This window comes from Melanaphis sacchari, unplaced genomic scaffold, assembly GCF_002803265.2.
Source record: "Melanaphis sacchari strain LSU unplaced genomic scaffold, SCAv2.0 Contig122_pilon_pilon, whole genome shotgun sequence".
NCBI classification, from domain to species: Eukaryota; Metazoa; Arthropoda; class Insecta; order Hemiptera; family Aphididae; genus Melanaphis; species Melanaphis sacchari.
In genome coordinates this window covers 876,648-942,771 of record NW_020270484.1, presented here as the reverse complement: position 1 = coordinate 942,771, position 66,124 = coordinate 876,648, and the positions used below count along the sequence as shown (strand labels likewise).

Sequence of the window (66,124 nt, the reverse complement as noted above, 5' to 3'; positions counted from 1 at the left end):
GTAAGCGGACTACTACATTAATACTACTAAAGAATTTAATTAATTTATAACTATATTATGATTTTTACATTAATTATTTAATATTTTTTAACAAACGGCACGATGTAATATTTATAAATTATACACGCATAATATTAATTTAGTGATCGATATTTGTCACGACAGATTTTATCTATAATACAAATAATTTGTCTATAAATAAATATTTAATACTCAAATGTAATTAGTGTGCAATCTAAAACTTTATTAATAATAAAATTAACATTTTAATATATAATAAATAAATTAGGAAATCGCATTCTAAGAGTGTAATAAATAGTGTAAGACTTCGAAACACACATTTTATTATTTATTTTTGATATTAATTTTTAACATATATTTTACCACGTGCTTAATATTTGATTATTTAAATACTTAAAGCACATATTCAAATTTACGTAAAATCCTAAACAAAACTTATAGCGCCGCATTTATTCTACGTCTTCCTTGCACAATTCCCTACATCCTTGTTTAGTGGTTACGTGGACTACCCATGATGATTTTAGATTATAATTTCAACCAGTAACACTAAGATGCAGTTTATCAAATCTAAAATGAAAATTATACAAAATAGATTATGAATATAATATATTTTATTCATATACAGAGATTTGATTTAACCCTACAATGCATGGTGTTGCCTATGGGCAACAATGTGTATAATAGCCTCTAATATCTAAAATACTTCTTGTAAAATGTTTATAAATACTTTTAAAAGTACTTAAGATGGTATATATTCATTTTTTAATTAAATATTTTTATTTCATGTACTCAAAGTTTAATAAATTTATAGTACCTAAGCACTTAATTGTTTACCTGTTATATATGCAGAAATAATTTACATATATTTTGATATTGACTAATGATTATATATTGATTTCAGAATATTTAGATCAGATTATTTATGAAATACTGTTCGTCAACAACGATTTCATGATCTACATTCTGTATACTAGTTCGCTACCAACAATAAATTCCAATGACCCTGATAAATGAATCAGATTCAGCGTACGAAGTGAATGTAAAAATAAAGTGCAAATTTTTCGAGATCGATGATAGAGCTAATTTGAATTAAATTAAAAATGTTTCATCAGAAATCATTGAATTAAGTGAAAAATAATATTAAAATCATATACATAGGTATTATTTCAAATCAGTGTAACCTCAGGTAGAAGCTGATTAAGGTCCAGTTCTATTAGATCATACTAATCAACTTAATTAGTTTTCATCGAATTTTAATTCAATTATTGTACTATCTTTTATACATCTATATTAACTAACTTGTCCAATAAGTTATTCACCTAAAATCTATATCAAAAAATTAAATTACCAATAATAATTTATTTTTTTTTTATTAATAAGTAATAACTTGTATACATTTTACACAGATTGTATCATATTTTGTGTTTTGATTACACAATGTTTGTTTAATTTATCTGAAAGTCATACTCCACTGTTCCAAAAACAAAAAAACATTCAATCAATAAAAATAATGTCCAACTTAACCTTAGTGGTCTTCTTTGAAGTGTAGCATAAAAATTCTCAATGCATATAAGTACCTACCAAAGTCAACAACTAAAATATTTCGGTTTACAGAGACATTACAGATAATTACTTCACGCTCGTTCAATAGCATAGCCAGGGGATGCCGAGTGGTCATTCACCCCCTTCCTATATTAGCTATATTTTTTATTTATTGACCTAACAATACATTAGTATTTAATATTTATAATGGTAATATAATATAATATATGCTGTGTTAAACACGAGAAGTTATAAATATATATTTATGTCCAGACTATGTATAGATGCAGGGGCGGACTGGACAAGGAGACAAAAGAACAATCACTTCCCGAGCCCTTGATAGTGTCAATAAAAATTATTCATATTTAAGTATAAAATGTAATATTAAAATATAATAGTAAACACCATTTATTTTCAAATGAATGAAAATTAATTGTGCACTATTAATTAAAAATATTTATTAATTAAAGTTTGATAATAATAGGTCCGGTTGATTAACCCTCCGGACCCCTCGATTCCCAGTCCGCCCCTATATGGATGGACTATGGCGGCGTATGTAATTTGCGCCAAAAACAACCCCCAAAAAAAAATAAAATATATGCCATTTGCGCCACATCTAAAAATTAATTTTGGTAATATGCGCCACTTTTTAAGTTTGTAATTTGCGCCAAATAAAACTAAATAAAAAGGCATTATGTAATCTGTACCATTATGTGCCTACTAAAATTGTAATTTGCGCCATTATTTACCTCATTAAAACTGTAACTATCGCCACTAATATTAAAATTATAAATAAATATATGTAAATAAAACAAACTCCATGTATATTAAATAGGTACATTTTCGTTTAGTAATAAAATATATAAAAATAAAATAAAAATCAATATAAAAATTATATTGGACACGCGTCGATACGTATTATTGTATATCCCAGGGACGGTCAAACTTTTTTCGGTCGCAATCTACTAAAAATATACTTCACCTTTGAGGATCGACTTCGATAAAAAAGTTTTTATTATTATTAAGTTACTATACCACCATAATTAATTTTCGTGAGCGTAGCCTAAAAATAAATTCTAGCACGATCGACTTTAAAATCTTTTGCGATCGACCAGTCGATCACGATCGACTGTTTGGCCGCCCCTGATATATCCTATGCGATATCAATAAATTTATCTGCTGTTAAATTCCAGCTGCAATTGAAGTTGGAAGTGTAGCACAAATTACATATTCTATTTCATTTACTGTTGTGGTGCAAAATACCATCTCCCAAACTATGGAAATAGGTAATTTGTGGAAAATTTTGGTAGAAATTGTTTAAATTTAATAATTTTTTAATCCCCTTTACCTTTAAGAATCCCTGCTATACTACTACACTCGTTCGTGAAGATTATAACATATATCAGCTATATATATTATTTTTGAATTTATTATTGCCATAAATAAATTATTATAATTATATATATATCGTCGTACATTACATAATATCACTAAAATATGTCCTTTATAAAAATAAAATATTTTTCCACTGTTGCAGAACTTGAGTATACACTACCTCTGGTCGAGTATAGTATATTCCCCGAGGAAATAAGAATAAACTAATGATACATTTACACCCCCAAGGTTAGATTTTGTATCATGTTTTATGATTATAAAACAACCGTTAAATTGTTTTTTTCGTGTCGGTTTGAAATTTTTGAACGCTGAATATTAATAATGTAGTAGAGAAAAAATAATCTTAATAAATAGTTGTGACATAATTTTTCAAACAAATTTTAATACGTAGGCTTGGTATTTTAAAGTATTAATTTGCTAAAAATAAACAAATACAAAATACACTGTTCAAAATTTAGAAATATTAGAATAAATCGAAAAAATTATGTTATTTTATTACATAAAAACAAAATAAATATTCAACACAATTTCCCCCCCCCCCTGTGCGGTCTTATAGTTCACAATGCCTTAAATCCGCCCCTGTTCGTCTATCAACATTTTATATATTCTTATTTATTTCTTTTATTTTATATATATATATTCTTAGTATAAACATTTTAATAAATTAGAAACTATTTGTTAAGATTTCAATTTAGATAAATCAACATTTCCAAAAACATTATCTGCTTAATAATTTACAGTAAAAAATATTGGTATACGTTTAAAAAAAAAAAATCTGTATCGTCACAAAATATTCCTTAAATGGAATCAAAAATCGAAATGATTGGTAAAATATATTACTTAAATGTAGCAATTTAAAAACTTCAAACAGTATTTAAATAAATAAACTATTAAAGAAGAAAAATGGGGAGGAGTATTCTTAGTAAATAATTTTGTGTATTATAGCCTACAGATATTATAAATTATAACACGTCTATAGCCTATGATTTATAACTGCCGCAATGAACACGTCGTAGACCGTAGTTGACAGTTATTGAATAATTTTAAAATACCAAACATTATAGTATAGATTAGAACAAGTTTTAAAAATGATGTCATGACAACCTACTAAGACTAATTTTTGTAACTCTACTACAATACTGATATTCAGTGTTAATCCAATTTATATACGTAAACGATATACACATTAACTATCATACAAATTACTTATTACGTAACAATAATATATAATAATGACTAATGTTAATGTGTGTATTGTATGTACATTGTACATTTGTACATGTTACACAATACATATTTAATAACATGTATATAACAGTGTACCTAATATTAAGAAAAAATTAACGCATTTGACGCACACAAATTTGACTAGTTGTGTAGTGATGGCCGGGGGAAGAGGGGGCAATTAAACATCTTTCTTTGTAAATTTAATAATATAGACTTATCATACAGGCTACAGAGTGATTCACAGAGAACGCCTACCCACCTTTTATCTTCAACAATCGATTTATTCAAAATCTGATTCTTGAAATGTAAAAAATGTTAAATACCTACAATTGAAGACCGTATTTTCAAATACTTGAGAATTTGAAATTTTTTGTATCACCTAAGGATGGTTCTATGGCGATTACAAAATACAAACTTCAGTTTTCTAGCTCATTATCGTACGATTTATATTTTATCAATGTATTAAGTTAATCAAAAATTATTGCGATGGTGTTTGTCATTGCACGTAAGTACCGAGTAAAAATCATTGTTACAATTGTAATTATAAAACACTAGATAGGAATGTATGATTTTATTCACACTTCCCTATCACCCATCAATAATCGTTAATAATTAAATACTGTCATGTACAGGTATGTATTTGTTTTTAATGTGCCCACCTATTAAAGTATCAGTACCTACATGCCATAATAAATTATAATTAATTAGATAGTTGTATTTATATAATATGCGAACACAGTGTACAAATGATATAATTTACAGAATCTATATTCATGATTTATGTTGCCTTTTCTACATCAAATGACTAAAGATTAAATAATTGAACTTTTTATAGACACGTACTACAGTACTACACAAATTATGAGTTTATAAAATAATAAATAAATATATATATGTGAGTGATTATTCAGATTATTTTTTTTTGAGATATCGATTTTCTACTTTGACCTTTTGTTTCTATGACGCGTCTTCTTCATTTCGTGTTATAACATTAAGTGCATGTCATATTTTATGATATGCGCGTAGCGTTGTAGATATATAAGGCCACTTTAGATTTATATCTTGTACGCACCTGTAATCTCCAGTGTTAATAAACTCGTATAGTAGTGCCTACTTATTTTTCTAAAAATATTACGTTTCATTCGTAGATTTGCATAATACAATTAATACTTCAAAAATAAATACCAACTCCTAATCCATGTATATATTTCAATTTATAATTTATATTATCTGTATATGCACACAATTCTTAAATTATTTTCGTAGTATTTATTCGTTAACGCGTATTATTAAATAGTAGACACGATAACAATTCGCACTCATAATATTTACTATTATGTCTTTATGATTGTCTACGCATTTTTATTTTTACTGTGTTAAAATATGTTGTAATACAATAAGGCAATAATATTATTATTCGATTTTTTTAAATTTAGCATTGTTATCTGTATACCAACTAAGTATAGTATTGGCACTGCGGTGAATCTGGGTCACAATTGATCGGTTATCAGATTTATCCTATACAATTCGTCCGACAACCGATATTGATAATTTCTGTTAGGATACTTTGTCATTAGTCTGTATATTATATTATACCTCATCCCCTAGCCATACATGTTCTGTATAAATACGTGACTACTCTAATAGTTATCTTACAGAAACTTCTCATTACCTATCAATAAAAATAAAAAATGTAATATACGTATGCATATAAAATTATATACATGCAAAATAATTTCGTCTTTCTCTACTCCTTTAGGACTTTTCAAGAACTACCTCAGACAAGACTTTATGTATTAACGAATAACGATAAACACTTATATTTTTGAATAGTTATGCATAGTTTGACATTTGTGATTTATGCGCTAAATTTAAATAAAAGGAACTTAATATGTATATTATTATAAAGACACATGCGCATAAATAAGGGATGCATTTTGAGATGCATGTTTTAGCAATAACACTACATTAATATTGGAAAGAGAGTTTTTGTATTGGTATCAACAAAATCAACATTACAAAAACAACAATATAATAAGGTGCATCTTTCACAACTCTTGCACATTTACAATGTATATAATTTCATCAACGATAGGTACTAACGAGGTTTCTTCAAATTATAACTATTTAAAAGTTAAAATTTACAATTGTGCTGTGGTTTTACTCATAAATAAAAAATTACTATTTTTATATCTAAATTTTTACATTTGTTTTGAACTGTAAGCAAATTGTCAAAACTTCAATCGATAATATTCGAGGGTGTGTATATTGCCACTCTAGACGGTTTTCATTTTATAATAAAAACATATATCGAACATTTTTTTAGATATTACATTACTAAATTTAAATTATATATCATTATATTTTAAGTATTAATTCTTTCAAATGTTTTTTTATTATCTAAGAAATAATAAAAATAAAACTTGGTTAAATCTAATTAAATTATATTGTATGATACATCAAATTGATTACTCATACTTATCGTACTTATTTTGAGACCACCTTTACTGTAAATACTAAAAATATATCTTTACAATGTACCTATACAGCAGTAGTTAAATTATTTTCAATCTTTTTAACAATGTAGCACACCACTTCATCTCCTACAAAATTTGAAAGACATATTATTTTTTAAAGTATATAAAATACATATTTATACCATAAAATAATCATCAATAAATTAATTAAAAAAACTTCAAGGACGTTTGTGGCACACTGGTTGAAAACAACTGATATATAGAGTAAAAAATTATTTATTTATTCTAGGTATGTTTCGATAAGTGATCAAAAAAAAAAATAAATAAAAACAATTTAAATGTCATAATAATTTACTATTCCGTTCTATATCTCACGATTCATTAGATAATATTTTTGGAATTACTAATATAATAAATTTGTTTAGTGTGAGATAAATATATGTTTGCGTTATACTGATTCAATCAGGTATACAACATTTAAAATCTTCGATATTAATTTACATGATAGAAGCATTTATATATGTTGAAAATGTATGATAAAATTCTAATCATAATGTCAGTGGAACTAAACGAAATTAAACTTATACTATTAGAACCAAGTTTGCATATTTTTTGGATTATATTTGCATAAACAGTTTGCTAATAAATATTTTTTGTAAAGACATAATACTTCTGGAGAATTAAATTTTAAAAAGAGAATTTAAAATTGTATTCCACATAATCTAACGTATCTTATTGTTTTGTTTCTCTTGATTTTTATTTTTGCTTTATTTACATGATAAAAGATATGTATTATTTATAAAGCAATGCAACTGTATGGTTTTATATCTCTGAAATTAAACCGAACAATGAAGAGTTCTAAAAAATATGTAATTATATTTTACACATTTACATATTTAAAAATGGATATTGACTACTTTTTATTTAAAACACTATAGACCTTAAAATTAATAATAATTTTCAAGTTTTGAAAGTAAATGTACACAAAAATACATATTTGAATAAATGTAAGCGTGATTTTTGTAAATATTTCAAATTTGGTAATAATATTTTTACGCTCAAATAATGTTCTAACTCAGTGATTCCTAACCGGTGGAAATTTTCCTCTGAAAGAATTGATAGGTACTGCGCATGGAAATATAGTGATGATGAAATATCGAGAAATTTAGTATTCCATTTTACAATCAATAAAATTAAGAACAATTAATTAATTTTCAGACGGTCGCCCATCGATAACAATTGTACAAGTATTACATGAGTCAGGCTTTTCCACACTTGTAAATTAAAAGCAAATAAAGAAATCGGTTGGATGTAGAAAATGATATGCGTTGCACTTTATCAAAAATATCCTTATGGATAATGGATTTTGTGAGAAAAAAAACAATCTCAAATTTATTATTAAACAAATTTTACTTACAATATTAAATATAAAAATACATAAAAAAAATAATATTATAAAGTGAATAAAAAGTTTTATAAACTTTTCAAAATTTTACATATATTTAAAAAAGTATATATATTTATAAAAATAAAAATAAAAAATATTCAGCCCAATTTCTGTAAGTATCGTTAACGATAAGAAAATTGTGTTTTACTACTTTCTTGATGATAACATTATTTCGTCACCTCTCAGATTAGTTTTATAGATTATTTTGGACTGTTTTTATAAACACATATATATAAATAAAAAATATGAATATATGTACCTAATTTAAATAAAGTTAAGAAAAAATTCGACGAGTTGAGTATGATAAATCACCAGCAAACTTTATTTTTATGATGTAAAACTTTCGATTAAAATCATTTCTCGTTTTGCGACTGTCTGTGAACGGGGTCACGATTTGCAACTAACAAAAATACTTACATGTCTCATTATATTAGTGAGTTGGTTGAATTATTTTATTATTAATTATGAGGTTTTAGTTTTGTTGTTTTTGTTAAAAGTTATTTAAAAAATCAACTACAAGGACTTCTGGATTTATACCTACCTATTAATTTGGAATATTTTAATGAGTACCGGGATTTTAAAATTGTATTGATTTATGTTGACTTCAAAACACCTATTTACAAGTCCATTAAAACCATTTAACCAGAAATATTATTAAGAGGATGTCCATTTTAATCTTGATGGCCAAAATTCAAAATACTTGGGCTTATTGCTATTTGCTAGTGAATATGGGATGAATTTAAGAAAGTGGCAAATATTTATCACTCGTATATTTTGGTTTATTTTTAAAATTTATGTTATTTTTCCATTTAAACTATTATTAGAATCACAATCAGTTAATTCTAATGTTTTAGCTATTGAATTTTGAATAAATTCAACAAGAAATTTTTTTACTGATCTATAAGTTATCATAACCTTAAGTTTTTGAAATACAAATAAATTACAATTTATTATTTATTTATTTATTTATTGAGATTATTTATTTTATTATTAGTTGTTTAAGAACCCCTGATTTATATACACAGACATTATCCATTTATCCAAAATATCGGGACGGAGTATTAAATTGCTCAGCCATTAATGGCCTAAAATAACCTATTATGTAATATAACGGAGGTAATAAGCTTATAGCACACTGACACTTTTCAAATAACATGTGTATGTACGATATGGTAAACTGAGTCTGATGAAATTATTTTTGATTAGCTATGATGATTTATGATTTAATTTATATTTTATTCGACAGCAAAAAGTATCTTTTTTTAGTTATTTTTAACGGTGCTAGTGGAAGTAGGCAAAATTTGTTGTTTATTTTAATTATGTACATTATAACTTCAACATGCCAGCCGAACAGAATCAATCGTAATTCTTTTTTTTCTTTTTTTTAATACAATTTCGTTTGTCATCCTTGCTATATATATTATATATATATATATATATATATACTTATATACAAAAAATTCAAGTATTATAAATGTATGATTCATACACCTATAAATACGAATGGGGGCCGATACACGTCCACCTTGGCTGGGATCACTGGGCACCGTCGCTGTTAATCGTCATAATAATTGCACTTGAACGCGTGCGACCATGATAACCACACGGAATCAGTTTCGCGTCTTTCCGTAATACCATACCATCGATTATCAGCTAGTCAATGGTTAAACCGTAGAATTTTTTTCTCCGTCAACGAAGTATGGTAAAGTGGGTGGTGCTTATTCCGAGTTTTTATATTTTTAGGTGTTTTTTTTTTTTTTTATCGCATCACGAAAATATAATAAATTTAATACATTTTATGTTCAAATTCCCGCCGCTGCAACAGCAATCGTTTTGCAGATAATATACTCGTAGGTATGCAAACACAATATAATTTGTGTATAATATGATGATATGTGTGTGCAAATGGAAATTATCATTGACATTGATCGCAGTATATTATGGTCGCAGATTAAGAGAAATAAACGAGGAGAGCGGCGGAGAACAATAACTATTATTTATCATTTACGTAATACGTTTAAGAAAATTATTAATGACATTAAAATAATACATTATTTTACTATGAAGTTCGGCGTTATCAGTGCATACTGTAGGTAGGTATACAATTTAATTGATGAACATTGTAGCTGTATGAGTGGGTGTGATTCGATTACGCGCGCAGCTCGCAAACCGTATGCCATTAAGCATGTTATGATTATACCGCGGACGAATAGTTTACGACGCGTCGCGCGAATGCAAGTAGGTAGTCGCACACGCCACTTATCGCGGTGAAGACGGACGCCGCGAAACGAACGTATACGTAATACATAATTTGATCACACCCCGAGAATGGTCTCAAAACACACACACACACATGACGATTAGAATATTTTACAGTTTATTATTATTTATTTTATTACAACACATCGCGCGCGTATACGTTACAATATAGACCACCTGTTAATATTTACATTGAGTCTCTCAAACGGAATAAAAAACAAAAATTTCGTCGATAAGAAATAGATACCTACCTTAAATATTAACGGCGTCATAGTAATAATACTCACGTGCTTATTGCTTACGTATATACATGTATAATAATATACTATATAATTCGATTGCCATAATAAATAATTATAATAATATAATATTATACAGTATGTGGTAATACAATACAATGTATAAGATCGAATGACGTTTTCTCACACCATTGAATTCTACACAGGTACATATGATTACATAATATTCATAAATAAATCGTAATATTCGTAATCGGTATCAGCTTCCGAACTGGTGATTGTTTATCGCAGATGCATCGACCAGTATGCGTACACACTACACACGCACCACCGGACCGGCCGTATCAGTCGCGTTCGATAGGTCGTACAGGTAACAATAACCTAACGGGTGCATCATGCCACCACCGCCGCTACCATCGTCTCATGAGGAGTAATATAATAATAAAAATAATAAATAGTATAACATTCAATATAGTATCATGTAATCTATTTCAGTGCGCCATTTGAAAATTCACACCGACATGTGTACGTTGTGTAAAATTTCGTACTGTACAATAGTCAGATATTAGTATAATATATCCGTCGTAATCTAGTATTATTTACCTACACACCGGAATTAGACACGGAAATGGCCAGCGAAACGATGGTGAACTGTAGAGAACCGGAAGTCGGAGATTTAAAATCCGAGCCCGATGAATCATCCTACATGCTCCGAAACAAAAGTACGTATTTAAACTATACCTGTTATGTATATCTACTATTATACACAGTTCCAGATCTTGAACTCTTAAGACCCGGGTGAAAAAGACAATTTTTGAGAATTCTTAAAAAAAATACCATTAAGTTATCTACTTATATTTTTATTAAAAAACAAATAAATTATCAACGATTTATACAATTTCAGTTGCACTAATAGTTTAAATATAAATATAATTATAAGTATAATACATTATCTAGATTATCTAGTATTCTAGTTATCTACACGTGGAATTCGTATTAATCTTATGTAATTTATGCTACTTCAATATCCATAATAACAGCCATCAAAAGCTCTAATCGGAAGTCCCTCCCTCTATTTCAAAGCGACAGGGCACGAATGCTATATTTCGTTTTCACCGATGGTTTATTCTATATAAACTATTATTCTACCATTATCTATAGCTTAACAGATATTAATTACAATAGTGTCGATTTTCATTTCCTTGTCAATCGAAATTCGCATATTTTTTCTACATCTCAGGTGTCTGTGACTCGTATTGATTTTATTATATGATATTATATCGCCATTTTTCACATCGCGCCGCAGGATCGCCGCCGTCGACCAACCACGGTCTACATCAACATCAGCAGCAGGGACGTCAACGTCGAACGTTCGACGATAGCTGGGCTTGGTATGTGGTGGGTGGTTGCGCATTTGCCAATTTCCTGTTGCCCGGCATGCTGAGATCCTTCGGGCCGGATGTTCTAGACGGGTTCGTCGAGGTCCACAAGCTTGAATTTGAGAACCGGTCCGTCGTCGGTTGTCGGTGGATACCAGCCACGTTCCACCTGACATTTTTCATAGCGGGTACGTGTAAAAACGATGACAATATTAATATAATATGAGTATATGACATTATAATATATGCAACTGCGTGGATGTCAACTCCGCCATGATTTTCATTTTAGAGTGAGATTTATGACGTATGTTTTTTGACCTGCAAAAGCAAAATATGTTAACTTCACCAATATGTATCATAAAAAAATCAAATTCGTATTGTTGTGCAAAATTATACTTAAAAATATACATAATATCATATTTTATACAATAAAATTTAACTAATTAAAACTTAATTTAATGACTTTAGTTAGGTATATAGTTGGGATTGTTGGAAATATTTGAAGATTTAATATTACGTTTTTTAACAACAAAAATGCAGGCCCGGATTGGGCCGGTTAGCTACCATGAAAATCTTAGTGGGTCGCTTAAAATATAGGCTGATTATAAGTGTTTTATTGTAATTTTCTAACAATAATAATCATAAAACCAAATATTTAATATCAGCGAGACTTAGGTTTATTTTAGAAATTAAAAGTTTATAAGTACTGTAATGGAATTTACATATTTTTCACGGGTAAAAAAATTCGTACCATTAAAATATTTGCATATAAAAAAAAATACTATCGGTGGAATTTACAATTGTCCGCTGACTTTCAGCTTCAACAAAACGGATATACGTATCTACACTTTTATTAGCATTCAAACGAACTAGAATAATTCACATATAGAATATTATAATATTATATTTATTTGTTCCTCTTTACCAATATATATAAAACAAATATTGTGTATAATATGTGTGTAGCACGTGTGTCATTGCATTCTCGTCGATTTATGGGCAATGTGTATATAGTTCGGATAATCACGAAGTGTATCAGTATATACAGAGTGATTCAATGTGCATGCTCATCCCCATTTTTGCCTTAAATAATACATTTTTTTTTAATTCTGATATATTTAATTTTTAGTTATACTCAGACTATATTTTCGAATTTCCGAGATTTTTTTATTCTGTTTAAAAAATGTCTTACGGAGATAGACAACCCTTCTTTTATACAATAAATTATTTTTTCAATAATTTTTCTAAAAATTTTAACATATCAAAATTAAATTTAGCTAAAAAAAACAGAAGTTTTTATTATCACAGAACACTCCTTAAGTAGTAAAGATAAAAAATCTCACATATTTGAACATATTAGAACATTTAAAAATGAGTAAAATGAGAATTTTAATTCTGTATTAAATAAAAATTTAAGGGTGAACATTTTTACTTAGTGAATCAGCCTATGTATAAATAAGCACTGAGAATACCGAGTTCGCTGCACTTTAGATGTTCAACTCGATTCCGAATACGATACGTGGTATCTACACTTATAAATACTAAATCATACTATTCAATATTCATACTTATATCTGTTGTGAGTCACGTGTTGCGTACATTTTCATCGATTGTCGGAATTTTTTTCCTATTTCACGTCACATAATAATTTATCCACTATCCACACTATCTAATGTTTTGGTACCGTAGAGTACAAACACTTACATACACATATGCTCGGAGTATGTTTGTATACCAGCACTTGTAATTTATGACGCGTGCCAGAAAATCTAAGCGTCACCTCTTCCTCACTTTCCAAACTACTGCACGAACCGTCACGACTATATTAATTGTACGATGAAACAATCGACCCGGAAACCAAATTCTGTCGATATCGTATTCCCATTGAAAGTTTCATCAGGAAAATATTATATAGAAGAGACCTTAAATTATATTATACACGTTGTATCAACTAAATGTACGTGTATATACCAAGCTACTGTGTACACTGTACACGAATCGTACACGTCAACACGTGTTTAGTTTTTTTATGACTATATAATAGCAGTGCCATTGAACGTGATTTCGAACCCACAGCTTATAAGACTATCCGATTATATTCTTTTTCTTGAATTTGGTCACGCAAATCCATCGCATATACTTTTTATCAAAACAACACTCACGAAAAATCTCCGTATGCGTGGCTTCTGTGTACAATATTATTGTAGTAAGTATGCGAAATCATACATCGAACAAACGTACATTTTAAACGTTTTATAACGTAAAATTCTGATAATGCGATGGTCATAAATCATAATTTATTTTACAGACTAAATAACTGATAATCATAGTATTAAATACCACAGTGTGTCCTAAAATATTTAATCAATGTATTACAAACATTTATTTGTCTAATATTTAAAAAAAATACACTATATACCTAATATAAAAATTATTTATTTGTTTAGGGTTATCAGTTCTTTTTTTTTAACGACGCGGTTTTATTTTTAATTAATATTTATTTATTTTTTACATAGTTTAGCTTTGTATGCATATTTTAAAATTTAAACGTATATAAAAATATATAAATTCGGTTAATACGAATAATTATAATACTTAAAACGATAAACTGTTATTTTCGTAATTTTGTATATATTGATTACACAGGGTAATATTTTTTAAATAATAAACATTCTCCTCATCTTGAATGTTAATATGATTTTGTAAATATTTTTTTTTTTACATAATTTTAAGTCATTAAAACACCAGATTTGAATTCAAATAAATTGAATTTTAAACGAATATAAATAATAATTTGTAACTTATAATAGTATATTTGAAGATTATTTGAACAAAGTAAAGTATAGCGCAAGGTTATCCCACAAAATAGTTGATGCACACTACTTCACTCATTTAAACTTTAAATTTATACTTATTAATAAATTAACCACTCTTTAGAAATTCAATTATTATACGTTACAATTCTAAATAACAATTAAATGTAGGTATAGCTATTTAACCATTGTTAAAATGATGTAAGCGCGATTTGTTATCTATTTCTCCTTACTCTCACTCTCTCTCTCTCTCTGATCCTACACTTACAATATAACAAATTATTTTTTTCGTATATTAACCAGTCTAATGTTGTTAGGTTAAAAATGTTAGTCTTAATACTATTGAGTGAACTAATCCATTAAAATTTAATATTTAAAACATTATCTATATTTGTATATTGGTTTTTACGATATTTTTGGTTTTCTGCGATACCTAAACATTTTTGAATCGTAATTTATTTACTTACTCATAACTAAAGCGCGGATTTTTATGCACTTAAAAGTATCGAAATATGGCATATAATATGCAGTAAAAATAATGAAAATATGCAGTCAAAATTATGAAAATATGCAAAAATATACAAGAATTTTTTATTTATTTAAAATTTACAATAAAACTTATAATAATTAATTACTTAAATACTTAATAATAAATAATTTCTAAACTTAATTTATTTTTAAAATTGTATTTATTATTAAAATTAATAATCATATGCATTTCAAGTTTTTCTTCTGTGAAGTTGTATCATTTATCGATTAACATATTTTTAAAGACTGAGAACGAACGTTTGACGTCAACCGAAGTTATTGGGGCATATTTGAAGCAACTTAGTATTGTCGGATCTTGATAAAGATCTTCAAGATGAACGTTTTCACTTAATAACACTGAATTAATTTTTCGTAGAATTTTCAGACCTTCATTTTTATTGGAAAGCTCGTTTAATTTTGTTGTAAGTGTTACACCTTTCAATCCAGGAATAGAATGCATTTTTTCTTTCGTTTCGTCAATTATTGAAAAGCTTAGATATAAAGTCATATTTCGAGTTTCCAGTTTTTTTTATGACTATTTTTATCACTAAAAATGCCAAATGAATAGATATAAATTTTAAATCATTCTACTTGACAAAATATTATCCTATACATTTTTTTAAATTTTCGCTTCAATATGCAATAAATTTTGAATTTTGTCAAAATATGCAAAAATATGCAATAACCTTCAAATATGCAGAAATATGCAAAAAAAAATTTCACCATTAGCTTCAAATTATGATAATTCGTGGAGATAACTGACAAAAATCCAAAAATATTAAAAGGAAAAAAATATGCAATGGCATAGAAATCCGCGCTCTACTCATAACATACATAATTAAATTAAATACTGTTAAAAGGCCAACAGGCTAACGTACAAACACGAATAATTTTCTAAACTTTGGGTTTGATAATAGCCGTCAATTCACTTTAATGTGTTTATAATGTGTTCAAACACTTCAAACTAACAACACAGATCTTCTCCGCAATTATACTACATATATGTCGCTTGTAGATTGGATAGATAAAACAAGTATTGGCTAATATCTTCTTAATACATTTAGAAATAATGAATGATTATTATTAAAATAATTCTCCTGTATACGTATTGTATCAAATAAACAAAATTCAATTTTGTTAAAATGTTTAATTGTAGAAATCGCGTCTCCGTTACATTACCTAGTCGTAAATTCTCCGTCCGAACGGAAAAATATAATTTAAATTTTAATTATATATAACGTAATTGTAGCCTCTATCCCTACCCCTAGCTCCTATCTCCAACACTGCTGTTCAACTAAATAAACGATCCCAATTGTATCCTGAAATCCCTTTACTTACGAACCATTGCTGTAGGTAAACAATTTCAGTAGATACAAACATTGTGTTCTTTCACTTTAAGATTGCATTCTTCTGTGATAGACCGCAATTATACTCTTTTTATGTGATGTTATTGAGCATATCATGATATATCTATATATAATACTTATATTTTGTTTTCAGCACAATTTATCAAAAAAATATTAATACGATCAAATTTTGCTTGGTAATTTTAGGTTCGCTGTCTGGCCTGCTATGCAAACTAATTTCGCACCGAGCCGTAACGTTCTGGGGTGGATTATTGGCTTCTGTCGGTATGATGTCCAGTTCATTTGCTAACTCCATATCGCACCTGTACATTAGGTATGTATAGACGTATAATAGTATATGTAGTACGCATTTTTTTTAATTTTAGCTAACCAAATAAGACACGTATTTGTTATGAGCAAAGTGCAAGAATATTGAACAATATGTACATTGCCCATACATTATGGGTAGGTACTAAACTAACTGTCCGATTTTGACAGGCAATGTAAGTAAAATTATACATATTAGAATATTGCCAAATCTGTCTCGGTCAATGTACACTATAATGGTTTTTTGATTTATTTAAAACGTATTTTTATTGCTTAGTCTTAATCAAATATGTATCATTTAATTTATAATTAACTATTATAAAATTAAAGTATGTACTAATTACATTTATATTTTGAATATTGCTCTTCTGTTTTAATATGATTTCAACTATTACAAATTACTTAATTGTACATAACTGCACTGCACAAATAATAGATACTTAATATACCTACTAACAGTTTACATGATAGTTCTTACGCATGATTTGAATTGTAACTGTAAATACAAAATCTTAGATTTTTCAAAAATAAATATAATTTTAATACCTTAAAAGTTAAAATCAATTTATCGAACATTAAATTTGTAATTACTATGATTATTTTGATAATCTGATAAGTTATATTTATTTTGTAGATGATTTTGACACGACGTTTATTGACGAGACAATATCGAGAATTTGATAATATAGCATTACGAGTATTTTAAAGACAAATAAAAAAATGAAGAATAGCGTCACATTACTCACATTATATTACACTTATCATAGTTATGTTCTATTACTTTATGATAATACATTAGCAATGGCAGGTTTGTAATAAAATCAATGGTAGTTCGTGACATTGCGTAGCATTGATTATAAAATAGTCTATTGTCGATATTTATTTTAAGTGTGTAATCTAATCAAAAGTCGATATATATTTCATTAATTTTAGATTTCTCAACATAAAATTTAACTATAAATAAAGTACACTTTGATCGGGCAAAGTATTAACCTACCAGTTCAAATAGTATATTAATGATTTGAACTAAAACAACGGGTTACAGGACCATACATACTCGTATACCGATAACCGTGTCCATATGTATATATGATAATATTTATATTTACTGACGTCATAAGCGATCTACCAATTTTTTGACTAGCAAAAAAGCTAAAAAAAAAAAACTATTTACAAATAATTTATATGAATTTGCTATCATGTAATTTAGAAAATCTTGGAATATTAAATCATTTAATAGATACATAGTCGCATATATAATATCTACTATTATTTTATTTATTCTTAAAACAACCCTTCAATTCGACATATTCGACTCATAACTACACTATGTTTTTTAAATCACCAAAAAGCAAAAAGCATAAATATTCAATATGTAGGATATGGGCTCCAATAAAATTGGTGGGCTTAGACAACTTTCACTTTTATAAATAAATTTAAGTTAATTCAAAATTGTGTATTCTTTCCATTTTTATTTCTCAAGTGGATAATAGTAGTTCAAAGTTCTATACTGATCTTATAGTTATAGAAGAAATGAATTACCAATTAGTATTTACCTAATCGCATGATTAATGATTATAGTAGTTAGTAGTTGTTTATAAATGTATAGATCTTTAAACATTTATAGGAGATTACAAATGTAGTAGTTAGCAGATACTTTACAACGCAGGTATCCCATAAATATCAAGCAGTGCATCACATTGCAAATAATATAATATATACATTTTACTCGTTAAAAAATAATATTTTATTAAATATTAGGACTAGGATTTCAATACACTTTGCGTTGTTTTTCAAAAATAGCTTTATTGATCAAGATGTTCGTTTTACAACATATACCTACGTATCGTGTATTTTTGAATTAGGATAAAAAAATGTTGTGCATTTTTTGAAAATGTTATTTTTTTAACGTATTTTAGAATTTTTAGAAAATTTAACTTCTAAAATTAAATAACAAATTTCTTTTTTAATATTTCTTTAAAATTTTTAGCTAAATAAGTAACTGTAATTTATTAACAAACTTTTATCTAATCAAATATTATTATTTTTTTTAATCTTAATTTTACTAACGGATTTATACGACATAAAAATTGAGATTAGAAGTGGCGATGGCCATTAAATGAGGATAACTATTTTTTTTTTAATTAAACCGCAGAAGTCTTGAAATTGTGCAGTCCTGCAGATTTTTTTTTTTAATTTAAAACTTGTTTAAATTAAAAAATTGAAAAGCAAATATATTTTTTTTAAACTGCCTATGGCATCTTTATTTAAACGACCAAAAGTCTTTATAAATATACAATACATTGTGGTTGAGTACAATATAATACATCATAAGTAATTGGTAAATTGATTAATTATAAAAAAATTAAAAAGCAAATATGGATGCAATATTTTAAATGTTTAGGACATAAAGGCATTTTTTGATTTTTTTTTTTTTTTTTGATGCATTAAATTTCATGCATAATTTTTAACTACTTATTTTTTAACTGTGTATATTAGACTATATATAAATTATAAATACATATTACGCAGAATACATGATCAATGACAGTTTTCCCGATTTTCCGCAGCTACGGCATAATGGTGGGCTTTGGCGCGGGTTTGTGCTATTCGGCTGGAATACTGATTATCAATGAGTATTTTGTCAAGCACCGAGGACTCGCCAACGGGTTGTCGTTGGCAGGCACCGCGATTGGCGCTCTGGCCCTGCCACCGTACCTTGAGTTTTTGACATTTTCATACGGCTACAGGTATATAATATTCTACTATAAAATGTTCATTAATATTTAATTCACGGAAACTACAGAAAAATAAATTAGCACGTAGTGTTCATACTATTGTTACCAGCACTAGGTCCCAAATCCCCAACCTGATCAAATGTCGGTGAAACACGATTGCGCCAATCCTACCTTTTTAAAAGCGAAAAACGCAACACGATTGCGCTCGAGCCTTTAATATAGGTAATGTCTTTTTAGCAATTTTTCAATATACTATTTCAAATACAGTCGTAATAATCAATCGAAGTTCAATGTTTGAGTTAACCAAGTTCGACTGTATTAATACATGAAATTATAAACATTTATCTTTTTTTAATAATAATATTTGTCGAAATGTATAACAACATTTATTAAAAAAAACTTTAATTTATTAAAAAAATTTTTGAAATTACAAAAACTACGATTTACAATTTTATGGCATAAAATGTTTGATCCCATTACTCTTAAATATTTTAGAGTAATTATTTCACTTTGTTATAATTTTGTCTAAGTTTGCATTATAAATTACAATCTGTTAACTAAGTTCGACTATATTTTTAAATAACGTATTAGAAAATCGATAGAAGGGAAATATTACTATATTATACTATTATAGGATCGAGCGCAATCGTGTCACACCCATCAAATATTAACAGCACATAATATCATACAGAATAATTTACAAAACAATAAGAAGTTATTCAAAATCTGATATTTAGAATTTTAAAGTATACTTACAAGTTACAAGTATAAACCATATTAATAGAACATTTTGTTCAAAATATGAATTTAATTATATTTATGATACTGAGGAAACTAAAAATTAAATTATGTCGTTTAAGTGAAAACCCCTGCTCTTTAATCTATAGTAAATTATTTAGCATATTTCAACAGCAATTAAAATTAAATTTATATTTTTTTGAATAAAACACACAGCATAACGTTTTACTTTTTAATATAATTTAAATTAACGCACATTATAAGTATTTGAAAGAGCAATATTTGTTATTATTTCGTAATGCTTAATTTCATGCCGATCAGCATCAATTTTTTCTATACTTTTTATGTTTATTTTGTTCTGATAATTTTTTTATATTACGTGCCTACAGTTCTTATAACATTGTAATCAGTATTTATCATATTGTGCGTTTCAATTAAATTCATAAAATAAAATAAAATGATAGAAGGTAAAGACTTAGAATGGTTAATAACTATTATGATCACATTTCAACTCGATTAGGCATTAGGCGTACGATGACACAAGCCACGAGGTAAAATACGAACTTACAAATAACACGACTACAATAACGGTATCCGCGGCACGGACTTATGCAAGTACCGCCAATGCATAATTGTACAGCTGGGTGTTGTTTTACAATGATTCGTTTAGATCCCTCGGCCTCGCCTAACCCAATATAACCCACGGGCCTTTGACGTTCGCCATCACTACTTATCGATAGCGTTTGTGTCTTTTTTTCCCGCAGAGGTGGTATTCTGATCGTGTCCGGAATAATGTTGAACACTCTGGCGTGCTCGTTGACTTACAAGCCCGCGGTTGTGGACCGAGCAATCCAACAGGACGAGGTGACCTGCACGAGGCCGCCCTGCGTTTCGTCGTCGCCTCCCACGACGTCGATTAACGCGATGGCAGTGACGACGACGGCACTTAGGGCGGCCACGGACCTGTACTACGCCGCAGTGGTGTCGTCGCCGTCCCCACCGCTGTTGAAACCCAAAACGACGGCGGCGGCGGCGGCGACGGCATCCTCGACAGACGACGAAGACGACGGCGACGGCGACGACGAAGACGAAGACGACGACGACAACGACAAACGCCTGAAACACGTCCTCTGGCGGCGGTGGTTGAGACGACAACGCCCGAGATGCGGCGGCAGTCCGTTCGCCGAGTTTCTGGCCGTGTCGGCCGTCCACGCGATCAGCCACCTGGCGTACGCCACTGCCGTCCCCGCGCGCGGCGCCGCCCTGCACCTGGCCGCGGCCGAGGCGGTGGGTCGCCTCGTCGCACCCACCGCTTCGGACTTGCTGTCGTCCGGCGGCTCGGCGTCAGTTTATCTGTATGCCGCGGTAATGGCCGCCGGCGGCGCGGTCCTGCTGACGGGCGGCGCCGCCGCCGAATCGGACGTCGACCCGTTCCAGTGGTCGCGGCCGACGCAGTGGTCGGGGTCCCTGGTCGCGGCCTTCGGGCTGGCGTCCGGCGCGGCCGTCGGGCTAGAGCCGCTGGTCGCGGTGCAGGTGCTGGGCCGCGAGTGGCTGGCCACGTCCTATTCGGCCACGCTACTCGGCAAAGGCGCAGCGCAACTGGCCGTCGACCTTTTCCTGCAGCGGCCGTCCGCCTCCGCCGGCGATGGACAGTGGCCGCCGATCTCGCCGTACTTGCTCTACGCGTTCGGCTCCTGTCTGGTGTCCATAGCCGCGACTTGGACCGCCGCGTTCCTAGTCAAGCGTCACTACGCCACCAAGACCCGGTGCAGCCGTTACGTGAGAACCGCCTGACCGACCGCACCTGCAGCCACCGCCACCGTCGGTGACGAAACCATCGTCCTACCGCGTTGTGTATAGGTAATGTCCGTGTGGTGCGGTCGCAGTACGTACCTATATACTTTAGGGGCTGTTTCGAACTGTGGTTTTCGCAGTAATATCGAAAAATCGTAATGCCTAGGCTCTAGGGTATACGTATCGTTGCCTGCAGGAAAGCGTGAAAAACGGTTAGGAAATATTAATTAGAATTTTAAAGGCTTTAGCGACGGTCCATCCGCGTTTGAGGTAACTATAGTTTTTGCAATTCTTTAAAAGTGACACTTGCAGTACCTACTACCTACGCATGTACCTAGCCACCAAATAGTATACCGGCCTATTGTGCAAGACGTGAAAATTGAACACGGTCGATGATCTGAGTCCTGACGCCAGATTGTAACTTCTGCAGATATTATAATACCCAACCATCGGATCCACGTGTTTATATGCTCTTTCACATAATCTGTGATCTGTTTCCTTAATTTCTTTTCTCCTGCGCCTCTATCGCGAAAACACTGTAATTTGCGTCGGAAAAATATATTTTCCTGCTAACGACTATATTGGTGCAGCGTGTAGGTACCTATAATTGTAAGTCGTTTATATAGATAGGTACGTGGTTCAGAGCATAACATTGAGAGGTAGCGATTATCGCAAAATAATAAAATTACGACTTTAAATAAGATTTACGTGTAGGCAGTGGAAAATTTTATATTCCAACGTTTAATATCATAATATGTGGGATATTAAAAACAGAAAAATATTATAATACAAAATTTTATATGAAATTTTATTAATGATTCCATTTTCATGTAGGTTGATAGCCTCACATTTGATGGTTTCGTGATCATGAAAATACTGAAATGCATACAAAACATACATATTATGCATTTTTCACTTATCCACCTAATGCGAACTACACAAAACATTCTAAAAACCTGAACAAGACTTTAGGTACCTATCTACTACGTATCTATCTACTAACAATAAATCATCACAATGTACATAAAGATCAGAATGTTCACTGTTTAGTCTATTACTAATACAATGCCTACACGTTGTACCAAAGTTATTATTAAAAAATTACGTGCTATTTTTGTTTATGATTGATACCAACCACTAAAATAGGTGTTTAAATAGATTTAAAACTGTCCATTTCAGAGCCATTAAAAGAAGTTGAAACACTCAAATACATGAAACAATAAAAAAAGGTGTTCTGGCTTTAGTTAAGTAATACAATTATTTAAGACTTTTATTTTTTATAATAATATTGTGTATCATTAATATCTATATCGATTATATCTAAATTATTTTAGAATCTATAGGACTAGAGTGCTTGATGTATGTACTCGTCATGTGGGGTGCATAAACGCAATCTAATACGTTTTGTGCACTCAGTGAAGTAGGTAAATGAATTTATTATAAAGCATAGTCCCTATAGAACCGTATGTGGTTGACCACAATTTTCGATGTGCTGTGAACTGAACTCCTATTGAAAATTCGCTGACATGTTCTGCATATTTCAATTTCAATTATTATAGCAAATTATGTTCTCTCAATATTATCTAATCGTTTTCAACATTAAAATTATTTTAATTTTTTCTGTTAATGAGTACTTTATTAATTAATTGTGTGTGTATACATCTAATTATATCTACCTAATATGTATGATCATAAGATATTAAGATATATGAACCAAGAATGGCCAAGATTTGAAATGACTTACATTAATTTTAATTTTAATATTAATAAGTTTGAAAAAGATTAGAATAAAATAAGATATTTTTAAATTATATTAAAATAGTTTTATTACAAATTAATTAATTATAATAAAATCATTTACAACTCAGTTACAAAAAAATTAAAATCATGCAATTTGTTATTGTTTTTATTTAATAAAAATATATTATTAACTATACATAGAAAACCACAACAAAATATGAACCATCAATTGACCATTCTTGGCTTATACAATGAATTAATTAATATAAGTGTTTACATATACGCTTTATTGTACATATACACAAATATTGTGTTGTACATTTGTTAGTTATACAACTAACTGAGTACTGACTTTTTTTTTCACTTTTGTATTTATATAAATATAAAATTGTTTTTAATGTTTATGAAAAAATGTTAATTTTTCACCAGTTATACATAGATATTTATAACAAATGCATTCTTATGAAAAACAGCATTTATTTCATTAATATTGCTCTTTTTTACTTAATATTTTTTTTATTTTTTTTTTATGTATATTATATAATCTATAACTTTATATATTTTATAAACTGATGGAGAAGGCATTAGACAGCAGTAAAAAAAAAAAAATAATAACCACTAAGCTTATTATTCAAATAATAATAATAACACTGTAATTTTAACTTCATAAAATTAAAACATAATTATATTCAGTTCTTTCTTTTGTAAATTTATCTTCAAATAATAACGCCAATCAACACAATATTGATTTACAAAAAAATCATGACACGTTAATAATATAAATTAAAAATATTATGAATATAATAATAATGAAAAAAAAAATGATACCATAATTAAAGTCTTAATACAAATAAAATACATTGACAAATATTAAGTGTTTTACAATATTATCTTTATTATAACACAAATATAAAATAAAAATTAAACACTAATTCGAACACATACTTTTTTCAAAATATATTTACAATTCAATATATTGTTTAGAATTATAGTTATAAACCTTATTTGTAATTTTACTAGATAACTGAAGGAAAATTATACCCATCCAAAATCACTTATACGGACATACAGAATTATTTAACTTTACATTTAACAGGAATTCTCAAAATAAATAATTGGAAATGCATGGCACATTTTTATTAAAAAATAAACATTAAACAATAAAAATTAACTAGGAACAAAATGATCCTGTTTCAATAAAGATATCTTAGGAAGAAATATTTACTTACTTTTATATTTCAATTATTCAGAATTTCAAACTGCATGTAATAATAAAATGTATCTAGCAAACATTTTGATTATTTTATTTAAATATATCTCACTTAAAATTGTACCTATTCGAAAATTTTAATTTTAATTCTTCAAAATTAAATGTTTTTGAATATCTTATAATAAGTTTACTAAAAAGTAATAAGTCTTGAAATCATTTGCTTCACGGCCTCCAAGAAGTTAACATTAACTTTTCATTCAATTCAGAAAGAATGATAGCACATACTTTTGCTTTTTCATTCTTCATAATAGTATGATATATTTTATCTTCTGGATCTTGTACAACTTTAGTTTTATAATTTTGTTTTAAAGATGCAACACCTTTTTTAGGCTGTGATATCTGTACACCTCGGCGACCTTGATAATTATCTTTTTGTTTTGCATTTGGTTTTTCAGTACGTTTCTGTAAAAATATTTAAATTTAAGATGTATAATATTACACTTATTTATATTTTCTAGTATAAATAAATAAAATTCAATTTATTTTAAGTAAAATATTGTGAACTTAAAATGTATCCAATGATAGATTTAGAAGGCATTGAATTTAATATCATAAAAAGGGTTCAGGTAACTACAAAAATATTATAACATAAATTTCATTAGACAATATATAAAAATGAAATCATTTTTTTTTTTTGTATTATTAGGAATTCTAAATATGTTTAATGTAAGCATTTAATCACTGATAGTATAAATTAATGAATACAATTGTTCAGTGCTATAAACTATTCAGGAAAAAAAAATGTAAAAGTATTTTGAATTGTTCGTAAAAAAGCACATTTTAAATAAATGATAAAAATAAGTACCTATTAAATAATACCAACTATGTAATTAAACTATAATTTTTTTAATAGAAATTAATTTTTAAAATTGTATATACAATCAATTTTTATGTAGTTAATGTTTGAAAACAATTTAATTTTCTTTAACCATGATAAAAATTACTGCTGATAAAAAAATATTTAAATCTATTGGTAAAACTAATATTTTACTTAACAATATTATTACAAATGAAACCTATGAATTGTATCTAATAAAATTAATAGGTACAATCTTTAAAAATAAATTATTCACAAAAATTTAGCATTTGTCAAATCTGTTTAGAACATAAAAAGACAACTAATACATAATTATATTCAAATAGCCAAATTTTATTATGATGAATCTACTTACCCTAGTTTTGCGTATGAATGCAGAGGCATCGTAATAGTTAGGTTTTTCACGACGTACACGTTCAGTTCTACGGCGGCCATCTGAACGTGTAGTTGGAGCGGTTGTAACATCTTTGGATTCCTGGACTGACACGACCGTCGCCGCTGCCACCTTGGCAGGGGCAACTTTGGGGGTAATGTCTTTTTTTGATAGATAAAACGAATGCTTGCATTTGGTACAAGTCTTCACAGCAACTGGGTACTAAAATTAACAATTAATGACAATGGTGAAAGAAATAAAACAATTTTATAGCAACTGTTGGACGACAACCAATATAACTATACACTGTGTGCTGTAATTAATTTTTTTAATGTTACCTGTAAGCCACAACCGGGGCAAATTTTTTTCACGGAAACTTTTTTGTGTTTTAACATGTATTGATCTTTATATGTGAATTTGACGGTGGAAAAACGACCGGCCGGCTCCGGTTTACTTGTGGCACGGTATGTCAGAAACGACGATCCGGCATCACCGTTAACGGTCTACGTGAATTCTAAAAAGTCGGACGACGATTATTTTAACGGGAAAATAAAGAAAATAACAAAAAAATGTTGATTTATTACCATTTTAAATCGAATAGGACGACGTCTGTCGTCTAATCTAAACGCTGTAAGTGGCCTCTGGTGGAGTATATATTAACTACTATAGCACCAAATATTCAATAACTCGAATTTTCCTATCATTCCACCGTCATCGTTATCACTATATATGTTGTCAACTGGCTGATTATCACGTTGGCAACACTCATACGATCACACAGTCTTTCACGGTAATCGGTAATATCACTGATATCACAGATATCACAGATATCAGTAATATAATAATATCTCAGTTTAAAATTTAAATCTTGTCCACAGGTCACCGGTTGTCACTGTCACGACTCACGGCGGGTCCTGAAACATAAAATTTCTTAGATCTATATTCCCATTTGAACATTTCTCATTCTCTATATTGTCTTCGTGGATCTCAAAATTGAATATAATACATTATTTTAATTGTAAATTTATACATAAGAATTGTAATTCATATTTTCATTAAATTATATACTTAAGATCTTAATAATTGCACCCTAATAATTTTTATTATTACTCAACGATTGTACTTTAGCCCTTTGGAGTTAGGATGTAGTATGTACTATGTAGATTGTAGATAATAAATATAATATCTATATTTGTGTCACATGTTCGTACACAACCGTACGATAACTGCCGAACGTATACGATCTTTATCTATACATCATTAATTTGTTAAAATTTTTTTGCACCTTCCATTTACACACGATGTTGTCGACTGTCGATGGTCGACACTTGTCATCAACTCATTTAATAAACTGTTGTGGTAATGTGTAGTTTTATTGCTGACTCGTGTAGTCTATACATGTGTAGAGCTCGTGCGTTTTATTAAACTTTGACGATCAACAATTGATAGTAACCACAATTAGTTTACTGAAAATATCAAATTATCAACTTTTTAACTAACTTGACAATTCTCATCAATTTCATAAATGTAAGTATCTTTGAACGATGAGTATACAAATAACCGATTCTTATTTTGACCATATCACATTAATTAATTTATTAGTATTAAAACATAATGATAACAAATCTGTATCTATATAATACATATAAAATTTGTTAAATTAGTTAAAAATTTTATAAAACCCGTGTTTATTTGTTTTGATCAATAATATACATTTATATATAGAACAGACGGTTTATTGAAAACTATCATTATAATTATTTTATTTTTAATAATTGATGGGCATTTCTATAGATATTTATATACTATAAATTCTAACATAATATAGATAAAATCCTATGAATTATAATGGCAATAGTTGCGGGAACGAAAAATGAGCGCTGTTTGTCATACCTCAAATGGCAGATTTTCTTACATGGTTATCAAATCATCAAACTTGAAAGCACTTTTTACGATACGTAACGGTAGCGGGACAGTACAATATTTAGAACCTATGAGTACGAACAATGGTCCGCGGGGGCTAACGCTTATTTTTCGTGTCCGCGACTTAACATCAAATTAACTTGACATTATAGGCTATAGCCGTTTAGACTATTATAGTATTTAACAGTTAGCAGGTGAGCACACTTCATATTACTAATTATTATAATATAATAAATTATATTACATTAGTAGGTACATATTTATAAATTGTGATCTATGAATTTGAATGATGCTTTATAATATTTATGAGTTTAGGTGTCTTAAATAAATTGAAAGCATTGACTTGAAGTTTCTTCATTTTTTTCCTCCATAAATTTCATATTCATTATTGTCTTGCTAATTTTTTTATTTACTACTGTAACATTCACAATGTATTAGAATAAAAAATGTTTAAAAAAAAATATCAAAATTAATTTTTATTTTTATCTATTTCATAGTTAATGTCAAATATCTTGTTAAATAATTAAATTTAATATTTATGTATATATTTTTTACAGGATGAATGATAACAATATGTCCAATATAAATAGATTTTCATTAATAACATCTAACATTCCTGTTGACTTGGCGTTTGATTTCATTTCCAAAACTGACCTACAACAGTGCTTAGAATACCTTACAGCATGGTACTGTAAAATAGGCTGTATCCAATTATTTGACAATGAGAAAATTTTGAACCTAGATACAATACTAAATGAAGAGTTCCTAAAAAAAGTAATAGCAAAATTACCAACAGTGGATTGTGATGATTATAAACTTCAGAATGAAATGGAAAATCAATTTAATCAAAAACTTGGTATATTGTATAATTTTAATATTAAAAAATTTTTGATTGATTTTAAATTACAAAACAATTCTGCTAATTTGGCTCGAATAGTTTGTAAATATTTAAATAAACCAATCATGTTTAATTTTAATATACCAACATTAGAAAATGCTTGGGACTCTTGGAATACTTTTAGAAATATGACTGGTTATAGCTTACAAATTGGCATAATTTTATGCCTCACCGAATATGTGCCAACGCATGATGAGATAAATCGATGGATTGGTGAACCCGTACGTGCTCTATCTATTAATACAAACCTTTTCAATTTAAACAAAAAAGGATATCCTGTACTCAATGAAGATCATGAAGTTATTTTGAAAATAGCAATACAACAAAAATGGGTAATAATTTTATCAGGCAAACCCCTACCAAATATGAGAGATTATTTTTATTATATAATATTTATTGCTAAGAACATAAATATCCCATCTCCAATATTAGAATGTGATGATCTTCTACAACTTCCTTTACAACCACTCAGAGATAATCTTATGTCTTGTGTGTATCATGTATTTGAACAAGATCCAGTTAAGTATACACAATATCAAAAGGCAATACATTTGGCAATTATTGACAAAAAGGTAAAAAATATTGTTATAGCTGTTATTGGTGCTGGTCGAGGTCCTCTAGTTAAAGCCAGTTTAAGAGCTGCAGATTTAGCAGCAGTAAATGTTAAGATATATGCTGTTGAAAAAAATGAAAATGCCATACCGACACTACTTATGTATCAAAAAAACATTTGGGGTAAATCTGTTGATGTGGTTTTCAGTGATGGACGAGAATGGGATCCACCTGAGAAGTGTGATATAATGGTGTCTGAACTTCTGGGATCATTTGGTGATAATGAATTGTCACCGGAATGCTTAGATGGAGCTCAGAAGTGTTTAAAAGATGATGGTATTAGTATACCTTGTGAATATTCATCCTATTTAAGACCTGTAATGTCACATAAACTGTTTAGTCAGACTATTAATAATAAAGCCATCGATGAATCATGCTTATCAAATTCAAAAGATGCTGCGTTTGAACAGTCATACATTGTTTTACAACCCAATAGCTACAAACCAACCAAAACCAAAAAATTATTTACATTTTATCATCCCAAAAAAACATTAGAAAGCAATGCTCGGTATAAATGCCTTGAGTTTGAAATAACTTTAAACATGCAATTACATGGTTTTAGTGGTTATTTTGACGCAGTACTGTATAAAAACATTAAAATAAGTATAGAACCATTAACTGAAAGTATTGGCATGTTCAGTTGGTTCCCTGTTTATTTTCCAATCAAAGACACAATGCTTGTTAAATCGGGTAATGTTATATCTGTTCATTTTTGGCGATGTTGTGATGAACATAAAGTATGGTATGAGTGGTGTGTATCTTCTCCTAACCAAACGCCTATTTATAATTGCAAAGGAAAATCAAATTCTATAAGACTGTAATTTATTAAATATTTAATTTTTATTATATTCGTGATATTTTATATTGTTGACTGATATTGATATTTTAAGTTTTAATTGTCAATTTTTGCTAAATACCTATGTTGAACATGTAATAATTAAATTTAAACATGTAGAACTGAATATAATTTTTCAATAAATGTTTTAAATTAATTATTAAATACACTTGGTACAAATTATTGATAAGTAATTTAAAAACTAATTATAGAAGACATTTATGGTACAATAGTTAAAAAAATAACAAAACTAACTTAAAATAAATTTTTATGCAAAACACTTGCTTTTTAGTAAATTATTAAAAGTTTTAATAAATTTTATATTTTATAAAATATTTTTTGCCTTCAATTTTGTTGGGTGATCATTACATAATATAACATATTTAAATTATTATATAGTTATTTTGAAATAGTTTGACAGTCTGACTTCTTGGTTGCACCAGTATCCAATTTCTCCTGAGAAAACCTCTACGACTTAAAGAAAACACATTCATTTAGTAATCGATAAATTGAATATGATAAGAGATGAGGGGAAACATTACATCTTATGTGCTCTGTATTAATTAATTTCAAAAATTTTATCTCTTGTTAAAAAATAATAAAAAAATTTAAGAAAAGTAGGTATTTATTTATTTTTTATATAACCTTAAACTTAAACATGAATTTATTTGGTGATAAGTAAAATCACGAGTATAACAAAGGATATTGTTATTTGTTAGTTTAGGCGGTAAACCCCAGATGATAGGGCCGATAGGGGTAGTTAAAATTTCAAGACTATGTAGACAGTATTGTACATACATTTTGAACATTTTGTCGTCTTTATATTCTACTTAAACAGGTAGGTTATTACTTATTATTTTTGACTTTGATTAATTTAAAATAAATTGTTGTTAAAAATTAGAGTAGGTATTGCTTAGATAGACAAATAATAGTATTTATTTTTTTAAGAAATTTTAATGAATATTGCAATTTTGTAATAACATTTTAAAAATGTCTTGATTTAAATAATAATTTATTTCAAATTACTCATATATCTGCTGTAATAAACTAATCATATTTACTTTTTTTTTTTTGTTTATTCCTATATTGACAACAAAAAACTACCTAATCGAATTTTTTTATTATTGTTTAATAATTTCAGAAACTTCTTCATTTTTATATTTTATTGATTTATACCAATATTAAATACAATTATTACTACCTAGTACCTAACAATGATTTTTTGAAAAACAAAAGTTACCTACTTAATTTGCAATTACGAGTAGGTAGTAATATTATGAACTCCTGTCTTGTAAAATGCTTGGCAACTCGCATCTACGGCGAAACATAATTAAAATAATTTTATTATTTAATTTATTATCAAATAGGTATTAGGTAGATAATAAAACTAAATATTTAATTTTTAAGTAAGTACCCTAACTTTGAAATCTTAGATTACTGTCGCTAAATTAAATTACATATATTTATTTAAAAAGCACCTAATAACGAACATTATTTATAATTATAAGTTATATAGATACCTAACTGCATTTGACCATTCGTATTAAATCGTTAAAATTGTTCAAAAATTTTAAAATGATAGTTTGTATTAGTGAAATACAAATTTGTAAACATATATAAATATAATAATAATTAACAATACTTATACCTATTTGTGAAACATTAAAAAGCTATTAGATTTGACATTATAAAGTACCTATAAAAAAAAATTGTTTGCGTTTATATTTGAGATTTTAGGTTGATGTGAGAAAAATGTATGAGAATGTGAAATCAAATTGTTCAATTTTATTATTGAAGTAGATAGGTAATAGGTACCTACTGTACTAGGACTACTATATATATACATCGATTTTTATCATCAAAATTTCGTTGCGTAAATGTCATAGCGAACAGAAACAAAATAAATGGACGTGAACGTTATTTTGGCCTGAGTTCCTACATTTGAATTAAATTAAAAATATTAATACAATAAAATTATTTTATTTGAGTTATCCAATGTTATTTAAATAGACATAATTTCAAAAATCTTTTTAAAATTGTTATAAAATATAATAATTAAAAATTCAATAGTTACAGAAATATTTTGGACTGTCCCTCTCAAAAATGACAAATTCTTCTCTATTCGTTATAATTTTAGACTATTTTCATAATTTTATTATCTTTTCAACATTAGCATATTACTTTTATTTTTCAGGAAAACTGTTTCTTGCTAATTATTGATCTTAAAAGTTTCTACCTGCCTATTATCTTTAAAGATACGTTTTAAAATACTCTAAACTTAAATGTATTAGGTGTAAATAGAAAATTAGGAAATCGAAGACCTCTTGGGTTTTTATTGATTTACTGCCCACTTAATTGTCATCAAACCGATTTTGTAAAGGTACCATAAAAATTAAGAAAAAATAACTGGAACAATTTTGAATGTACCATCATGTGTTAGGTTTGAATCTTTAGGGAATACCGGTTGTAATTTTTTTTTTTTATTTAAGTTAGTCATTTATACGAACAGAAGAACAACGATCAGGGGGGAAGGATTTAATTATATTGAAGATTGTGGATGGGTATTTAATATTTTCAATTTGTACCTACAAAAGGCCATTGTGCTAGACACGATCAAAATCTTGCCCAATATGGCAATATGCCTATTACAGATGTACTAGTATGAAATTTATAGAAGAGACTATTTTGTAATCAATAGCCAACACAATTTTATTAATTAAGCGATAAGCAAAATTAACCGAGTTTGTAATTTGTTATCTGAGACAATAATGTTATAATATGTACTTAGTAAATTGATTCAAAAATATTTTTACTGAGATGATCCTTTAAAACTTATCCAATTCATTTCAATTTGTCAAAATCTTATTTAATAATTCTATTGAAAATAATTTTTTTTTTTGTCAATTATGATAATTTTTAATATGGAAAGTTCTCTTGTAATTTTAAATTGTTAACCTTTATAATATGCTAGATAAGAACGTAATATTTAACCTTTAGGCTTTAGATATAATAATATAATTTACTGTTAGTACTGTGTTTACATTTATTCTATTTGTGTGTTTATGAAAAGGCATACGATTGCTGGTCTCATTTCTGAAGTCGTCAGTGTTGTAGTTTCAAAATAAATGTCTACTTACAAAATGAAACGAGCATTATCGACATTTGTAGTCGTATTGATGACCGTCGTCGTGGTGACGTTAGGCGATCGACTACAATGTAAAGATCCAAACGGACAACCTGTTGACTGGTAAATAAAACCGATTACGTTTTAAATTCAACCAAGTATAAATTATTATAACAGTGAGTATATTTCTATCCGTGAAAATGTATTTTATGTGTTCATCTATATAAGAATGGCGGAGAGTGCATTGCACATATTTTACTCTATTCACACAGTTTAAGTAAAAATTATTATAAATTATTAAAATATATAGGTATATATATATATGTTATACTCAATATATTTACCTGGACGTGTGTAATGTATCATGTGTATTCCTACTCAAAACCTTAATTATGCAAATACCAACAATAAGACATTTCGCTAAGTTTAATTTCTTATTATTCATATTTATTAATTTTCAAACATTTATTTTAAATTGTTAAAAATAGGTTTACGGCTATAAAGCTACCAAGACTCAAGTCAAACTTGTCCGATGGGACCGTTTACGTTTATATGGACGCCAGAAACCCGGAGTGGACCTACTATACAGGGATCATAACCGAAACGTCAGCTATCGGGCACACAGTGTCGCAAATGTACACGGCCAGCCAAACCTATAACGAAGTAATTTTCTTAACAATACATTAGTAATTATTATTACCTATATTATTTTCATCTATAAGTATTTATTGAGTATAAGGACAGTAAAGTTTTGTAGCTGCATGAACTAATAACTTAAATACGCGTTTTAAGCATAAGCAGGTAACTATATAAACACCGAAAGGATTCAACTATCATAATAATAATAAATTATAATTGGACTATGTCTATGTGTGTAATTTAAAAAAATATTCCTCATTTTTCTTATGTATCATTCAATAAGCGATCAAAGTTTATATTGTCATAAAATTTCTTGGAGTTTCCAATAATTTATTCAATGATATATGTATAGAATACATTTAGTACATATTTTCTGGGAGATGAGATATTTGTAAATCAATAATATTTTACAATTCTGTAGTAGTGTAGTTCCTAAGTGGTCCTTTGGATCCCCATTTTATAGGTACTTGTTTAATGATTTTTACTATCTACTCAATAGTTTAAAGTTGTTTATTATTACCTATACGTTTGTTTGATGTTAGATTTAAAGAAAAACACGTAGAGTGTCGTCATCCTTTTTATTTAATTATAATGTCTTGAAATTTATAAATTACACAATTTTATCATTTCCGAGACCTAGAGCAGGAAATATATATGGCTTTCCGGCTATATAATCAGTACACACTAACACGCCAATACACCCGTATAATTCGCAGTCGATAATGTGGATCGTGTACAACGATGAACCAACAAATGGTCCAGTAACATTTTCTAAAGGCCATTCCAAAGGTACGGTGGTGGCTAACAACAGTTCGGGATTATGGTTAGTGCATAGCGTGCCAAAATTTCCGCAGTTGCCTTACCAGAACAATAATTCTTACACGTACCCCAAGACCGGTGTTAAGTTCGGCCAAAGTTTTCTGTGTATGTCCATGACGGCTGAAGAACTGGACAAGGTAGGTGAGTATCTATATACATAATTTTTTTAGACGTTGATTGAGTTTTATTAATTTTTTTATCGATGTTTTAGGCAATCAGTTAATCAACAATGAGGTGCTGATATATGGCAGTCACTTCGGAGGCGATCTGAAATTGACGTACCCGGGTTTGTACAACGCCACCCGGCCGCATTCAATTCCAGATGTGAAAAATGATGGAGTGAGGTTACAGCCTCTTCGCTCTACCGAGGGCATTGAGTTCATGTCCATTTCTAAGAACAGACACTTTGGAAAAGGTAAACTACGCATATATCTATGTATCTGGTCTACCGATTATGTTGATAATGTAGGATATTAACTTCATTAATACACGGAATGAAGACACCATAATCTAAATAGCAGTCAGTTGTTAATGATTTTCCTTATTTTTAATGTATTATTAATAAACAAAACTCTATTTTTCACCGTACAACTGTAAGTTATTTTTAAAAAATATATAGATTTATACGAAGACTTAATCACACGGATGACACAATCAAATGTATACACAGAGACTTGGTTGAATACGCGTGATAGATTTAATTCATCATGTTCCGGTCACTACAAGTAAGTTGTAGTAAAAATATTCTAAGTGACTAAGCTAGATTAATTTTACCAAATAATAACGGTTTTAAGGACTATGAACATTAAATCGTTAGCCATGAAGAACATAAAAGGATTAAAAACCGTGTGGTTTAAGTCGGCTTTGGACCATTCTAAATGGGTTTTGACTGGGAAGAGTTCTGTACATTGGACTTGCATAGGCGACATCAATCGAGCCGTATGTTTATATAATTTTAAATACTATAATAATTGAAAAAATAAAAATATATTAACATTATATTTAACATACGAATGTAATGATTTTAGGAAGAACAGACGAAGCGTGGAGGTGGAACTGTATGCATAAAATCAATGCCTGTGTGGAATCAATATAAACAACTGGTATCAGACATCGAAAAGTGTAAAGCTTAGTGATATAAATATGTGACTCTTACCACTCTTACCAGAGTATTACTGTTGTTAAAAATGTCACCGATATGTATTTAATGTCATTAATACTTGTTCAATTTATCTTCGCTTAATGTAGACAATAGATATGACTCATAATTTATTTTTAAAATATAAGTTATATAAAATATTACACGTAAGTACATTTGATATGCCATAAGTAGACATATAATATGTATGTGCTAACCTAATTTTGTATTTACACTAAAGAAATTTCTCTATTTAAAGAACAATTTGTTCCAAATTACAAGTCAATGATCACACGACCATCTACCAGTTTTTATTTATTATTTATAGAACATTATTATTACATTAAATTATTATAATTAGGTAACAATTTTAAAATTATAGGGGAGCGTCATCTCTGTAAGTTGTGTTTTATTTAGGAAAAAATATTTAGTAAAAAGAATAATAACAAATGTTAAATTATTTGTGTAGTACATGGGCGTAGCTAGGATTTTAATCAAGGGGGTTAGAAAACCTTTTTTTCTTTCCATTTTATAATAAAACTAACATGTATACCTATAAGTTATTTTTAATATTCGCCTTTCCCCTGTTATAAAGAGCTGGATGTGCCACGTCTCTTGCTCCCCCCCCCCTGGGGACTATGGATGATATACAATAGTCACTTTGGAGGCGTTCCGAAATTAAGTACCCGTATTTGTACGTTATTCAAACACACACAATTCTAGGTGTGAAAAATGAAAGAGTGAGGTTATAGCTTCTTTGCTCTACTGAGGGTGTCGAGTTCTTGTTCATTTCTAAAATTAAGCACTTTGGAAAAGGTAAACTACACATGCATCTATAAAGACCATCTACGATCTTGATGTTTTTTAACTTTATTAATATACGAAATGATGGAATGAAGATACAAACAAAAAAATAAAAATAAATTATATATAACGTAACACTTAACACAAATTGTATTTAATAATATGTACTTATATTTAATGAATTGAACTGAATACGTGTAAGATAAGATCAATTTTATGAATGAAAAATTATAGGAATGTCTAAGTAGGAAACAGAAGTAAATGATTTTTCATATATTTAACTTATTCTTAAAATAATTTTGTTGATTAGATCATGCAAAAATTTTAATGTACATATACATAGTTTTATATTTGTACAGACTTAGTCACATATGTAGTATAGTGAAATGTACACGCAGATTCGGTTGAATAATAGAGGTCAGTTCAATTCATCGTGTTTCAGTCAGTACAAGTTGAGGTAGGAATATATTGAGCGTATTGTTTCAAAGGTTATGAGCATTAAATCATCAACTATAAGAGGTATAAAAGGGTTAAAAAATGTATGATTAAATTCAACTGTGGACCATTCCAATCCAAATGGGTTGTGACTGGCAAGAGTTCTGTACACTGAACTTGTATTGACGACATCAATCAAACTGTATGCTTATATTTTAAATACTATAATTTAAAAAATAAAAATATATTAATAGTATTTAATATAGAAATAGATTTTAGGAACCAGCAGCAAAACTTGAAGGTGGAACACAACACATATAAATAAATAATCATTATCAATATAAAAGCAATAAAAAAAAACTGACTCACCTGACAATAACTATTAATTAATATTCCACTGTTACGCATTTAGTTTTTAAATATTCATTCAAAGCTTCTTCACCTAATGCAGACAATTAAGAGAGTAAATATATTTAATAACCAAATAAAAAAATTCAAAAGAGGAAAAACTATACCTAAATCTTTGCCAAATCCAGACTTTTTGAAACCACCAAAAGGTGCAGCAACATCAGTTTTATTATAAGTGTTTATAAATACAGTGCCAGCATCAATTTTTTCAGCAAATCTTAATGCCTTGCTTATATCTTTTGTGAATATACCAGAAGATAAACCATAATCAGTTGAATTTGCTCGCTTGATAACTGCATCCAGATCACTAATTTATAAGTTGATGTAATAAATTACAATTTAATAAGAATTATATACTATTCTTTAAGTACAGAAAACTTCTTTTTATACCTGCTACTAAATTTAGTTACAGCCATGATGGGTCCAAATGATTCTTCTTGAGCAATAAACATATGATCTTCAACCCCTGTGAACACAGTTGGCTCAAAATAGTATCCTGGTCGATCTAGACGTTTTCCTCCAGTTTTCAATTCAGCTCCTTCATTCTTTGCTTTTTTGCAATAGTTAATTAATTTTTCCAAGTGAGCTTTATGATTTTGAGGTCCATGATTAGTATCACGTTCTAATGGGTTTCCAATTTTCTAATATTGAACAAAAAATTGTTAAATAATAAGCATTAACCATTACTACTACTTAATGTACTCAATTAATTAAAATAAAATAACTGAAACCAATTTTGATAAAAAAAAACACTGCTAAAATATAAATATTGTAACTAAATTAATTTGGATTGAAAATTACTAGTTAATAATAAACTACAAAGATTCAACTAGACTTCATTTAAAACTTATAGGAACCTCTATGAGATTTTACTGTATCTAACTAAATATAATTTAGAGCACTTTAATAAAATATAGTAAAATGTTAAGTATTTTCTATTATGATAATTAAAAAACTTATAAAATTGAGTTAAAAGTTTCTTTCGTATGTAGCAGCATTTATTTTTTTAAATTTTTTCTTCATTTTATCACCTAGTAAGAAAAATGTATTATCAGATAAAACTTTAAAAATGATTGGTTTTTTTTTTTCGTTTTATTATTATTATTGAACAAAAATTGCTAAGTTCACTTTCTTTAAACAAAGCCTGTAATGGAAGTACAGATATATAATGTTACTACATATATTGACAAAACATTAGATAATAAATATGCATAGAGCAGAATGTTAAATAAAAACAAATTTTTTACAAATTTACCTATTTAAAATTTAAAAAAAGAAAAATTACACTTTTAATAAAAAGATATTTAATCTTAAGTTTTAATAATTAAGATTAAATGATTATTATTAATTTAACTTAATTAACTGCATTATTTATATATTTTTTTAAATTTAATTTAATAATGTATTTATATTTTTATTCTAAAATAAAATTATTTTTGGTATGTACCAAACTTGAAAAAATATTTCTAATTATTTAAGCAATAAAATAATCTTATACCTACAAATAGAATTTAAGGTGCTTGACTATTTTCTCATTTACTTACAATTTTTTTTACTTCTTCAACAACTTTGTCAATAAATTTGTCGTGTATGCTTGATTCAACAAAAATTCTACCTGCTGCTATACAGTTTTCTCCTTTGTTGAAGAATACTCCTCCCATGCTCTAGATATAACAAAAGTCAATTGCTTACAAAATAAATTAAATCCTTTCAGAAAAATAAAGAAACATACCATTCTAACAGATTTGTCCAAGTCACAATCATCAAGTATAATAAGAGGGGATTTTCCACCAAGCTCTAAGGATACTTTTTTGAGATTTGATTCTGCTGATGCTTTCATGATTGCATGACCGGTTGCCGTGCTGCCTGTAAATCCCACTTTTCTAATGTCAGGATGTTCAGCTATTGCTCTACCAGCCTCAATACCTAATAGACCATAAGTTTTAAAATATTAAAATGATAAAACATAATGATTCACTCAAATCTACAGTAATAATACCAAGTCCAGGAAGTATATTTATAACGCCAGCTGGAAAACCTGCTTCTACAGACAATTCAGCAAACTTCAGTGCAGTGAGGGGTGATACTTCTGTTGGTTTCAATACCACTGTATTACCTGCCGCTAAACATGCTGCCATTTTCCAAGACAACATCATCAATGGATAATTCCAAGGTGTAATAATTCCACAAACACTATTTTCAGACAAAATCATAAAATAATATTTAACAACATAATATTGAATATATTTAAAGTTGCCATTTTAAACTAACATACCCGAATGGCTCTTTTTTTGTAAATGTCAAATTTCTATTGGGTCTAGCATGTGATATCGGTATTGTTTGCCCATGAATCTTATCTGCCCAACCAGCAAAGTATTTCCAAACATCAATAGACATGCCAATATGAGTTTTCAATGCTAATGTGTATACTGCACCAGAATCAATAGATTCTATTGTTGCCAATTCTTCTCTGTTTTTATCTAATAAATCTGCTATCTTATACATAACAGCTCCGCGATCTCTGGGACTCATTTCAGACCATTCTCCTTCAAATGCCCTACTAGCCGCAATAACTGCTTGATCCACATCAGCTTCAGATGCACACTGAATCTAAAATCATACAATGTTTTGATAACTTAATCCCAAAAAACTCTTTTATGATTCATAACACATTAAAAGATAGAAATAAATTTTAAAAAGTTAAAAATATTCACTATTTATGGATAAAATTTGTGAGTAAGTCTTACTGAACAAATAACAGATTCATCAGTAGGATTGATACATTCCAAAGTTTTTCCAGACTCAGAGTCTACAAACTGTCCATTGATGAATAATTGTTTTGCAAACTGTAATTTCATATTGTTGACTTCAACTACTACTGGATCATATTCTACACGAATATTATCATCAATTGAACCTCTAGATCTCTTGACCAAGGTGTTACAAAAATCAGAGAAAACAGGAGACATGTATACATCATCATTCTTCAGCGTTAATTTCAATTTATCCTTGATTTCTTCAATTAACCTAAATTATTTGATCATAGAAACTGAGTAGTTATTAACTAGGGTGTCATGTCAATTCATCACGGCTAAATGCATCGTGCGTCAATTCACTGTGGTCATTTTATTACAACATCAATTCATCGCATGTTATCGTATTTTATAATTTCTGAACTCTGCCAATGTTAATCTCAATCTTATGACAGTTGTCAAATCATTATTTTAATTTTTAACCATCATGTATTTATCTATTAAGCTCATATATTATTGTTTGTTTTTTAATAAAATTTTTCAATCATAGCTTTTCAAATGCTAAAAATTAAGAAAGAAAATGGTATACTTTGCTACAATGGCTATTTTTTTTGAAAAGAAAAGGAAAATGATACAAAGTACATGTGGACATTTTATCAATATTATAAAAATAAATGTTGTGAACAACTTCACCTAAGTGAAAGAAAAATATTAAAAAATACTGACCATAATTATGTTCCGAGTTTATCAGATGTTGAGGTAAAAAAAATACTTAATAATCTATCAGGTATAGCCAATAATAGGTAATAGGTTCAGCACTTACATAAATACATAATCAAATCCCTATTGAATCGTCTGGGCAGCTACCCATTATAAATAGACTAAAATTTACCTACTATTCAATGTATACTTAAGTAATCAAAAGTTACAGTTGCCCAATGGCCCAATCAACTTAAATTTTATCATTTGATGAAATGACAAAAACCACAGATGGAAATCTTTTTTTGCAATATGATAGTGGTATTAATACTAAACAAATTTTAATTTTTTCAACAACATGTTTATTGAGTCTTATAAGCTTATAGGAATAGCACAATGCGACAATTGGTTTTGTGAAGGTACATTATCTAGTTCTCCATTATTATTTTACCAATTTTATACAATTCACACTCTTTAGTATTCTAATGTGTTGCTCATAATTTTCAATTGCTATTGTAAATTTTGTAAATAATGTATATTACGTGAAATACATACAATATTTATTGTGATTAATAGTTTTTTGATTCTTTTGTGATTATTTAAATAAATAATTATTTAATAAATATTTGATGAATCTTTGCGATAAATTTATGTGCGGTGAATTGACCATGATCATTTGACTCGCAGTGAATTGACGTACATCCATTAACTAGTAACTAATTACATAGTAAAATTAAAATTACATTTAATAAATTACCTCACGACGTCCATAGAACCTGCTCCAGATTGAAAGAAATGAGTATCTTTTTCAATTTCCATGTTTAGGATATTTTTCCAAATGGATTCCACTGCAGGGATGTATGCTTTCTCTTGATCTGTGTAATCAATAGTTTCTTGGACTGTATCTACATTACCATAATTTGATGCAGCCATCATCTTTCCATTCACAGACAACCTCTCAATATTTATCTAACCAGACAAATTTAAAAAAAAAATTAAGTGTGTTTTGGGTATAAAAAAAATACATTTTAGAAAATAAACAATATTTTAGGATAAAGTTATTGCCTCTTAATAAATAATTAATAGTATCATGTTTACTTTTACACCATCGTTGCAAGTAATCAATAAACCTTTACTATGAACAATAGCTGGAATTTTAAGTGTATCAACAGTCACAAGGTCACCAGTAGGTGATTCATTTTTCCAAATAGATGATTTGTATAATTTTACTTCTGTTTCGTCTATGATAGTCCAAGCACCTGGAGAACTGTCCAACCCTCTAATGAAATTCTGAATATCTACTCCACTTTTAGACCAATCTACCTAAAATCAAAATATTAAGTTATAATAGATCCTTCAGAATTGTACAATTTATGCGGTACTTACTTTTTGTAAAGCCTTTTTTCTTACAGATGGTTCAAAAGAAGACCCTTCTGTAGATTGGGGTATAACTGGGGCTGTATTATTTGCCACCATATCAACAGCTTCAGCCTGAATAATTTATAATATAATTTATTTTTGTCAAATAGATAAATGTTTGACTATGTGTTTACATAAAACTTTCATTATTTTTTTTTTTAATAAAAATAATGGAAATATACAAGATAATATCATAATTACTATTGTATAAGCTATTTATTTTTAATAATAAGAAAAATCAATATAATAAACGTTTTTTTAATAAAACTCATAATTACCATACTTTTGATGCCTTCAGGATAAAGAAACCGATTGTACAAAGAATCAACAGTATCATCTGGTAAAACTGGGCATGATTTTTGAGACAAAATTGGGCCAGTGTCAAGTCCATCATCAGCCCAAAATATAGAAAACCCAGCTTCCTTGTCTCCATTTATCAACGTCCTAAAACAATACATATTTAATTATAAATTAAAAAAATGGAACTCATTATATTATCTTACCAATTTATAGCACTAACTCCTCTATGTTTAGGTAAAATCGAAGGATGGTAACATATACTTTTATGTTTTGGATGTTCTATGACCTCCATAGGGATAAACTGTGAACAGAACGGTAGCACATTGAGTTCAGCGTCAACTTGTTTATACTGTGCTACAATTTCAGGTAATGCATTTTCACCTTTACGCCACGATTTAATTTTGAATACTGGAGTATTATTTTCTGAAGCAACAGCCGCTAAATACAAAAAAGAAAAATATCAATAAATAATTATGCGTAAAATTAAAAAAAAAATTTACACATATATATTTTTGATCCATTAAAAGCAGTCTTTAGTTAACAGCCGAACTATAAAAAAATAAATATAATTAATATAGATCAACTATAGCAATCGTATTCCTACATCATTTAATATTCACTCTCTACAGAGTCATAATTTATGATTCAGTAAGTCAGTAAATTCAATTTTTAGTTTATTTATTAAAGAGTAAATCTAAAGGAATAAAACTTAAAAATATCATTAAATACATGTTCAGTAAAATTAAATATTTAATTATATTTTGTAAATAAAATTCCAATTTTGAAATCTCTTTTTTTTAAATCCTATCTTTTTATCACATGAATTTAATATGAATTTGCCTTTTTTGTTAATTTTAATGATTAGGTATATAAATTATGTAACTACTGATAAGTAGGTATTCTAATTTAAATGTAAGTTATACATGTAATATTATATTTTATTTTTAATTTCATTTTTTTAATAAGCTTACAAATGTATTCTATTTTTAATTTATTTGCACTAGTATTTTTTTTTTTATATATATAAACTAATATTATTATTATTATTTAAATTGGACATAATTAGTTTTAAATAATTCCTATTATTGATAACAATTATTACTATTAAAATAAAAATTGAGAATATTTCAATTAAATTTAACTGTAATATTTCTTAATTGAAACATAGAACAATTTAAAATTGAATTGACTTGCCTACAATAGTTCAATTATATAGAAAGATTTATATTAGCATTGATTTATATTTATAACAAATAATACTTGTAATTAAATGGGACCAATTTGATTTATTTTATACTTTAATTTACATTAACTATTACTAACTATAAAGTTATTATTAAACTAAAATTTGAACTATTTGAACTAAATTATCAATAATAAGTAATTAGTGTTTAGTACAAAGTTTAACATTTGAAATTTGAATCTAAATATAAACTTTGTAGATATTAAATATTAATAATAGATAAGAAAATTATAATTATTATTATTATTATTATTTATTATTTTTTTTATTAAACTGTTCATTAAATTTTCATTTAACTATTATCAGGAAAAAAGAAAATTATCATCAATAAAAATGTGGGTAGAAATTGTTTATTTATTTTATATGTTTAAAAAAATCAAACAAATTTTATACTTAATAGCAAAATAAAATTGAAAGGATTAGGCGTATTAACTTTTTATAGTAACATTATATGATTAATAATTTTAAAAAAAAATCGTTAATTTATTTAATTTATTAAATATTAGACTAAGATATAAAAAATATTTTTTTATGAATAATTTAAAATTTTTTATAGTTAAATAACAATGACATTTGTTTTTGGTTCTTAGACTTTCACAAAAATAATTATAAAATTAAAAATGTTATTATTCCATAGTTTTTTTGATAAACAAAGATCAATAATGTATAATTCATAACTATATGAAATTATTCGATACCTACCCAATGGATCTTGCCGATTGCCTTTGTCTAATATAGTAAATACACCAACTACACGGTGACCGTTTTTCAACAACAATTTATACACTTCAGCTGCAAAAGTACTCTGACCAATTATGGCAACATTTAGGTCTCGTTGGTTGATCTACAATGAACATTAGAGTTATTAAGGTGACTGAAACTTAAAAAATCATACTTACAAGACCAAAACGGCTTAATGGTCGACATTTGGTAAATTTTCTGAGCATCAACATGTTAAAAGTCGCTAACAAGTAGTAACTAAAGTCTACAATTGCCCAGACAAGTCAATACTCAACTAATTAACTATTAAACTATTTTTACTAACTTAATTCTAAAGACACTTTGCTTGCACCAAAATACACAACCGTAGCCGAATCTAAAATCTAAATGCTAGTATTTAAATGATCTAATTTAAAAAACGACTGAGTTCACAATCCTACAATCGGCATCCAGTGACTGAGGCGATAAGACGATAAAGAGGACGCACATAATATAACTATAGTTAGTAGTGTTAGTACCCATTAAATCATCAGGACGCACACGTGGACGTACAATTATTAGATAAGGTTTATCAATTTATCACGACGAATACGCACAAGGCACAAGTACTGAAAAATACAACCACAACATTGAACATCAATCATCATATTTCGTTAGGGTCTCGCTCGTCTCGGATATTACAATATTATTGTAAAAATGACTGCAATGAACAGTTTTGTTTAATTTCGGCGGTAAATAATCTATTCTGAGGTAAATATTCGATCATTACGCAGTGATGAATAGTGGATATTAAGATACAAAGTTTCATTATGTTTCTCACTGTCCTATTGTCGAAACTAATTGTGACATAAAATTAAAAAAAAAAAATGAATTTATTAATGTCATTTGTAATTATTTTTATAATATTTTGAATTGGCTTCAATCGTTTATATATTATCAATAAAAAATTAAATAATCAGTAATAGATTTACTTACTAATTAAAAATAAGTACAATGTTTGAATGCTTACTATGAATAATTAATATAATTAGAGATTTAAGTCACTAATTATTTAAATTATTATAAATTATCAAGTTATGTAGTTCATTGATTACGTTGGTTACTTTATTCGACAGGCTATTATTTATTCATATTTGTACATACGTATGGTCCCAAAGTGTTTTTTGTTTTATCGATTTTAATTTCATAATATTTTGTTGTTCAACGTTAATAAAATTAATTTTATTATCAAATAATTATTCAAGTTATAATTCTTTTAAACGAATCATAAAAATTGTATAATGTAAGATTTTTAATTTGAGTAAAATATGGTGTGTAGAATAAATGAAATAAAAAATTCGATAAGTATTGTTTTTATGGAAAAATAAAACAAAATTATTCTGTCACCAACATTTTTTTTTCGTATTGACTAATAAATTATTTATAAACTTCAAATGGCTTAGCCACAATATGAAATCCAGTTTTTGCCTGTTTGGCTGTAGCCTGTAGTCATGCGTGGAGTGGTGGTATTAATTCATTGTTCTCTAACAAAGCCGTTATACTTAACAGAACAACACAGTCAACACACGATGACTATAAATTTCAAAAATCTGCAACTTAGTTGTCTAGTAGAACTTTTCAAGTTTATTTTGGTGAAAAAATCACGTATCTACGACTAACAGCTCGGACGAAAAAGCACAAATAATATATTTTAACGAACACCATCGTTGCAGAGGATATCTGATGATCTTGAGGAAAGACCTTCAAACGAGATTTAGTGAACCCCGAGTTTGTGGGTCCACTACTAAGATGATGTTTTTCACTGCCGAACATCGCATTAAACGTAACGCTTGCAGAGAAGATCGAAGTAGAGTGCGCACTACTACGCAAATTTCGGCAGATGTTTCCAATACCGTAGCAAGTGCGGTGACCGAGACTATGGTATACTACAGTGGCGTAACTTCAAAATTTGGGCCCGGGAGCGAAATTTTCAACGGGCCCCCCATCGTCCAGGTATATATATTAAGAAGATCCAGGGGAGTGTATTCACCTTACTAAAATTACTAAAAAAAATTTTTTTAAATAAAAAATATTAATTTAATACTTCATATTATATACATACAAAAAAAATTAGTAAACAGTCATAGCAGTTGTAACAAATAATAATTAACTCTAATTAACCTTAAAACATTCTTCTGGACTTTTTATTTGTCAAAGTAGAAATAATATCTGACGTATTAATTTCTTTTGTAATTTTCTTTTCTATTGATATTATAGCCAAACTTGACAGACGAATTTGAGACATCGTACTTCGAAGATAGTTTTTAATTATTTTGAGTTTAGTAAAACTTCTTTCTGCGTTCGCCACCGTCACTGGTATTGTCAAAAAAAGAAAACAAGCTGTACATAAATCTGGAAAACTTGCCGCTATTAAATAATTGTCAACAATTATAAATTTTACCAAATCATATACAGAATTTAATTTTGAAATTTGATTTTCAAACGAACGTTTAAATTGAATAATTTGGTTGACTAAATCTATTGTTAAATCATTTTCATAATTGTTTACCAAAGAAGTAGTTAAATGTTTAAGTTCATTTTCATTCATTGAACATATATTAATTGGTAATATTGAAGAAAAACGTTTTATTACTTGGTTCATACCATTAAAACGGTGTTCGAGTTGTTTGATAATTATGTCCAGAGTACGATAGTAAATTTGTGTTTTAAAATATTGTTCAGCATCATGGAGACGTTCATCGTTACTTAATTCATCAAAATATTTAGTTGTTTTTGTTTTTCTTATTTTAGTGAACGTTGGCTCGACTCCCCACAAAATTGCTATTTGTTTAGCTTCCTCGAACACTTCTTCAAATTTATCACGCATTTCTTTTATTTTATTTAAGGCTGTTTGAAGCAGTTCAAAAGCTTTAAGTAAGTCTATATCCGATTTTTGTAGCAATAGTGACACAATTTGTAATGAGTTGAGAATTTTTGATTCGATGACAATTATTAAAATTACATCAAACTTTTGAAAATAGTTTTGAAGACCTGACGCTTTACCTTTTTCATCTTTATTTCTACCCATAAGTGAAATATATGCTAAAAGTTTTAAAATATCTACGTAAAGCAAACTAAGCGCTTTTAAACAATCATTTCGTGAAGACCATCGAGTAGTACATAGTCGTTTGAGTGAAATAGACACAGAACTCACTGATTTTAAGTGTGCCCACCTTTTAATACTATTTGCAAAATATGAATAAAGGCATTCAAGTTTTTCATAAAAATTTTGAATTTCAGTAATATTTTTAACCGAGTCATTAATTACAAGATTTAAATTGTGAGCGGCGCAATGTACGTATAATGCAAGTGGCTGAGTGTGTTTGATACGTGCTTGTAATCCACTATAAACACCACTCATGTTAGCAGCTCCATCAAATCCAATCCCTCTTAACTTTTTAATATCAATTTTATTTTTTTCAAAATTATTGTATAGTTGCTGTTCCATTTCACAACTCGTTTGGCCCTCCATAATTTCAAATCCAATGAAACGTGCACTGTTTCCAATTAACACCCGTGGGATGAAGCCGCTAAAAAAGTTATAGTTGAAAAGTAGACAGGCACACTAAGTCTCATCTAATAATAATAATTTAAATACAATTTATTAAATAAATTTATAATATGAATTATTCAAAGTTTTCTGCGTTATGCACTAAATATTATTCAAGTCGCCTTAAAAATTCAGTCGAAGTTGCCGCTTTGATTTGGTCTTCTCTTAAAATATTATATGTTGCTTGTATTTTGTTTTTTAAGTCTTAATGATTACCAGGTAGATATATGTATAAGCCACAGTTTTTGGATGTCTCCATGATAAAAATCTAATGGTGTTCGAGATTTTTTACACGCACAATTAAATTATTTAAGTAAAGTAATAAAATTATATACCTATTTATCAGGAATATACATCATTTATACATATAAATATTTTCAAAATAATATTTTGTACAGTTCCATAAAAAATATACGACTTAATGTAAACTTAATACTTAATAAATTACATGATAATAATTGTTTGTAAATATATTTTATCTGGTTTAAATATAAAAGCATACAAACATTATAATAATATTATATATACAAATTCGTTACTATATGAGTTTATGAATAAACAAACATCGATCGTTCAATATTTATTTAAAAATGTATCTAGCTAATGAATTTGTGATCGGTTTTTCATTTGGAATTATAAGTATTGTCGGAATACATAAAATGCATGTTTATGCATTAAAGTACTGCGGGCTTAGTAATTCAACTGACTATGAAAGTGACGTGCAAAGCAAAGAGGATTTAGAGGTAAACAAAATAAAACACATATCTAATTCATAAATTGTGAATCATAAATGTAATAGCTCGACATGCTTTACCCATCTTTGAAATTTTCAACAGATAGAATGGATATAGGTGTGTTAAATCTATTTATTTGATAAAATATTGAATTGAAACATTTTTTTTTCTTAAGTATTTTTCGTATTTTATAACTTTAAGAAAAAGTTTTAAAAGTTCATAACAGAACTTGCAAATGTTACAATAACATTATATTTGACAAAAAAGATTGAATTTTGTAAACGTAATTATAACGGAAAACGATAAACATAAATAATTAAATAACACAAAACAAAACGATTAACAAAATATATGATATATCATCAAACAAAACATAACGCAAAACGATATACGATGGTATATCATAAGAAATAATTAATTTCCAATTATTTAATAGTTATAAATTATAAAATATACTAAAAATTTTAACTCTGACTAACGTTAAACGCAAAAGTTGAATAACGTTTAAATTCTGAATAACGATAAACGCAAAAGTTAAATAATATTTAAATTCTGAATAACGATTAACTCAAAATTTGTATAACGTTTTAATTGTAAATAACGTATAATAAAATATTATTTTCAAATGCAAGACCTAGTTCATAACTGTTTATAAGTCAATAAAAATTCTTTTAAAAATGGGGTGGGAGCAAACTCCTAACCGATTTTGTGATTTATTATTTTAAATAATATTTTCCGACATTCAATAGCAATATTTGTGAATATTAAAATACATTAACTCCAAATTTTTAAAATAACATAGGTAGGTAAATATATTAAAAGGAAATTAAATGTATAATGATTATAATATATATTACATCGTAATATAAACTAAAAAGTAATATTATTCATTTATATTGTTAGGATGACGAGGATGACAAGTTTCTTGATGCAGAAACTAAAAGTGAATTTTCGAGTGTCAGTGGAAACATGTCTGATAATATTTTAAAAACATTTAACACAATAATTGAAAAGAACTTATTTCTAGAACAGAAATTTAACACATTAGAAGGTTAGATTATTTTAAAAATTCAAATTAATATATTATAAAATACTTTTTGATTAAAATTTTTTTTAATAATTCATTATTTTCTAGAACTGTATAGAGGCGAAAAAGAGAAAAGAGTATCTATAGAATTACAAGTATTAAACAATTATTTTTTGAATAATCGCTTTGATATTAATGAATAGTTTTAAATTAATTTTCAGTTACAAGATTTTGAAGAACGTTTCTTAATGAACTTATCACAAACACGTGAAGTTACGGGTATGCAAGAATTATCGGAGACAGTCCAGGAACTACAAACGACAGTAGAGAAGCAACAATTGATGATTGAAAATAATAATAGGTGTAATGAAGAATGTTTTAAGGAAAAGATTAATGAATTAGAAGGTTAGTTTTTTATGTATTTAAATTAATACACTATCAAGTATTTTTTAGTCAAAAACATTTAATAAAATTTAATATTTTCTAGAACAATATAAAGGTGTAGAAGAGAAACTGAGATCTGGAGAATTACAAGTATTAAACAAATAATTATCGAATAACTATATAAATAATAATCGTATATTGATTTCAATGAATGGTTTTAATTTAATTTTCAGTTGCGAGATTTTGAAAAACGTTACCTAACGAACTTAGCACAAATTCATGAAATTATGGGCGTGGGTGGATTATTAGACACTGTTAAAAATCTACAAACGATAGTAGAGAAGCAACAATTGATGATTGAAGAAAATATTAGTTGTGATGAAGAACGTTTAAATGATAAAATCAAAGAATTAGAAGGTTAGTTTTTTATGTATTTAAAATTTAGATTAATATACTATAAAATATTTTTTAATTCAAAATATCCTATAAAATTTAATATTTTCTAGAACTGTATGGAGATGAAGAACAAAAAAAAACATCCAGAAAGCTACAAGTATTAAACAATTACATTTTCAAAAATCTATTGAGCAATAATTATATTGATATTAATAAATTCGTTTTGATTTAATTTTCAGTTGCATCATTTTGAAGAATGTTGCTTAATAAACAAAGCACAAACCTGTGAAGTTACGGATATGCGTGAGTTATCGGAGTCTGTTCAGAAACTACAAAATACTATAGAGGAGCAGCAATTAATGATAAAAAAAAAGGAAAATTGTGATGAAGAATTGAAGAGTTTAAAATTAGATATGACCACTGTTAAAAACAATTTGAACTCGTTGATCCCAAATATCAACAATCTTGGCACTCAGATGATGTCTATAGAAAGTAGTTAACTCAGAGTTATAACATTTTAATTTTAAATTTAACTAATTATCATTTAGGAAACATTGGAGCCCCCAATAGCAAGATTGACAAACTGAACAGTCGAATCGAAATCCTAGAAAGTAATTTAGAAAAAATTAGATAATAATGATATCACATAATCACTAATTATTCTTATGTCATGGGTTTGTGTAGGAGAAGTGACAAACAATTCTACCCACATTATTAGTAAGAATTACTACAATCGAACGTTCTTGTCAAGACCGAGTTTGGGAGGTGCTGGTGCAGTTACTTCAGCAGTAAATAATTTTGAATCAAGCCAGCAAAACGTCTCAATGTCGTCAATTACGACTATGAGGTCAGCATCGCAACGGCTTGCAGTTTTAAATCTACCGCCTTCTCCACCGCCACATACTTTAGCATCGGCATTTTTAGTATCTCCGTCCAAATCTCCATCACCATCACCACCACCAGCACCACTAGTACCATCACCATCACCATCACCACCGCCATCACCACCACCAGCACCACCAGTACCATCACCCTCACCATCACCACCACCATCACCAGCGCCACCACCACCGATATCTAGTATACCAGATTTAATAATATATTGACCAAAGCAATTCATCCCTACATTTTCAAATGTTATACAGTGTATGTGTATGATGTACACAATATATAAATATAATTGTATTTTTAGTTTTTTTTTTTTTTTAATCCCCTTCCGTTTATTTTGATTTGCGGCCCGCGTAATATTTTAAAATATTTTATATACTTAGTTCAAATCAAAAAAAATGTTGATTATGACTGACTTAGTGGATACTGGATACATTATATTTAATTACACCGAAGAATACCGCCAGATGGCTCTTATGTTGAAGGTCCACTGTGCCGGGATATTGCATCGAGTCACTGTCGATTTCGATACGTCTAACACGTTTTACTTGAGTTCTGTTAACAAGACGACCATAAATTAAACCAAAAAGAACGCATCTATAAATATTACAATTAATAAATTCAGTACACTTTGTGCAAAAATTCGACGAATGAGGAGTATGTGGACAGCTAGTGTTAGGCAACTGACGCGTTTTATAACTAATGGTTAGCGTCACCCAATCACTTAAGATCATACTTCACAGGATCATTTCTGTAGTGTGCATCGTCCCCTCCAGGTGCAAATCTGGAGTTGTCATCAGCCACGATGATGAGATTTGTCCGATTACCAGAGCGTGAGGCCTGCTAATGTTCATCAACTGTCATCAGTGATAATCATTTAGCGACGATGATCGCGACCAGCTTTGCTGGGAAGGTACTCGGTCAGTCTGAGTGGTGTTCTCCCTTAAAATGAAAATAAATTGTCGAACTGACAATGTTGAATTGTCTAATTTGTGATTTATTCGTTATTCGGCGTTGTCGTATTAATGTTAGAATTGCACAAATTCAATTTGTCTAGTCATTTTTGTTATCGTTTATTAATACAACAATCAAGAAGCCAAACAAGAGAACATAGACACACAGTAATTCTTGTGTACTATATTGAACACTAAAAAGTATTGATTATCGTCTTACATTTCCGCCATTTTCGAAACCAGTTCCTTTAATGTTGTTACTTGTTTGACGACATTTATTTTGTGTTATACAAACCCAATATGAACTTTTTATTTTTAAGGTAACAGAATTTAATTTTAATTCTTTAAAATATCATCTCTTTTGATTTCAATATTCATGCTACAGGTCTACAGACTATAATTTTATGACTTATGACTAATGAATTATATAAAATAAATAAATATGAGCCGGTATTATTTATGATTTAATACATATCTATTTAATTCTATTATATTATTTGTATTATTTTATAATCTTTATTATATTGTATTGGTGGCCACTGGGCTAGAATAAGGACTATATAATAATTGTCTTACATATAATGTCCTTATAATAATTTTAGTTCGGCCACAGCCCACGAGGATTACAATAATTCTTATTTATCTCATTGTATTATTGTATTTTAAATGTTATAATCATTTATTACAATATTGTTGTACAGCAACACTTATTAATTTTATTATTATACTTATACATATATTATATTATTATATTATTTTTAAATACTGAAAATGACCGTTCCACGTCAATAAAAATATTAAAAATAGTCTTAGTCTATAGATGCGTACTTAAAATTAACAATATCGTATTATACTATTTACACTATTATAATACGTATCTCGTAAATATGATACTAATTACTAAGTATAAAAATAATCATTAAATATTTAGTTGTAAAATAAGTTCATAGATTTAGAATTTAAACTTAAATAATTAAAATTATGTCAAAATGTAGTTTTTGATATGATTCTTAAATCTTAATACGCCAAAAAGTATGTAAATTACGTAGTTCATACTTGAAACTGTTGAGAGTAGTTTATGACTATGAGATGTTTTATAATTGACTTTTTAAAAGATAATAAATGATAATGTAGTGATAAAAGATAAAACACCGTTGACAGTTTATCACAGAATATAAATTTTATTATTACTGATGATAAATATTAATGATAATAAGATAAATAAATTTCAAATTTTTTTTCAACTTACTTTAGAGTTTAGACTATATAATTTAATAAATACTATACTACTTTAGTATTTAATTATAGCTATAACTTATTATAAATTAACAACAATAATTGACTTATACAATTGTAGACAATAGTTATTGATTACAGTTAGAGATTAAAAAAATCATTCCAATTCTGTAGCTGTCATTTTAGTTTACTGTTCAAACTGATTCGTCAACATTGAAAACTTAGTTCTAAATCCATATTTGCTGTTTTGGTTCACTGTGTTTTCTAGTTTTGATCATTTGAGTGAAGATATTACTCTTATATCTGGTAGGAAAATGTCAGCAAAAGTAATTGATGGCAGTATATTAGAAGGTGTAAGTGGTAAAATTAAAATATTGTTAATTATTTTATAATAAGTATATATTATTAATTTATTAATTTTTATTTTAGAATTTAATTTTTGACTATCTATTTTTATAGTACTTATATTTATGATATTATTATAGGGTGGCCAAATTCTACGATTGTCTGTTGCATTTTCATGTCTCTTAGAGCAACCTATATTAATTAATAAAATAAGAGCTGGTCGATCTAATCCTGGTTTGAAACCTCAACATTTAGCTGGTAAGTATTAATAAATAAAAGCAATTCTATTCAACATTAAATATAGGTTTGTAAGGTAAATAATAATTAATAAATATTTATAATATGATTTAAAATATAGATGATAATCCCCAGGTGTTAATTTTAAATTAGATTTCTTTAATACTTTTTTTTTGTTGGTTATCTTTATTCAAAATTTCAAATACCTTTGTAAAATTTCTTATATTTAAAAAAATATGCAAAATACAAGATAATTACAATTTTAAATTTGACTTGTATGTATTATGAAATAAATTTGTATCAAATCAAATTCTTAACAACATATATAGCTTCTTATGAAATATAATTGCGTGAAGTTTCTGAGGTTTGCTTACAGTTATTTAATTAAGAAATTAAATGATCAAATATTTTAAACACGTTTTAATTTTAATATGCTTTATAATTGTAAATAAATATTACATATTGTATAATTTATGTAATACATAATTACATGGTTGGAGTTTGTAGAAAAAAAATGCCTAATTCAAAATAAGATTTAATTATAACTAATTAGCCAGATTTGTTAAAAAAAAATATCATTAATGTGTAACCATATAATTGGTACAGTCAGAATCCATAGATTATTCTTAGATAATTAAGCTTAAAAAAATCTTTTAAAAAAAAGAAAGACTGTATAAGATTAAATACATAATTTAAACCTGTTGACTTTCAACAATGAACTCAAAACTTGATATTGTTTAGTTATATACCTAAATCAAATATGTTAAAAGTATTTGTATGTTTTTATATTATTTTTAATCTATATACAAAAATAATTGTGTTATAGGAATCCAATTAGTTAAACAAATGTGCAATGCAACTACAAATGGAGACCGGCAGAACTCCTGTGAATTAACATTTCAACCAAAAACTCTAAAAATGGGAAATTTCAATTTAAATGTCAATTCTCAAACTGCTGCGTATGATTATAAAAATATTAATAAAATAATTTGTAATTTTAACCATTTATTTTATAGGAGTATTCCTTTAATGATACAGGCAGCTTTACCTGTAGCAATATTTAGTAATCATAATTCCAATATAACTATGAAAGGAGGAACTGATGTTAGTTTTTCTCCTTCGATGGATTATGTTAAAAATGTAATACAAAAAATTTAGCTAAAAAAAAAAAACGCTATTAATATTAATTTGAACTATTAATATTATTTCATTTTAATGTTATGCATTTTGCATAATAGGTTTTATTTCCTATTTACAAGTTATTTGGTGTTCATTGTGAAGCACTTATAACTAAACGGTAATAAGTCTTTTAGAAATTGTATTAAGTGACATTAGTTTCATTTAACTCTTTTTTTTTATTCCAGAGGATTTTATCCTAAGGGTCGTGGAGAAGTAGTGTTGACAGTAAATCCTGTTTCTGAATATTTAAAGCCTGTTGAAATTAATAATTTTGGAGGTCATCCAGCTATAAAAGGATTTATATTTATTAGTGGACCAAAACCTCAAAATAACAAAAATAACCAGGTAGGTACATAATATTATTTTATTATCATAACATAATTTTTATTTGCACGTAATTTGTAGAATTAACATATAATTTATTTATACGAGTAGTAACAGTATACTTACTACTAACTTATTTGAGAAATCTCTCTTATTAAAAATATATTGTTAAATATTGCTATGTTTTTATGTAAAATAATTTTGACAACACTTTAGTTTTTAAATAATTAAGTTACTATTATGATTATGAGAAACTGCTAATGATGTTTTTAAATAAAATAAAAAAATGTTATAAAAATAAAAATGAATGATTACAAACCTAATAAACTAAATAATTTCTATAATATTGATTCCTAAAGTTTTAAGAGTAAAATCTAATTTAACATTTTTAGCCAATTTAAATCATCTAGTAGGCACGGACTAGTAACATAGTAACTTAAATTATTTTTTTTATAGACAAAAATCATAATATTCCATATAAAAAAAATGATTATGTTTTTAATTTAATAATACTATTCAGATAGTTCAAGATATAGCAACAGCTGTCAAAAATAAATTAAACCTGTCCGGTTATCATAAAATTACAATTGAAACTGAGGTTGGAAATTCAGATGGTTCTGGTGGAAGCTTAGTGTAATCTCAATTATATTAAAAATAAATTAAACTATTTATATTTTTTCATTTTATAAATATTATCTAAAATATATTTTTAGGTTGGTTGCTGATACTGGAACCTGCTTGATTGGTTCATCTGCTTTATATGATATGAGAAAATCAACTGTAGACAGTATCACCGATGAAGCATGTGATAAACTTTTATTAGATTTGGAAGTAAAATCATGTGTTGACCCTAATGCATTAGATAATGTAAATGTTATTTTAATATTTATCATTTAAATATACTTGTGAATAGTCATAATATTATATTTTAAGGTTAATGTTTAAAACTATTAACTAATGTATTTTATTAAAGCTCATTATTTTTATGGCACTTGCAAATGGAAAATCAAAAGTGAAATGCCGAGAAATCACTTTGCACACTAAAACTGCAATTTATATTGCTGAACAATTTACTGATGTGAGTTAAATTACTAAATTTTAGTCTATCATTAATTTTTATATTACAAAATTAATATTTATTTGATGTGTTAATTAATGTAATAAAATTAATTTTCAGGCTAAATTTAGCATCAAACAATTGGATGATAGTTTAAATGAAATCATCTGTGAAGGCATCGGGTTAAAAAATTTCTAATTCTTATTTTAATAATAAAAGAAATGTAATTAATTTAAGATCGACAGCATTTTTCTATTATACTTTTACAATTAAATATCCAATACAAATAAAAAATATTTAAAATCATTAGTCTTATTTATTCATACACTATACAGACTTAGCTCAAATTTTTTTGTACTTAGCATAATTCCAAGTTATTGTACTTAAAATGAGTACTTTTATATTTTATTTATAGTAAAAAAACAATTAAACTTGAAATAAATAAGTTTTAAAATATTTTATTATTTAATATAATTTTTATCAGATTTTTGTTTTATAATGTCAATATTTAAAATTTGATTACCAAACAGTGGTGCATTTATAGGTGGCATCAAATGGAAAATTTATTGTTTTTGAAGAAAAACATTTTAATAGTAAAAATATGATTAAAAAATTTGCATCGGTAATTGGTCTATATCTGTACATTGTTTAGCGATTAAATTAATACATTAGTTATTACTTTATTAACTAATGAATTTTATGATGTATATTATAGGTTATATATTTATATTAGCTATCTATTTATTATTTAAACTATAAACATATATTTTATACTTTAAATAATCTCTTTACAATTATTCTTCTATTATAAAAGTTTAAATTTAAAGAATTTAGTACAAAATTCATGGTCTTTTACTAAAGAACATTAAATTAAATGACAAATTAATATGAAATAAGGACCTAGAAATAAGCAAAATGCTATTATCAATTTTGATTTTCATTAATTTGCATGTGCAATGTATAATTTTTGAATTCATTAAGGTGAGGTTGTAGGTAAATATTTGTACATGCAATTTATGTACAATGATATTATTATAATTTTATGGAATTAATAAATTAACTTGAATAGGTTTTATTGTTTTTGTTATCATAAAGTATATGATCTTGATTACTGAAAATCTTAAGAAGTTAATATCGACCATTTTTCATTTGGATTAATGTTGTAAACTTGATGCTGTGTCTGGAACAAAATAGGTATAGTCGTAAAATGTTATACAACAAAATGGTAAAGGTCTTAATGGTTACAGCGTCTATAGATATTATACATCAGAATCTGTGGTCAAATTTTCAAAACTGCAATAAAAATTGTTATAAAATGTATGTAGTAAGTAGATTAGTAATAACTAAGGTGTGGATTTATATGTATATACATATTTGTAACAAGTAATGGTAATCGAACAATTCTTTAGAAATAGGTACGTTTCAGAATCATTTGAATGCTTTATTGAAGTTTACTATGTAAGCTTACTTACATACTTTAACATAATTTACTTTTTTACATATTTTTGTTAAATATTCCCCTATATTTAGAAAATCATCGTTGTCGCTGTTAAATCTGCAGACGTAGAAAGGTCCTTTATAGGGATGTACATAGAAAAAAGTTTTGAGGGATTTTTTTGAAAATCAGTTATTAAATATAGAACTTTTTTTCAATAAATATAGGGAATACACAATAGGTATACCTACCTAATAAAAATGTGCAAATACACAATAGGTATAATTTTATTGTATTTCTAAATCCTATTTAAGTATTTTTATTTGTTTTTTCAAATTATATTAAAATTTTAATTTGTTAGTGTTAAATTTTTATTTTGCTTTAGCAGATTTTTCACAAACACAATGTAATATTATACCTGTCTAAAAGTTTAATATAGCAATTCACATTAAAATTGAATTAGTAAATAATCATACAAATAACCAAATATTTTGGGGGGTGTTTGAACACCCAAAACACCCCTCTGTGTTCGTCCCTGGTTCTTTAGTCGCTACAAGAACATATTGCACTCCATTCGACGTCAATTTACATTAAAAAACCTAAAAAAGTACTTGATCGCTCATTTTTTTACTGACGACGAGGATCCTAGTATTGAATGAATAGTAATTAAAACAGTAATATACAAATATTACAAATATATAACTATAATTACAGTAATATTTTTTTTACGTAGGTATCTTATATTTTTAATTAGGTACATATTTGGATAAAAATAAATACATATATATGTATATATTTTTGAGTTTCAAATATATATAAATCCGCATCCTAGTAATAACTAATAACCCTTCATAATAATTCATTTTTTTTTAATCTGATGAAATCAGAGGAATATCAAAAATCAGATAATAATAAGCAATCACGATTAAAAACAGTGATTTACGATATAGGTAATAAAATTGAGATAAATCATTAATATTTTTTCGGGGACGCAATACTGCGTTAGTTTACTACCGTTATTGTTTCGTTGTTACAGGGGTAGTGGTTTATGGTTAGTGGTTACTTTTGCCAGGGATCAAGGGCTCACTACCTTACGTTATTATTATATACGAAAATTCATTTGTACCCCATTCGTCTTTGTGCAATATATTATGTGCCTGCAAATAATAACTTATTAATTTAGTCACCTAATACTTGTGTATTTATTATTTGTGCAAACTAAACTCATATAAAATAGTCTTTTTAATTTATATAAATTATACAAAATAGCTATAAAAGTATTAAATAATAAACATCAATTATAATATCCAGACATCAGTCTATCGAGAGTAAAGTATTTTAAGTTCTTCAGTGCCCTGGAGATGTTTATTTGTACCCTCATGTGTTGTCTTCGTTATACTAACGCACAACATGAGCTGAACATTTCTACAAAATATACTCATATTCAAAAACATTACCCTCCCTCGCAGTAAAAACCGACTACATGTTAATAACCATTAATGTTGAAGCCTAAAATTTATATTATAAAGTAATTGAGTACATTTTTTACATTTTTAGTGTTTTAAGTTTTTTCTATAGGTAGTTAAAGAAAATGCTTAATGAAATAATTAATGTGTATTTTATGTTTTCTCAAGATCTATTTACTTTTCTTGATTTTTTATTTAAATTCTACGTGATATATGTACTGTACAATTATTTTTATTCAAAATCTTCAATGGTGAATCAACTATACGTCTACCAATTGAAATTCGTGATAATAATAATGTAAAATACTATCTATATACATTTAAATATTTAATCTCTATAACTTTTTTATTTTAAAGACAGTTACACAAAATTTTAACATTTATTAAACACTACCAATGGTATTATTTTATAGAAATAATAATAGAAATAAATGTCATAAATAAGATAATATTTCTTTCTAAAAAACAATAGGTACCTCTTGTAACAAATATTGTTACAATACAATTTTATTGTATTGTGATTTGTAATATAAAAACTGAGTGGTTGAGTGTTATTTTATTGTGGAGCGACGACGCACACCAGCAATTTCGTGTAAAATGTAAAACTACAATAATATGATATTGTAATATCAATTATGTATTATAATTTATAATATGTAAATTAAATAAATAATAAAATCAATTGTATTTGAATATTGAAACATTATAGTGGTACCTATTTATTAGTTTCAAGTGTGTCAATATTTTTACAACATGTACCTACTTAATATTATATATAGGTAGGCATCACAATGGTCATATCGAGAAATGCTTATGAGTTATGATAAATACTAACGTTTTTTGGAGAGTAATAGGTAAAATGTACAAACATTTTATTCCTTTTTACAAATATGACCAAATAATGCCACTGTATTAGACAATAATAATTAATAATCAATATTATATTATTTAAAACTATGATCAAATTGAACATAATTACTTAATCATTCATTAATTTCAATTATTGAAAACATAAAGTAGGTACTAGTACTACGTTATAACTAGTTAAGTAAGTATTTAGATTTTAAATATAAATAATAGGTTACCTACTGAGTACTGGCCACTGGGTTCTATGTAATAACAGTGGTCTTTAATTTTTCTAGGCAACGGACTACATATTTCAAAATAAATGTTGCTGGCTGTATTAGTAATAAAAACATTTATTAAATGGTGTACAATTGTTAAAACATATAACATATTTAAAAATACATTTTATGTTTAAAATGTTAAATGTATTCCTTCAAACAAAGACAAGACGCTGACTTAAGGGTTAGATGTACAATATATCTACATACAAATGTAAGTAAAACATTTTAAAATACATACATTTAAAGTTTTTAGAAAACATAATAAATACCTAAATAGGTACCTTACAAAATAATACCATTCAAAAAGTTTAATTTTAAATAGGTTTATAAGTATTTGTATAATATTATAGTAACCGGCAAGTGATTACCGCTTTAATTTAAAAATTAGAATTCGACTTAGTTGATATTAGACATAGTGACCCTTATCAAGATATATCCAAAGTATCTATATAATGCTATATTTCTTTATCATTTAACATAGCCCAACAAACGTATTTTATAATATTAGTGAATATTGTGATAAAAGTAGTAATGATCATGTTTTCATTTTGAAAAATGTAGTTTTTGTTTTAACAAAAATAATTGATTTTAACTTCGCTTATTATTAAATTAGGTTTAAGTTAATAATTGTAACATGTAATATATTGGTTATCTTGGATTTATGAGAATCGTGTAAACCATTTAAGGGTTTAAATCAGTTATCAATTTATTTGAGTATTATTACAAATAAGTTAAATTATTTACCTAGGTAGTAGGTACTAGATAAAATATTATAATGTCGGAAGAAACACGAATAAATTCTGAACAAATGTTGAGTATGGACTCAAATAAATTGCTTGAACAGTTGAAGCATTATTTCCATCATCAGACATTCAAAAGTGATTTGCAAAAGAATGCCATTATTGCAATATTAAAGCGTAAGTGTATTACAATTATTATTTATTGTTATTTGCATTGTTAGGTAAATTAATTTCAAAAAGTAATAAAGTTATAAAACTTATTAGTTATTACATTGTAATAATACAATAGGATTAATTTCACATTTTTACAAAACTTTAACATATTAACTATTAAGTTGTAGGTAGGCCTACTCCTTTTTTTAAAATCAAATTTAGGTTACTATATTTTATAATATTATTTAGTTCTAAAAAATGTTAATATTGGTAATAGGTACTTGATATATCATAGGTTGATATCTAGTTAAATTGTTAATTTATTGATTATTAGATCTATGCTTAGATTTACATTATATCCAGAATCTTTTATTTAAAATATGGTAGAATAGTGTATAAATATAAGCGTATAAAATATTATACCAGTTTAGAAACAATACAAATAATGTTATGACAAATATTTATGTAGGTATTATATAATATTACTATGGTAAATGGATAATTACCTAAGTTATTTTTGGTAGAATAGGACATTTTCCCTCAACTAAAAAAAAAAATGTATACAGAGATATGCATCATAAAAATTTAGTGTAGGAAAATATACTACTTCAACAAAAATGTCTGAGGAAAAATCATCTTACATTCTATATCTTTAAATATGATATTATAAACATTATAAATACACAATGCATGTTAATATTAATTTTATTGTATCAAATTATAAAAAAAAAGTATCAATAAATATTATGAGTACTAATTAAATACTCTAAAATAGTAAATATTATTAAAAAATTATAAGTTCACCGATTCATTACTATAAATAATAATTTATAGGTACTATCTTATCAGTTAATACTAATAAATTTAATGTTTAATTATGTTTTTTAAAGGAAAATATGATGTATTTGTATCAATGCCAACTGGATCTGGAAAGTCATTATGTTATCAACTACCTGCTGTTCTTCACTCACCTAAAGTTACAATAGTTTTTTCTCCTCTCATAGCTTTAATGAAGGTATAAATCCATTTTCTTGTTTAAGTTTTGAATGAAACCATAATTTTAATTTTCTAATTTTCTTTAGGATCAAATTGATCATTTAACGCGTTTGAAAATTCGTGCTGAAACAATTAATTCAAAAATGACTGAATCTGAACGGAAACGTGTCATTAATGATTTATATTCTGTACAAGTGTCTACTTCATTACTATATGTAACTCCTGAACAAGCAGCTACTGACTTCTTTAAGGTTGATAAAATACATTTTGCAACATTTTACATTAATATTTTGTAATAAATAAAAATTATCACAGTATAATTTAATTTTCAGGGTTTATTATCCTATTTAGTACGAAAAAATAAATTGGCTTTTATAGTGGTTGATGAAGCACACTGTGTAAGCCAATGGGGTCATGACTTTAGACCTGACTATTTAAAGCTGGGATTGTTAAGAAAACTTTATCTTCATATTCCATGGATTGCACTTACAGCTACAGCTAGTGCTGATGTAAATTATACAAAATACTTAATACATTTTTTGACCTATTCTATAATATATTATTCAAGTAATTTAAAATGAATTTATTTAGGTTGTTAAAGACATTATGGATGTATTATGTCTTAAAAATCCAGTCTCAAAGTTTACAACACCATGTTTTCGGTCAAACTTATTTTATGATGTTATATTTGATGATTCTATTGGAAATTCTTATCAACATTTGAAAGACTTTATTGATCAATGTTTATGTGATGATTTTGATTATTTGGAAAATACTCCAAACATAAATCCAGTAAATAATTATTTTTAAATGTTTAGTTATTGAATTAAAATATGTTGATTATAACTTGAATATTTTAGCTGAATCAACCATGTGGTATAATATACTGTAGAACAAGAGAATTAACTGAAGAAATAGCCACAGTTCTAAGTCGGAAAGGTGTTTCTATTGCTCCTTATCATGCTGGTAAAAACATATAATTTAATGTTTTATCAATTAAAATATTCTAAATACTATAATGATATAATATAGGGTTAAAAGATAAAGAACGACTTGCGGTGCAGGAAGCATTTATGAGTGGACATATTCAAGTTATTACAGCAACTGTAAGTTTTGGAATGGGAATTGATAAAGCAACTGTGAGGTTTGTTGTACACTGGGGCATACCATCTAGCATTCCAGCATATTATCAAGAGTCTGGTCGAGCTGGAAGAGATGGAAAATTAGCTCGATGTCGAATTTACCATTCAAAACAAGCAAAAAATTCATTAGATTACATTTTAAAATCTGCAATAACTCAAGCTAAAACTCAAGATAAACAAAAAAAAGCTAAAGGAAGTTATAGTATGTTCCTTAAGATGATACAGTTTTGTGAAAGTGTACAGTATGTTTAACAGTATATTTAATATAATTTTTAAAGATTAAATTATTTCTGCATTTTAATAATTGTTAAACTTTTGTTTGGTAAACTAGATGTAGACACGAATTTTTTGCTGATTTTTTTGGAGATACTAAACCCCAATGTATCGATAAATGTGATGTATGCTCAAATAAAGAAGCTGTAAAAATCGATTTGGATGTATTTATGTATGGAATAAATAACAGGAATCATACAATTGTGTCAAATGAACAACTAGTATCTAGTGATTTTTATGGAGGAGGACGCAATGCTATCAATGAGTATATTTTACTTCCTACTTCAAAGTTTTCAATCACTGATATAGTTACTAATAATATAATTGTTTAGGGAAAGTGAAGAGTACGCACGTGAAGGCGAAAGAGAAGGGCACAAAAAAAATGTAGAATTAGAATTAGAAATAAAACGACAGTTTGAAATTAGACGAGCTAATATACAAAACATTATTAAAGAAAACGAAGAATTGGTAAAAAATTCAAAAGTTAGAGCGGCTGCATCTACAATAAAAAAAGTTAATGGTTTGCAGTTATCAGTAAGTGTTTTTATTGTTTGACATTTTCAATAAAAACATATGGATGAATTATAATATAAAAATCTAAATTTTGGTTATAATTTGAATTAAATATACAATTTTAAAATAAATCAAATTAAGCTATCTTATGTACCTTTATGTTCTAAATGTTAATTATTAAGTAACTTAATAATATTAAACTTATATAAATAAATATAATTATTATTTAAAATTTCTTATGAGCAATTAATTGAAAACTATTATTAAATGATTTTTTTATTTTATAAAATGTAAGTTTAACCATTATAAAAAAGGATGGTACCTATTTATTAAAAATATTTCAAATAAAAACTTTTATTTGAAATTAAATTTCTTAGTCACTTACTAATTATTTTCTATTTAATATAGTCTTAATTAGTTAATTTTTAAAATTTTATATTCTTTCGATCTCACTTTTGATGACATGTATTTAGAGAAATAAACTTGTGTTGTTATGTACTAGAGCGCAAATGTTCTTTTTGTTCATTAATAAATATGAATAGTGAGCGATGTTATTTGAAAGTAAAATTCATGAAATATAATTTAATGAATATTGTTTAAAGCGAAATGAGTCATTAGGTGATTAATTGAAAACTAAAAACAATTTACTGTTAATTTAAACATAGATTTAATAATTTATCTGTATGTCACA

The 66,124-nt window shown here is 27.4% G+C and overlaps 9 protein-coding genes and 1 non-coding gene across 15 annotated transcripts in view; 7 read left to right on the top strand and 3 right to left on the bottom strand.

Annotated features, from left to right (window-relative positions):
• Positions 1 to 10,342: 10,342 nt before the first annotated feature.
• LOC112590904 lies at positions 10,343 to 23,891 on the top strand. 2 transcript variants are annotated; one of them, XM_025334506.1, is made up of 7 exons: positions 10,343 to 10,813; positions 10,899 to 11,037; positions 11,103 to 11,329; positions 11,914 to 12,174; positions 16,881 to 17,007; positions 19,571 to 19,750; positions 21,241 to 23,891. In XM_025334506.1, exons 3-7 carry the CDS (start codon positions 11,236 to 11,238, stop codon positions 22,268 to 22,270), a joined length of 1,692 nt encoding a protein of 563 aa, XP_025190291.1. In that variant the 5' UTR covers positions 10,343 to 10,813; positions 10,899 to 11,037; positions 11,103 to 11,235; the 3' UTR covers positions 22,271 to 23,891. The 2 variants fall into 2 exon arrangements, with proteins under 2 accessions (XP_025190291.1, XP_025190292.1); XM_025334507.1 differs by having other exon boundaries at positions 10,871 to 11,037.
• A 1,456-nt stretch (positions 23,892 to 25,347) lies between these two features.
• LOC112590923 (UPF0547 protein C16orf87 homolog) lies at positions 25,348 to 27,140 on the bottom strand. Of its 2 annotated transcripts, XM_025334537.1 has the most exons (4): positions 27,055 to 27,140; positions 26,809 to 26,984; positions 26,453 to 26,692; positions 25,348 to 25,682 (listed from the first exon to the last, which is right to left on the bottom strand). In XM_025334537.1, the coding sequence occupies exons 2-4, from the start codon at positions 26,863 to 26,865 to the stop codon at positions 25,443 to 25,445; spliced, it is 537 nt and encodes a 178-aa protein (XP_025190322.1). In that variant the 5' UTR covers positions 26,866 to 26,984; positions 27,055 to 27,140; the 3' UTR covers positions 25,348 to 25,442. The 2 variants fall into 2 exon arrangements, with proteins under 2 accessions (XP_025190322.1, XP_025190321.1); XM_025334536.1 differs by lacking the exon at positions 27,055 to 27,140 and having other exon boundaries at positions 26,809 to 27,048.
• Positions 27,141 to 27,587: 447 nt separating this feature from the next.
• LOC112590902 (protein arginine N-methyltransferase 5-like) lies at positions 27,588 to 30,825 on the top strand. Of its 2 annotated transcripts, none has more exons than XM_025334503.1 (2): positions 27,588 to 27,997; positions 28,951 to 30,825. In XM_025334503.1, coding segments are annotated over exons 1-2 (1,776 nt in total). In that variant the 5' UTR covers positions 27,588 to 27,995; the 3' UTR covers positions 30,725 to 30,825. The 2 variants fall into 2 exon arrangements, with proteins under 2 accessions (XP_025190288.1, XP_025190289.1); XM_025334504.1 differs by lacking the exon at positions 27,588 to 27,997 and adding an exon at positions 28,286 to 28,587.
• A 628-nt stretch (positions 30,826 to 31,453) lies between these two features.
• Positions 31,454 to 36,752, top strand: LOC112590909 (cell-death-related nuclease 7). The gene is made up of 8 exons (XM_025334514.1): positions 31,454 to 31,576; positions 33,809 to 33,985; positions 34,351 to 34,525; positions 35,218 to 35,461; positions 35,532 to 35,735; positions 35,940 to 36,045; positions 36,115 to 36,259; positions 36,349 to 36,752. The coding sequence occupies exons 2-8, from the start codon at positions 33,864 to 33,866 to the stop codon at positions 36,451 to 36,453; spliced, it is 1,101 nt and encodes a 366-aa protein (XP_025190299.1). The 5' UTR covers positions 31,454 to 31,576; positions 33,809 to 33,863; the 3' UTR covers positions 36,454 to 36,752.
• Positions 36,753 to 37,708: 956 nt separating this feature from the next.
• Positions 37,709 to 45,671, bottom strand: LOC112590908 (cytosolic 10-formyltetrahydrofolate dehydrogenase). Of its 3 annotated transcripts, XM_025334513.1 has the most exons (17): positions 45,222 to 45,310; positions 43,777 to 43,825; positions 43,658 to 43,714; positions 43,480 to 43,577; positions 43,255 to 43,420; positions 42,944 to 43,048; positions 42,656 to 42,880; positions 42,315 to 42,526; positions 40,853 to 41,132; positions 40,381 to 40,715; positions 40,105 to 40,298; positions 39,838 to 40,031; positions 39,650 to 39,769; positions 38,496 to 38,746; positions 38,213 to 38,412; positions 38,067 to 38,139; positions 37,709 to 37,919 (listed from the first exon to the last, which is right to left on the bottom strand). In XM_025334513.1, exons 2-16 carry the CDS (start codon positions 43,795 to 43,797, stop codon positions 38,084 to 38,086), a joined length of 2,514 nt encoding a protein of 837 aa, XP_025190298.1. In that variant the 5' UTR covers positions 43,798 to 43,825; positions 45,222 to 45,310; the 3' UTR covers positions 37,709 to 37,919; positions 38,067 to 38,083. The 3 variants fall into 3 exon arrangements, with proteins under 3 accessions (XP_025190298.1, XP_025190296.1, XP_025190297.1); XM_025334511.1 differs by lacking the exon at positions 43,777 to 43,825 and adding an exon at positions 45,419 to 45,671 and having other exon boundaries at positions 43,480 to 43,714; positions 45,222 to 45,363; XM_025334512.1 differs by having other exon boundaries at positions 43,480 to 43,714; positions 45,222 to 45,264.
• A 1,886-nt stretch (positions 45,672 to 47,557) lies between these two features.
• LOC112590931 (zinc finger MYM-type protein 1-like) lies at positions 47,558 to 48,639 on the bottom strand. Its single transcript, XM_025334549.1, has 2 exons — positions 47,723 to 48,639; positions 47,558 to 47,645 (listed from the first exon to the last, which is right to left on the bottom strand). The coding sequence occupies exons 1-2, from the start codon at positions 48,637 to 48,639 to the stop codon at positions 47,558 to 47,560; spliced, it is 1,005 nt and encodes a 334-aa protein (XP_025190334.1).
• Positions 48,640 to 49,418: 779 nt separating this feature from the next.
• Positions 49,419 to 52,475, top strand: LOC112590930 (arp2/3 complex-activating protein rickA-like). Its single transcript, XM_025334548.1, has 10 exons — positions 49,419 to 49,571; positions 50,466 to 50,613; positions 50,698 to 50,744; positions 50,811 to 50,994; positions 51,077 to 51,123; positions 51,207 to 51,390; positions 51,480 to 51,526; positions 51,609 to 51,861; positions 51,918 to 51,980; positions 52,054 to 52,475. Exons 1-10 carry the CDS (start codon positions 49,419 to 49,421, stop codon positions 52,473 to 52,475), a joined length of 1,548 nt encoding a protein of 515 aa, XP_025190333.1.
• A 508-nt stretch (positions 52,476 to 52,983) lies between these two features.
• LOC112590938 lies at positions 52,984 to 53,192 on the top strand. The gene has a single exon (XR_003114483.1). It is a non-coding gene; the product is annotated as a small nucleolar RNA U3 (small nucleolar RNA).
• Positions 53,193 to 54,510: 1,318 nt separating this feature from the next.
• Positions 54,511 to 57,835, top strand: LOC112590906 (RNA 3'-terminal phosphate cyclase). Its single transcript, XM_025334509.1, has 10 exons — positions 54,511 to 54,799; positions 54,932 to 55,049; positions 55,855 to 55,987; positions 56,045 to 56,168; positions 56,267 to 56,325; positions 56,393 to 56,552; positions 57,052 to 57,164; positions 57,245 to 57,398; positions 57,505 to 57,609; positions 57,709 to 57,835. Exons 1-10 carry the CDS (start codon positions 54,761 to 54,763, stop codon positions 57,784 to 57,786), a joined length of 1,083 nt encoding a protein of 360 aa, XP_025190294.1. The 5' UTR covers positions 54,511 to 54,760; the 3' UTR covers positions 57,787 to 57,835.
• A 4,372-nt stretch (positions 57,836 to 62,207) lies between these two features.
• Positions 62,208 to 66,124, top strand: part of LOC112590905 (ATP-dependent DNA helicase Q5-like) — a 6,707-nt gene continuing 2,790 nt past the window's right edge. The window contains exons 1-9 of the mRNA XM_025334508.1: positions 62,208 to 62,533; positions 63,400 to 63,524; positions 63,592 to 63,756; positions 63,838 to 64,014; positions 64,097 to 64,297; positions 64,366 to 64,471; positions 64,538 to 64,889; positions 64,979 to 65,185; positions 65,253 to 65,454. Of these exons, the coding sequence (XP_025190293.1) occupies positions 62,392 to 62,533; positions 63,400 to 63,524; positions 63,592 to 63,756; positions 63,838 to 64,014; positions 64,097 to 64,297; positions 64,366 to 64,471; positions 64,538 to 64,889; positions 64,979 to 65,185; positions 65,253 to 65,454 (1,677 nt within the window). The 5' untranslated portion in view covers positions 62,208 to 62,391. The remainder of the gene's footprint in view (positions 62,534 to 63,399; positions 63,525 to 63,591; positions 63,757 to 63,837; positions 64,015 to 64,096; positions 64,298 to 64,365; positions 64,472 to 64,537; positions 64,890 to 64,978; positions 65,186 to 65,252; positions 65,455 to 66,124) is intronic.

Bases quoted from the DNA above. Each gene is read 5' to 3' on its own strand.
- LOC112590904 (XM_025334506.1), top strand. From the start codon at position 11,236: ATGGCCAGCGAAACGATGGTGAACTGTAGAGAACCGGAAGTCGGAGAT. The intron at 11,330-11,913 runs GTACGTATTTAA...ATCGCGCCGCAG, and splicing joins CTACATGCTCCGAAACAAAA to GATCGCCGCCGTCGACCAAC. The intron at 19,751-21,240 runs GTATATAATATT...TTTTTCCCGCAG, and splicing joins ACATTTTCATACGGCTACAG to AGGTGGTATTCTGATCGTGT.
- LOC112590923 (XM_025334537.1), bottom strand. From the start codon at position 26,865: ATGTTAAAACACAAAAAAGTTTCCGTGAAAAAAATTTGCCCCGGTTGT. The intron at 26,693-26,808 runs GTAACATTAAAA...TGTTAATTTTAG, and splicing joins GCCCCGGTTGTGGCTTACAG to TACCCAGTTGCTGTGAAGAC. The intron at 25,683-26,452 runs GTAAGTAGATTC...ATATTTTTACAG, and splicing joins CATTCATACGCAAAACTAGG to AAACGTACTGAAAAACCAAA.
- LOC112590909 (XM_025334514.1), top strand. From the start codon at position 33,864: ATGTCTACTTACAAAATGAAACGAGCATTATCGACATTTGTAGTCGTA. The intron at 34,526-35,217 runs GTAATTTTCTTA...TATAATTCGCAG, and splicing joins CCAGCCAAACCTATAACGAA to TCGATAATGTGGATCGTGTA. The intron at 35,736-35,939 runs GTAAACTACGCA...AAAAATATATAG, and splicing joins GAACAGACACTTTGGAAAAG to ATTTATACGAAGACTTAATC.
- LOC112590908 (XM_025334511.1), bottom strand. From the start codon at position 45,472: ATGTTGATGCTCAGAAAATTTACCAAATGTCGACCATTAAGCCGTTTT. The intron at 40,032-40,104 runs GTATTATTACTG...ATGGTCTATTAG, and splicing joins AAATATACTTCCTGGACTTG to GTATTGAGGCTGGTAGAGCA. The intron at 38,747-39,649 runs GTAAGTAAATGA...GTTCAATATTAG, and splicing joins TTGAAGAAGTAAAAAAAATT to AAAATTGGAAACCCATTAGA.
- LOC112590931 (XM_025334549.1), bottom strand. From the start codon at position 48,639: ATGAGTGGTGTTTATAGTGGATTACAAGCACGTATCAAACACACTCAG. The intron at 47,646-47,722 runs GTTTGAAAATCA...ATTATTTAATAG, and splicing joins ATTATTCAATTTAAACGTTC to CGGCAAGTTTTCCAGATTTA.
- LOC112590930 (XM_025334548.1), top strand. From the start codon at position 49,419: ATGTATCTAGCTAATGAATTTGTGATCGGTTTTTCATTTGGAATTATA. The intron at 49,572-50,465 runs GTAAACAAAATA...TTATATTGTTAG, and splicing joins AAAGCAAAGAGGATTTAGAG to GATGACGAGGATGACAAGTT. The intron at 51,862-51,917 runs GTAGTTAACTCA...ATTATCATTTAG, and splicing joins TCAGATGATGTCTATAGAAA to GAAACATTGGAGCCCCCAAT.
- LOC112590906 (XM_025334509.1), top strand. From the start codon at position 54,761: ATGTCAGCAAAAGTAATTGATGGCAGTATATTAGAAGGT. The intron at 56,169-56,266 runs GTAATACAAAAA...TTTGCATAATAG, and splicing joins CGATGGATTATGTTAAAAAT to GTTTTATTTCCTATTTACAA. The intron at 57,165-57,244 runs GTAATCTCAATT...ATATATTTTTAG, and splicing joins GGTTCTGGTGGAAGCTTAGT to GTTGGTTGCTGATACTGGAA.